The sequence below is a fragment of the Vigna unguiculata genome, chromosome 11 (genome assembly GCF_004118075.2).
Source record: "Vigna unguiculata cultivar IT97K-499-35 chromosome 11, ASM411807v1, whole genome shotgun sequence".
In the NCBI taxonomy this organism is placed as follows: domain Eukaryota; kingdom Viridiplantae; phylum Streptophyta; class Magnoliopsida; order Fabales; family Fabaceae; genus Vigna; species Vigna unguiculata.
Genome location: NC_040289.1, coordinates 5,054,068 through 5,126,156, shown reverse-complemented (window position 1 = coordinate 5,126,156; position 72,089 = coordinate 5,054,068). Strand labels below are relative to the sequence as shown.

Genomic DNA, 72,089 nt, shown 5'->3' with positions numbered 1-72,089 from the left:
CTCCACAAGAATTTATGAAATCAACTTAAACTTATACGAAAGTAGTTTCATCTTATTTTCTTATTGGTCGTCATATGTAAGATCTTATATAATAAGAACTTAATTAGGTTGTTTTCCAAATGGGTCTTAATTAAGTTTTGTCAATTATGTTAATTGTTTTTAGACACTATTTATTTCTTATATTGAAAGCATCGGTGCTTGAAGAAAGCACTCATCCAAAAATGGGGATAGGATAGATTTGTGATGTTTCAGATGAGTAACTCAAGACACTTTCTAAGTTACTAGCTATCTCAGGTTTAGAGCATGATGCAGGCATATTCAATTCTACTAATTAAGAGAAAGGAAGTGGTGATAAGATGTGATTATTCTTGACAGTTTTGGACATTGATTCTGTTGGAACATTCACAATGTGCCGTGAAGCACTAAAATATCTCAAGAAAGGGGGAGAAGGAAGGAGCAGCTCTTCTGGTGGGGGATCAATAATAAACATCAGTGCCACCTTGCATTACACAGCTTCTTGGTACCAAATTCACGTGTCTGCTGCAAAGGTTTGTAGCACATTACTAACATGTTAAAATCATCTTGTTGGCATTCACCTTTTGAATTTCTATTGTTCACCAGGCAGCTGTTGATGCCACTACAAGAAACTTGGCACTAGAATGGGGAACAGACTATGACATTAGAGTCAATGGAATTGCTCCAGGTCCAATAAGTGACACTCCTGGCATGAGTAAACTAGCTCCCGACGAAATAAGTAGCAAAGCCAGAGTTTACATGCCACTGTATAAACTTGGGGAGAAATGGGATATAGCCATGACTGCACTTTTCCTAGCATCAGATGCAGGTTGGTCGCTTTGTCTTTTAACCCAAATTATTGTTTTAATCTTGTTTACATGTTTTTATTAGGAGGGCAATAAAATATTGGTTCTGTATATATCAATGAATGAATGTCCATGTCCGTTGAATTTCTTGAACTTCCTGTTCCTCTTAATTTTGAGCAGCTCCCAAACCAAAAAAAAAAAAAAAAACAGAAAGTTACAGAAATAAAATTATTTTCAGTTCAGAATATTATTTTAGAATTTAAATACTCTATTCACGTCCCAATCAGCTAGTACTGTGTAAGGAAAGTTTCACCAAATTGCACAATATATAGTAGGTATTTAGTGCCAAGTTGAATATGTGCAGTGTAATACTATATGGTAGGAAATCGTTAGGAAATCTTGGAACATATTTTCCGAACTTCTTTCAACATCAGGGGATTTTTTGTTTTAGTTTTGGCAGGCAAGATTTAGGTACACGAAATAGTTATCTAACACTTTGCAATAAGTCATATTCTTCTTATTCGTACTATACTCCACAAGTATACGAGTTGTATCTTAAACAATATCTAGTTATGTGCATTACTTTTGTAATATCTAGTTATCCTGTAGTTATTTTTAGTCTCTTTTTTATAATATGTAAACAGATATATGTTTATAATATAAAAATGTCTTTCTCTTTTATATAATAGTCTTGGCTGCTAGCAGACTATTCCTATTGTAGATTTGATTGAAACAAAGGAAAGTTTTTGCAGCCTATACCCTCTGTAGTGTGTAATTTATGCTTTTTCCCAAAAATATAATTCTCATATTTTGTGATATCTATTATTAGTGATTAATCTGTTTTTTTATTTTCTACCTGTACTGTACACACTTTCTTCACAGGTCCCAACCTGTATTGCATGTCTATGTGATCTTTGATATCTTGGTTGGATTGTTATCCTTTGGCTAGATATGTATCCAGTGGCACTGCATACATGCATTACTTTTCTATCTATCTAAGAATGTTAAGGCATATACTATAATCAAGTTGGAAAAAATCAATCATTCTTAATTTTAGAAAACAAAAATGGTTTGGTATAAAAACACCTCGAAATATTGATTGTGCTTTATTCTGGCGAGATATTTGACTCAGCATGAGTAAATTGTTTTTCAAATCCCGCAATAGAACCTGGCTAACCCAAATTCAGAGATACATTTCATGTAAAGAAATTTCCATTCCATCTGTTTATAAAACCTAATTCCTTGAGGTTGTTCTCAAATTTTTCTTCACATGTGTTCATTACTTCTAATTTCTAAGTCATCATCATCATCAAACAGTTATGAGGGTGATAGCCCTTGTTAAAACATATCAAATTAATATCTTTTACTATCACACTTTTCATGTTTCACCCATCTGAGTACGCTAGAAAGAAATTGTTGACATGTTAAATTCCTGGATGGGGGCAATTATTGTACGTACATGGTTGATAATACTTTTTAGCGATGGAAAATTGAAACATTTCTAAATGTGTGAAGGAAAATTCATCAATGGCGACACTGTGATAGTTGACGGAGGACTTTGGCTGAGCCGGCCTCGTCATTTAGCGAAAGAAGCTGTGAAGCAAGTATCTCGATCAGTAGAAAAGAGATCAAGAAATGCACCCGTTGGTGTTCCAAAAAGCAAGCTCTGAACCACCACATTCTGGTTTTAGCTCCTTTACACACCGGGAATCGATTTATCATTTGTAGAATATTATGAAAATGCAACTTTTGATGTGTTACTTATAAATTGTTAAACAGCTGAATTTTCTCAAATTGCAGTACTCAAAATAAAATCAAGTTGTGATTCCCTTCATTATATATACAGTGTATTGTCATGAACACTTACACAGATGTAGCGGACTTGCGCGGCTCAACTCTTCTTTTACCTTTACTAAAAAAAAGGAATTTAAAAATAGAAGTATACATTATTTGTCATCTTTTAATTATTTTGGTTTAAAAGCATTTTTTAAAATAAAAATAACTTGGTGAGATTTTTAAGGTGAATTTGTTTAAAGTAGGAATTTGTCAAATAAAAAGTACATTCTACATTCTAAAATAAAATTATTAATTTAATTTGCATAAAGTTATTTTTATTGATAATTGAAATAAGTGAAAATGGTAAACGTTTGAATAAATTATTAAAATGGGCAGCTAGTCGTGTTTGTATTTGGAAATATAATAATTTTAAAATTGGAGCGAATATATTAAGAAATGTTTAAATCCACTTTTAATCTTCATAATTTCGCGAGTGTGTAATTGTAGTTCTTTTAAAATTTTAACTTCAGATTTAATTATAGTTTTTCAAAATAAGACAATTAAATACATAAGACTAAAATTGTCTAATATTTATATATTTAATTCTTAAAAGAAAATGTAAAAATATCTCTTAGAAGTTACATGCATTAAAGTCAATTGTCAAATCTACTATGGATATTTTACCTAAACGAATATTTGACATATTATCACTCAAACATTTAACACTTCTTGTGAGTGATTAGATCACATACTAACATTATAACAGAATGGTTTAGTTTTGAAAGACACGTACATTATGGAGAAGTTCCTTATTTTATTTTTTTTATTCTTCAAAGTACTGTAAAACACATATAAAAAAAGAGTGTTGAGTTGTATTGTTTTAAAATTCAAATGAATATATTATCTATATTTTTATTGAGATAAATAATAGTTAGACTCGTTGAAGTCCGATTTATGAGAAAAAAAGAAAAAGAAAATAATAATTAATCATGATAACTTAAACATGTTTTCACAAACTGAAAAATCACAATTTTGGAATAATTTAAACAAATTAAAAACTAATAAAAAAGGAAAAGTAACACAAATAATAATATTGGGTCATCTCTATATTGATATTACACCAAGGTCTTTATTCGTTCAATTAAGTATTATTTGTACAAGTTTTGGTCAAGGTCATCTTTAAGCCAATTATTTTTTAAGAAAGTTTCTCTAAGTTTTTACGCAATATAAGCATTCTTTGAAAAAAAACTTATGGTTTACATAATGTTGGGATGTGTTTACCGTAAAACCCTAGAAAATGGTATTTTAATAGTGATAGTGGTTTAAAAATAGTGAGATTTGATTATTTTAATATTAAAAGGTTTTAATATAAATAGAATTGTTATAAACGAGTTTTATTATTTTAATTTAAACGAGTTTCATTGTTATAAACGTCTTTAAGAGTTTTGTCTTTCTGTTTATCTGATTGAAGAACCGAGACCGTAGGAATGATCTTCTCGGTGAGCTCTTCAATTTGGACCGATCAGTTTCTCCATTCACGTAAGTTAAGTTTCCGCTCTCTTTTTTTGTCATTTTCTGTTGCATGTAAGTCCTCTTCCGCTTGCATGCGTCGTTTTATTTATCAGTATGAGTCTCTACTGATCAATAATCATATTGGTATGTCCTGCTGATAATTCTTGTGATGTTTCTATGTGTAGATAGAGAATTCTGTGGAGTTAGAGATATTTGACATTTATAAAGTTGTTTAAGTAGAATACCAGGTAAGGGAAGCTAATTTCTCTGTCTTAATTCATATTGTATGTTTAATTTGTGATTGATTGATGTATCTGGTATGTGAGATGGTTTTTCCTGTTAATTAAGAATAACTTATGGTTTAAATGTGTTTTGCATTCAATTGGTATGAATAATTAGATAGAATTGATGTTTGATAATTGAATGATCTCTGCATTGGTTTTGGAGTGGTATGGACTGACTGAATATGCATAAAATGGGTTAGATCAGTTTCTGTATAATTCTGCATAGTTGCACACTCGCTGGGTGAGAGAGTTGATCTGCAAAATTATGTAGAACATTGATCTGCAGAATTATGCAGATTCACAAACTCGTTGGGCAACTAATTCTCGCTAGGCAAATTTCCAAGTCAGGAACTTCCAAACCTGGGCTAGTGGTTGGACGAGTGCTACTAGCTAGACGAGCATGGACCAGTGGTTGGACGAGTGCTACTCTCTGGGCGAGTAAGTCAGGACCTGAAACTTGCATTCTTGAGTAATTTGAATTGTATTTTTGTGGTTATAGAAGCTAATTGGGATAATGATTGATTTAGATATGATTAATATATGTTATGTAATATGAGATTCTTTATATGAGATTGTTTATGAGATTGAGAGGTGTTAAAACTAATTCAAGGAGAATTAGTTATGAATTGTGGTAGTGTATGCATTAAGGTAGGGATTGTCTAGACAATTATCTTGATGCTCTAATAACCATTCAAATTCTCAAGTAGAGAGGATTGAGGTATGCGATGAGAGCAGTAGGATGTCCTATCCTAGAGTTTTTTCCTTCACCATAGGTGTTAACGGACTGACCTTGTATGTGGTAGGGTTTTCACTCTTAATTTGTCGCTCTGTAGAGCATGAGATGCCACTAAAAGTGTATAACTAACTAGATCCGACCTCAATGCGTGTATGTGGATTAGTTGATTCGTAGTTTATAAATATATGTATGTGAATATTTTCTTGTTTGTAGTTGTTATATATATATATATATATATATATATATATATATATATATATATATATATATATATATATCGTTTGAGAAAATTCTTTAAAAGTCATTAGCTTACCCTTCTTCTATGTTTTTGTCTTGTGTTGTTTGTTTTCCTTTTGCGATGATCACCTATTCGGTGAGAACAATAATGGTTGTAGTTTCAGAGACACATCTGGAGGTTGAGGAGCCATCTTTTAGGTCGAAGGTCTCAGTGAGAAGCTGTTGTAAGTGGTTAGCTTGTGTTAGAAATGTTTGGTTTGTATAATTGATATATTTATATAGTCCGATCATTTGTAAGGTTGTATTATTATATTTTATACATTTTTTTATCTGTTTTGAGCATTATATTTTATTAGTTTTAAGCTGTTATAATTGAGATGTTACATTTACAAAAGAGTAAGGTGGTTTTGCTTGGTAGATCTTCTTACATCTCTCTCAAATAAATAAATATATATATATATATATATATATATATATATATATATTCTTGTATTCGTTAAAGAAATTGTTTTGTCTTTTTCTGATTGTGTAATTAAAAAGTTATTTATATCCTAAAAAACGATTTTTGGAATGTATAATTCAAAAGGAAAATGGTTTACTGACTACCCATTTTGACTACTTTTTTACTCCCTTACGTGGAAAATGGTATTTACTTTTATTTTTACTTTCAACAAACGAACTGGCACGCGATTGAAGGGGTTAATGAAATTAACCTACCGTTAACTTTCTTGCCGTCACCTACATTTAACTTCCTTACCGTCAAAGTGAAAAAAGAATCCAAAAGTTGATTTTCAAAAAAACTTCGCATACCCTCGCTTATCACTGTGCCTCGAAGACCAAAAGTAGTTTCCTTCTCCACTGTGCCTGCGAAGTCCACCGTCCCTGCGAAGTCCACCGTCCCCTTCGAAGTCCACCACCCCAAATTCAGTTAAGGTATTAGTTGCATCTGAAGAATATTTATTTTGTTACTGTTTCAATTTCCTCTCATATATTTTTCGTGTTTCATTTCTAGATATGTTATATTTACTTATGTAATTTTAAATATTTACTTATGTAATTTTATCTATGTTTGTAATCAACCAAAAATGAACAAAATTTTTTCTTTGAAACCCTAATTTGACAACTTTGGTTGTTGTAACAGTGTATATAACTTTTTTGGAATTGAGACCAATTTTTCATTTGTTGTCATCCAATTATATGGGGCATATCATGTAGTCATTTTTTTCTTCTACATGGGTGATCCTCGAGATCGATGTTTTTGTCTAAGGAGCTAAACTAAACCCTTTTGGTTTTTTCATAGTTTTGACGTTTTTCCATTTGAATCTCTTAATTGCTATATTCATAAAGGATTCTGAGCCCCAAGTTTGTACTCTTGGGATGCTGTTGCAGTGCATAATATATTGTTATTGTTTGGTGGATTTGTTTTCCTTTGCCTAACATTAGCATATGGACTGATACAAATTGCTTTAATCATTAATTTGCAAATCATTTTCCTTTTTAAAACTCATCACAGGATAAAGTCAATTGTCTCTAAAGAATAATTCGTGAACGAGCCATTGTAATCCTTTATTGATTTAATGGAATTCAATAAACTTTGTTTGTGATTTAGGAATTGTTATAATATTGATTGGATAGATGGTTGAAGAATTAAATTTAAAGTATGTTGGTTGGACTAAGTATTTTTCCCATTAAGTTCCTTCAATAAGTTCACTAGTATTCAATATATTGATAACAATTGCATTGATGTAAGTTTCACTTATGAATTTGTGGTCACCTTAATTATGTTTTCAGGTGAGAATTATGAGTGTAGTTAGTGAAGGAAGTGATTTTAGTGGTGACCAGAAGGTATGACATTTTTTAATTCATTTTGTTTTGAATGTGTCTTTGATTAAAATTGCTATAACTAATTTTTTTTTTGTTGATCCAAATTTGTTTTAGGCATTCATGTCGAACCAAATTTATTGGTTGTTTGAATAAGAAGTTAACAAACGATTAAAAGTCATTTTTTTAGGCAACACCATTTGCATGGTTGGTTGAGTTGAAAGAGTCTATGAAGATATCTAGGAATCTATTGAGTCTGTTAATTAGTCGGTGGGCTGAAAGGCTGAGGGGGTTTGACATGGGTACAAAAGTTGTTGCTTTTAGCTTATTAGACGTATGTCTTGGTCTTGGTTTGAGGGTAGTTGGTCAGAACATTGATCTAACCCGAGAATGGTTAGATAGTCACTACAAGAAGTTATTTGGACCTAACAAAGTTGTTGATGTTGAAATGGTATATGATTACCCATTAAAACATAGTAAACATCTAAAAGTTAATGATTTTTGTAAGCTTTATCTTTTGTTAGGAATTTCTGAGCTTTTGTTGGCCAATCGTAGTGGCAGAGTCTTTTCTATTTTGTTCGACATTGTTGATGATGTTTGTAGTATTGGGAAATATAATTGGGGTGGTATGGTGTATGAGTATTTGGTTGGAAGCATTTGTGAAGCTAAAACCTTGTTATAGGTACTGTATCTTTAATTTAGTTGATTTTCCATTTCATGAGATAAAAGTAAATGGTAAAGAGTTCTGACTGATTTTCCTTTAAAATGTTCTAGTTATGGTCGTTCGACCATTTTATCATATCTAACTCATAGGAACGACGTCCAACCACCAAGTTTCCCAGAATCTTGCATTGGATGGAAGTGAAAGTAAAGGACTATGTAATTAAAAGGAGTCTGCATAGAAACATTGTAGGCTGTTTGACATGATTGATATTAAGTTTTTCTTAATTATGTGATTAGTACTTGTTGAGAGTTTTTCTGAATTCTTGCAGGTTGTTTCAGATGTTACTGCCTCTGCAGAAAAGCTGAGCAATACCTTTGTGAAAGAAGGTTTTGAGAAATTTGGACGTGGAAGTAAGGGTGGCAAAAAAGAAGACCTAATGGAAGCTATTGAACGTCAAGAACAAATGCTGGGTGAAGTGCAAAAAGAACTTTACGAGTTGAAAGCAAATATGAGTGACAGGAAGAAGCAAGACCATGATGAGGTTGAAGATAATTATTATAAGTGGGATGAATCTAGTGTTGCTGACATAGGTGAAGAAAAATTTAGTGAGATATTGAACATAATATTGGTCACGTTGATGAACATAAATTTGGGGATATTGATGAAGGTAACTTTGGCCAGCGTGCCTCAGATGTGCATACACCTCATTCCACCGTCTGCATGCATTTTGGTAATTTTTGTTATGTTGGCCAAAGTGGTGTTCCTGGTTATAATGGTGATTTTGCTGAGACATTGACGGATCAACTTGGCAAAGAAGAAGATGGTTTACATCAGGATGACAAGGAAATATAACAAAGCAATATGTATGTAAGACGTAGGGATGATCCAAGGAAGTGTTTCAAGTGTTTTTCGATAAGAACTCCTTTTGCAACGTATAGCAGGAGGAAACACCATCAACAGTTTATTTAGATTAATCTTGTTTTGTGTACTTAGGAGTTCAATTTGGATTATGTTAAGTTGACATTTACATATGTTAGTTGTCAAACAATTATATTTCATACAACTTTGTTGAAATTGTCAGTGATTTATAGAGTTGTTGTTACTGTTATTGAATTGTTTTGTTTAGGATACATCTTTTGGTTTATGAAATTATATTCAAGTGAATATAGCATATTGTATTTTATATTTGTTTGCCATGGGAAGGGGAAGCCTCAACTTTGTCACACTCTTCCTGCTGTTTTGGAGAACCATGACCTGAATTCAAAAGATTTGCTTCAGCAACACAATCCTGAGGTTCAGACTTCTTCTGCTCAGAAGGGGACAATGATCTTCATTAAACACATTTGCTTCACCACCACAAGTGTCAGTTGCATCCCTTCCAACGTATTCAGAACGCATCTTTTTCAATTCTACCTTCATCTCCTTAATTAGCATTTCATGCTTTTGTATTTTCTCTTCCAATTCCACTTCAGCTTTAGAACGACCACGACATCCGTTGTCATCGTTTTTTGCAGTGCCTTCATGCAAAACACTAAGTGTAGTTTCAACAATTGGGTTGTTCTTGTCATCACCACTTAGAGACCAATAAAAAAAAACCTACACAAAAATAAGTATATTTTCAAAAAATTTAAAAAAAAAAAAAATTACGTAAAACTAAGTTAAAAACCTCAATTTTGTATACCTTAGTCTTTTCAAAAAGGGACTCATTGTTAAGTGTCCTAATCTTAACCAATGGCCAGTGCAAAATTCTTGGGAATTGATTTTCACTTTGTATATCTTCTAACCCAAGTCGACAGGCAACCCAAATCTATATAAATGAATAATCAATTAATATATCAAAATTCATAAAAAAATTAGAACACAACTATTGAAATTATTAATTACCTGTATAACTGTAACGCAACCGGCTATGTTAAGGCTACTTGAATTTTGGTTTTCTAGTAGAACCTTACATCCACGATTCATACCACCAATCAAAAAGGTATGAATAGAATCAGCCCAATTAAAGTCACTAAGGTTGTCCAGATTGTCTAAGATTTTGAAAGGTATATTGTTCACAGTCCTAGATGTCCTAGGAAAATAAAAGACAGAAAAACAGAGTAACAAGTACAACCTACAAACACTATGTCTATCATCATCAGCATCACTACTAACATAATTCTTAATCTTGTTACTTATATCTCAGACTGAAATAGATTTATTCTCAAAAAGTGAACCTACTAACCCACTAACTTTATTATCAAATGGAACAGATTTACCAACCATACTAAGACCTAAGCATATAAAAACATCATATATTGATAATCGAACTAAGTGTTGGCCAACATGAATGAATTCCCCATCTACAACCCACTGATTCAAAACTTCCCTAACGAAAGGGCAATTTATTTCCAACACCTTGTCCAGAGACAAACACCATCTAAATGGTGTTCCTTCAATCCGCTTATTGTGGGTCGCTTTGACTACATTGTTTACTTCAACAATGTATTTCGTATAACAACGATCACCTATAATACACGACAATACAATTTAGTTGAACAATTAGTAAACAAAATTTCATTTAAATGGTCCTAAGGAGTGAAAATTGACCTGGGCATCCTTCTCCATCTTGGTCTTCTTACCCTTATTCCATGAATGCGGAGAAGATTTCACTTCCCTTTTACCTACCATATAACTAATTGAACTATTAAACATTTGTAATAACCTAAGACCAAAATAAATAAGTAAGCAAGAAAAAAATGTTACATAATACTTGTAATTATCAATAATATGCATACTACTGAATTCATTCAAGTAAATTAATGGGATCAAAAACTTATAATCTAAAGTGGAAACCCACAAACATTATAATCTAAAGTAGAAAGAAAATTCCTTCTAAGTCAACCAAGAGTGGAAAGCCAAAAACATTATAATTTAAAGCAACCAACTAATAAACCAAGAAAGAATAAACATTTAATGATTATCCAATACATAGGTCTTATTTCAATAAAATTTTCTCTAAGTTTCGCGTATAAGTTAAATCAATTTATGTAGCTAAGCTCTCAAAAAAGATAGACTAAGGTATACTTATACAACACTAACAATTGAGATTTTGTATAAAAGTTAAAATTAGATTATCTTCTTTATAAAAGGTACTGCATTATGAATGACTAAATTAGATTAAGTACAAGGTACTGCATTATGAATGAATAAATAATAGTTTTAAAGTAGCTCTATTTGGGAGTATTAAAATCAATATTTTCTTTTTGTTTTAAAACTACATATATCAAGTGATGGCTTACATATGTATTTCAATTCTCTGATGATTCATGAATTGGTATGATTTCCTATCATTGAGAATGCTCTAAGGCTTAGAACAACATAAAATGAGTAGATTACTTACTAGTCACAGCAGCTACTATTTATTCTATTAGAGTTTCATCAACTACATCAATTATGGAGGAGCAGCATCAATTGAAGGTATTAGGATAAGGATGCTAAGCCCAACAATTTTGGAAAGGACTAAGAGAGACATCGACCAAATAGAGCCAACATGTATGCTTACCTTTACTCTTAATCATCTTTATTTTACATTATATGCAACAGTTCCTCAATTATTTTGAACAATTAAAAGGAGGGATAACTTCAGTAAAATACTTGTGAAGACAAATGCACTTATCAAAATCACTAGAAATCATCCACTCAATATTACAATTTAATAACACACTACCAATAAAAAAGTAGATTCAACATAACTATTATCATGCAAATCTTAAAAAAGTAAGTAAATAGTGAACTAAAACTACCTAAGCAAGTTTAAAAAGGTATACAGACTCTAAAAATCTACTTCTAAAAATTGAACCTTAAAAAATAGTTTCACTATCTAGACTTCTACCAATTTTGTTCATTTCCATCAAACGTAATACACATGAGTTTTTCAAAAAATTCCTTTATGTAATGTTGCTAAGAACTATACTTGATCACTATGACTATCTTTTCGGAAGCAGATTACTATTTGTGATAAAATCCACCATTATTAAAGATAAATTATTTAATCTCACACCAAAACGATACAACCATGACCACTAAAATTTAAATTTCAAAAAAATCAACATAGTAAACAATCACCGCTTTTTGTTTCATCAAACCACAACGTCAATGCTTGGGAAAAACAAAAATATCTTACCTTTAACTGTAAGGCCCATTAAAAATCTTTTAGCTTTTCTGCCCTAAAGTTAGTGGGCTGCCCTTGTAAGTGGGCCTAAGGCCGGCCCAACATATATAGTCTTTAGGTCTGCCCTAAACCTAGTATTCCTTACCATTTCAAAAAAACTGTTGTCCTTGTCTTAGAGCTGCAGCCGCCTTTCACTTCTGCTAGGGTTCCGACGTTCTTCAGATTCACGCTTGGCTTGACCATTGTTCTGCTCACGTAAGTACCTTTAACCCTTACCGCCTCTGTTTCGTATAGCTTTCACAGTAATAGTGGAGACTCTTTTATAATCTCGTTTCATCCACTGTTCCAGTTGCGAATCGAGCTCTAGGAGCTGCTGTGGTCCTTGTTCGTGCCCAAAAACCCAACTGTTAGCCTTTTTCCAGGTACGGGAAGTTAGGGTTCTAGTTTCGAGTCTTTCTGGAACTGTTATGCGTTATTTGTTGATTGTATGGCTGGATCTGTCGATTGGATGTGTGAAAGTACTTTGCATGTGTTGTTTGGTCGGAAAACATGGCTGTGGCAGTGGGGAATAGTGGCGAGACTTGCTAATCTCGCCCAAGCGAGTCAATCTCGCCTAGGCGAGATGAAACAGGGAGCTAGCCTAGGGCCTCTGCACGAAAATTCGCCTAGGCGACTCGCTCAACTTTTGAGCAAGCAGGCAACTCGCCCAGGCGAGAGGGATCTCGCTTAAGCGAGACTCCGCGTTGCTCATGCTCCTGCTTTTGTGCTCTCGCCTAGGCGAGGGGGACGCTCGCCTGAGCGAGCACGTCTCGCCTGAGCGAGACCCTCCAGCCTAAGCGAGGTGCTGGGCGAGACAGTGTAATGTGGGAGGTTCTTCCTGGTTTTGTATGGATAATGTTGGCTTGGTTTTGAGTATCTGTGTTAAAGGCTTGGTATGTGTGAGTATGATAGAGAAATGCAAGTTGTGAATTATGTATAAAGGGTTGACATGAGTTTTGCATGAGATTGTATTGAAAGGGTTGGTATGAAAGAGGCATGATAACGATATGAATTGGAAGTCCATGGTACATGAATGGTTCATGATGAGATGAAATGTGTTGAGCCTGGAACATGAAAGGCGTAGACTTAAAGGTCGGTACAATTAACATATACATGCGTAGTGAATATCATTTTGGTTGTGCGGTTGTGTCCTGTGTGTGTCAGTGCATAAGTCCTTGGGGTCTCTAGGTGAGACTTTCGGGGTTGCGCTTTAGTGGTCGGGACGTAATCCCATGGCCCCTGTTAGTGGGTGTCCATGGTGGTGCCCCATCTGTATAACTAAGTAAGGATTCAAGGTAAGGACTGTATCCTGACACTCTAAGGGGCCAGTTAGTCTCACTTAGAGCGGACTGACTCCTGTGGTGAGAGTAGCAGGAGGCCTGAAATTCATTAAGGGCTAACCTTGTGGTGGGAGAGATTTTGATTCATCGTAACACTTGTATTACATAGCTCAGGGATCGAGCAGCTCAGGGTCGAGCAGAGGTATCCACCACAAGCGCAAGCATCCGCTGAATCCGACTAAGTTATACGTATCCGGATGAGTCGAGTCGAGTCGTAGTGTATTGAATGAAGAGTCATAACATGTTTGGTTGCTATGTGGATATGAGATGATGAAAATATATTTGATTGCATGATGAATATGTTGTTGGCTCTATCTTACCCGTTTCGTTGCATGGTTGTGTTGTATGTGGCTGTTTTTCCTTGCGATGATCATCAACTTGGTTGATGGGAGCAGATGGGCGAGGTTCTCATGGTCAACAAGCGAATGGTGATTCCGCTGCTTAGCCATCTGGGCTGGAGTTTTCTTTGTGTTTTATTTAAGGCTATGGCCCATGTATCTCTTTCTGTATTTCTACGCTACACTCTATGTCGTATTCGTATTCAGCTTTCCTTTGGCATCGTGGTGTGCCCGAGTTTTGTCGGGGTTGTGTTAAAGACCCCAGGACTACGCTATTGTACTTATATTGTGTGACGTTTTCCTTTAATTTCGCTTAATAATTAAATGGGACGTTATATTTATGGTATCAGAGCGGTCATTCCTTAGGTCTGTGGACTTGGATGTCCGCTTAGCTTTCTCTGTGTCTTCTGATTGTTCTTAGTTGAATTCTTGTCTTTATCGAGCCTAACCAAGTGATTTTCTATGTGCCAGTGGACTATGGCACCTCCTCGTAGGACTTCGCAATCATCCTAGGGAGACGTACCTGATATCGCCAGAGCCATAGAGGCGATGGTAGTAGCTATGACGCAGCAGAGTGCTGCGATGATGCAACAGCATGAGGCATCCATACAGCGACAGGCGGCGTCGCTGGAGCAGCAGGCTGTGATGCAGCAGATGGAGGCTGCGAGAGTAGCTGCTGAGGATGCTCATCGGCAGCACATGGAGGCCCTCCGCCAGTTGGAGGAGAACAGGGCGGCTGCCCCTATGTTAGGACCTGAACCACGACCTGCTGTTAGGGAGTGGAGTCTAGAGGATTTCCTGAAGCACCACCCGGCGAAGTTTGACGGGAAGACTAGTCCTGACGCCGCAGACCAATGGCTGAAGGACCTGGAGCGCATCTATGACGCGAAGATGTGCCCTGCAGAGAACAAGTTGGCGTTCTCTGTGTACATGCTCACGGGAGAGGCAGAGCATTGGTGGAGCAGCACCAGATCCATCCTGGAGGAGAGGGATGAGCCCGTGTCATGGGAGATTTTCAGGGAGAGATTCCTATCGGAGTACTTCCCTGACAGTATCCGGTACGCCAAGGAGGTGGAATTCCTCCACTTGACCCAGGGAGGGAAGACCGTGACTGAGTACGCTGAGAGGTTTAAGCATCTCATCCGCTTCTATACACTGCCCCTGGATGAGGAGTGGAGATGCCGTAAGTTTGAGAACGGCCTCAGAGGAGATATTCGCTTGATGGTGGCACCCTTGTCCATCAAGGACTTTGCTGCTCTGGTAGAGAAGGCCAGAGTAATGGAGAAGATGAAGCGTGAGGTGGAAGGTCAGCGCCCACAGCAGCCACAGCCGCCCCAGAGGATCGGTGGACCATCTGGGTCCAGGCCCAGACATGAGGAGAGGAGGAGACCATATGATAGACCGTACCATCAGTCTCAGGGGTCTAGGGGTCTTCCTCCTCAGCAGGGTTGAGTGCAGTGTTACACATGTGGAGGACCCCACCCGAGGTATGCTTGTCCGCGTAGGGAGGGTTACCGTAGGTGCAACAACTGTGGCAAGGAAGGCCACTTTGGGAGGGACTGTCCCAACCTTGCCAGGGCAGCGACGCGCCCTCCAGTTCAGACACCCCATCCGCATCAGGGGAGAGACAGAGGCAACAGGCCTCAGGCGACGGGCAGAGTGTACGCCATGTCAGGGGCTGAGGCTGCAGGTTCATGTAACCTTGTTATGGGTTATTGTGTGATTTCTGGGATGAGGTGTTGTGTGTTGTATGATTCTGGAGCGACACACTCTTTTGTGTCTTTTGCTTGTGTGGAACGGTTGGGTTTGTCGGTGCGCGAGCTGCAGTGTGAGCTTGCGGTGTCGACTCCGGCGTCGGGTTTGGTCAGGACGTCGTCCTTGTGTGCTAGGCTTCCAGTGGAGGTAGAGGGGCGCATGTACAGGGTGAACTTAATCTGCCTACCTCTACAGGAGTTGGAGGTGATCTTAGGGATAGATTGGCTCTCTGCCAATCGCATTCTGATAGATTGTCGGGAGAAGAGGTTGTTGTTTCCCGACTCAGTGGAGCCTGAGTTGATGTCTTCTCAGGGTGTCATGAGGGAACTACAGGACGGTGCACAGTGTTACATGATCTTCACGCATATGGGGGTGGAGAGAGGAGAGACGACGTCTGTGATACCGGTTGTCCAGGATTTTGTGGATGTGTTTTCGGAGGAGGTACCGGGATTGCCTCCCAGTAGAGAGGTGGAGTTTTCCATCGATCTAGTCCCAGGCACAGGTCCGGTATCAATGGCTCTGTATCGTATGGCTCCAGCAGAGCTGGTAGAGCTCAAGAAACAGATAGAAGACCTGATGGAGAAACAGTTCATCCGACCCAGCACTTCGCCTTGGGGAGCACCGGTGTTGCTGGTGAAGAAGAAGGACGGGAGTTCACGCCTGTGTGTGGATTACAGGCAACTGAACAAGATGACTATCAAGAATAAGTATCCGCTCCCGAGGATTGACGACTTGATGGATCAGTTGCATGGGTCATCAGTGTTTTCGAAGATAGACCTGCGATCAGGTTACCATCAGATTTTAGTGAAGGCTGATGATGTGCAGAAGACAGCCTTCAGGTCGAGGTATGGCCACTATGAGTACGTGGTTATGTCGTTTGGTGTGACCAACGCTCCAGCAGTGTTCATGGATTACATGAACAGGATCTTCCGACCTTTCCTAGATAAGTTTGTCGTGGTCTTCATAGACGACATCCTTATCTATTCCAGGACTCAGGAGGAACATGCAGAACACCTGAGGTTGGTGCTTGGTGTTTTGAGAGAGAAGCAGCTGTATGCCAAGTTGTCCAAGTGTGAGTTCTGGTTGGACGAAGTTCAATTTTTGGGGCATGTGATATCCGCCCAGGGGATTGCAGTGGACCCGGCAAAGGTCGAGGCAGTGGTAAAGTGGGAAAGTCTAAATTAGCCACAGAGATCAGGAGCTTTGTGGGGTTAGCGGGCTACTATAGGAGATTCATAGAGGGATTCTCCAAGATAGTGGCGCCTCTGACTCTGCTTACCCGGAAAGACCAACCTTTCACTTGGACGGACAAGTGTGAGGAGAGCTTTCAAGAGTTAAAGAGGAGATTGACGAGTGCTCCTATATTGGTAATTCCGGATGTGGGGAAACCGTTTGAAGTCTACTGCGACGCATCTCAACTTGGACTTGGTTGTGTTTTGATGCAAGAAAAGAAGGCGGTGGCATATGCTTCGAGGCAGCTTAAGATACATGAGCGTAACTATCCCACTCATGACTTGGAATTGGCGGCTATAGTTTTTGCCTTGAAGATCTGGAGGCACTATCTGTATGGTGCTCAGTTCCGAGTGTTCAGCGATCATAAGAGCCTCAAGTACTTGTTTGATCAGAAGGAGTTGAACATGAGGCAGAGGAGGTGGATGGAATTCCTGAAGGATTATGACTTCGAGCTTCTATATCATCCGGGGAAGGCAAACGTGGTAGCAGATGCTCTGAGTAGGAAGACGGTACACACAGCACATCTCATGATAAAAGAGGTAGAACTGCTAGAGAAGTTCAGAGATATGAGGATACAGGTGGAGTTGGGGTCCGAGTCCATTAGGTGTAGTACTCTTACTATATCTAGTGACTTCTTAGGCTCGATCAGAGAGAGGCAATTGTTGGATGCTAGTCTGAACAGAGTTAGGGAACAACTTGGATCGGAGGAAGCCAGAGACTTTGCCGTGGGTGATGATGGCATACTGAGGTTTCGAGGCAGAGTATGTATACCTGATGATGCTGAGGTGAGAAAGTTGATCCTTGAGGAAGGACACAAGAGTCGTCTTAGCTTGCATCCTGGCATGACTAAGATGTACCAGGACCTCAAGGAAATTTTTTGGTGGCAGGGGATGAAGAAGGATGTGGCTCAGTTTGTATCCGTCTGTCTGACGTGTCAGAAGGCGAAGGTGGAGCATCAGAGACCCGGTGGCATTCTACAGTCGTTGGAGGTACCGGTGTGGAAATGGGACAGCATCTCCATGGACTTTGTGACTCATCTTCCACGGACTTTCAGAGGGCATGACACCATCTGGGTGATAGTGGACCGATTGACCAAGAGTGCTCATTTCTTGGCGATGAACTTGAGGATGTCCATGGCCAAGTTGGCTCAGCTGTACATTAAAGAGATAGTAAGACTCCATGGGGTGCCCTCGAGTATAGTTTCCGACAGAGACCCGCGGTTCACATCCCGGTTTTGGCAGACGTTACAGAGTACTATGGGTAGCAAGCTCACCATGAGTTCGGCTTATCACCCTCAGACTGATGGCCAGTCTGAGAGGACGATCCAGTCATTAGAGGATTTGTTGAGAACTTGCATATTGGATCATCTGGGTGCTTGGGACGAGGTATTGCCTTTGATAGAGTTTACCTACAACAACAGTTTTCATGCGAGCATTGGCATGGCGCCATACGAGGCTCTTTATGGCAGGAGGTGTAGGACTCCTCTCTGTTGGTATCAGGATGGGGAGGCAGTATTAGTTGGACCAGAGTTGTTAGAGCAAACCACCGAGAAGGTGAGGATGGTGAGAGATAGGATGCTGGCGTCTCAGAGTAGGCAAAAGGCCTATGCGGATCGCAGGAGGAGGCCTTTGGAGTTTGCAGCGGGAGATCATGTGTTCTTGAGGGTGACCCGAACCACGGGAGTGGGAAGGGCTCTCCGCTCAAGGAAGCTTTCGCCTAAGTTCCTTGGCCCATATCAGATCACGAGGAGGATCGGACCGGTAGCCTACGAGATAGCTTTACCCCCGCAGTTAGCGAACCTTCATCCAGTGTTTCATGTGTCACAACTGAGGAAGTATGTATTCGATCCGGCCCACGTGTTGGAAGCTAAGGATATACAGATCAGGGAGGATCTCACAGTGGAAGTACCACCCATAGCTCTTGAGGATACCAAGGTTGAGGAACGTCGTGGAAAGACCGTTAGTCTTGTTAAAGTCATCTGGGATCGGAGGACGGGTGACTCGACTTGGGAGTTAGAGAAGGACATGAGAAAATCACATCCACATCTGTTTACCTGGTGAGTCTTCATTTTCGAGGACGAAAATTTTTGTTGTTGGAGGGAATGTAAGGCCCATTAAAAATCTTTTAGCTTTTCTGCCCTAAAGTTAGTGGGCTGCCCTTGTAAGTGGGCCTAAGGCCGGCCCAACATATATAGTCTTTAGGTCTGCCCTAAACCTAGTATTCCTTACCATTTCAAAAAAACTGTTGTCCTTGTCTTAGAGCTGCAGCCGTCTTTCACTTCTGCTAGGGTTCCGACGTTCTTCAGATTCACGCTTGGCTTGACCATTGTTCTGCTCACGTAAGTACCTTTAACCCTTACCGCCTCTGTTTCGTATAGCTTTCACAGTAATAGTGGAGACTCTTTTATAATCTCGTTTCATCCACTGTTCCAGTTGCGAATCGGGCTCTAGGAGCTGCTGTGGTCCTTGTTCGTGCCCAAAAACCCAACTGTTAGCCTTTTTCCAGGTACGGGAAGTTAGGGTTCTAGTTTCGAGTCTTTCTGGAACTGTTATGCGTTATTTGTTGATTGTATGGCTGGATCTGTCGATTGGATGTGTGAAAGTACTTTGCATGTGTTGTTTGGTCGGAAAACATGGCTGTGGCAGTGGGGAATAGTGGCGAGACCTGCTAATCTCGCCCAAGCGAGTCAATCTCGCCTAGGCGAGATGAAACAGGTAGCTAGCCTAGGGCCTCTGCACGAAAAGTCGTCCAGGCGACTCGCTCAACTTTTGAGCGAGCAGGCAACTCGCCCAGGCGAGAGGGATCTCGCTTAAGCGAGATCCCGCGTTGCTCATGCTCCTGCTTTTGTGCTCTCGCCTAGGCGAGGGGGAGGCTCGCCTGAGCGAGCACGTCTCGCCTGAGCGAGACCCTCCAGCCTAAGCGAGGTGCTGGGCGAGACAGTGTAATGTGAGAGGTTCTTCTTGGTTTTGTATGGATAATGTTGGCTTGGTTTTGAGTATCTGTGTTAAAGGCTTGGTATGTGTGAGTATGATAGAGAAATGCAAGTTGTGAATTATGTATAAAGGGTTGACATGAGTTTTGCATGAGATTGTATTGAAAGGGTTGGTATGAAAGAGGCATGATAACGATATGAATTGGAAGTCCATGGTACATGAATGGTTCATGATGAGATGAAATGTGTTGAGCCTGGAACATGAAAGGCGTAGACTTAAAGGTCGGTACAATTAACATATACATGCGTAGTGAATATCATTTTGGTTGTGCGGTTGTGTCCTGTGTGTGTCAGTGCATAAGTCCTTGGGGTCTCTAGGTGAGACTTTCGGGGTTGCGCTTCAGTGGTCAGGACGTAATCCCATGGCCCCTGTTAGTGGGTGTCCATGGTGGTGCCCCATATGTATAACTAAGTAAGGATTCAAGGTAAGGACTGTATCCTGACACTCTAAGGGGCCAGTTAGTCTCACTTAGAGCGGACTGACTCCTGTGGTGAGAGTAGCAGGAGGCCTGAAATTCATTAAGGGCTAACCTTGTGGTGGGAGAGATTTTGATTCATCGTAACACTTGTATTACATACCTCAGGGATCGAGCAGCTCAGGGTCGAGCAGAGGTATCCACCACAAGTGCAAGCATCCGCTGAATCCGACTAAGTTATACGTATCCGGATGAGTCGAGTCGAGTCGTAGTGTATTGAATGAAGAGTCATAACATGTTTGGTTGCTATGTGGATATGAGATGATGAAAATATATTTGATTGCATGATGAATATGTTGTTGGCTCTAGCTTACCCGTTTCGTTGCATGGTTGTGTTGTATGTGGCTGTTTTTCCTTGCGATGATCATCAACTTGGTTGATGGGAGCAGATGGGCGAGGTTCTCATGGTCAACAAGCGAATGGTGATTCCGCTGCTTAGCCATCTGGGCTGGAGTTTTCTTTGTGTTTTATTTAGGGCTATGGCCCATGTATCTCTTTCTGTATTTCTACGCTACACTCTATGTCGTATTCGTATTCAGCTTTCCTTTGGCATCGTGGTGTGCCCGAGTTTTGTCGGGGTTGTGTTAAAGACCCCATGACTACGCTACTGTACTTATATTGTGTGACGTTTTCCTTTAATTTCGCTTAATAATTAAATGGGACGTTACATTAACCAAATGGAAGAAAACCCTGCAAACAGAGAACATTGTGATGACATCCAAAAAGACTTTGAACTAAGAACAAGGGATGAAGAGACCAAATGTTGCGCCAATCACTGCATGTTCAAAACCCCCCTTTCACTGGATTTCGTAGGGATCACTTACCATTCACAGAACGAAAGAAAGAAGGTACCTTTCGGTGTTTCGGGGTGGTGGATTTTCGAAGGAGACTACCAGCACGATGGACTTCGCAGGGACGGTGGACTTCGAAGGGGATGGTGGACTTCGCATAAACGGTGGACTTTGCAGGCACGATTGTGAAGAAAACTGGTTTTGGTATGCGAGGCACGGTGATATGTGAGGGTCTGCGAAGTTTTTATGAAAATCAATTTTTGGATTCTTTTTCACTTTGACGGCAAGGAAGTTAATTGTAGGTGACGGCAAGAAAGTTAACGGTAGGTTAATTTCATTAACCCATTCAATCACGTGCCAATCCATTTGTTGAAAGTAAAAAAAAAATAATAAATACCATTTTCCACGTAAGGGAGTAAAAAAGTAGTCAAAATAGGTAGTCAGTAAACCATTTTCCAATTCAAAAGTTAAAGATGACTTTTAAATTGTGCAATTCAAAAGTAAAATGACTTCTGAATTGTGTAATCTGAAAGCTATTTTTTTTCCCTTAACTCTCTCCAACTTTTAGAATTCTTTTTGGCTTCTTGATCCACAATTTGGAAATTAATTTGACTTTTAGGTTATATAACTAGAAGTAAGAAAAGACTTTTGAATTATGCAATTCAAAAAGCTATTGAATTGCACAATTAAGTAAGAACAACATGCAAAGGTTTTTTTTTATGTAAGCATGTAGGAAGTAACCTATGGAGGTATAAGAAGAAATTGTCATTTTGATCCACCTAGACATAGAGTTTACATCCGAGACGATAGATTTTAAGGTTTCCAAGATATATAAATTGGATAAAATTTGTTTACATACAAATAAAGAAATGATGGTAAAACTTGAGGATTTGATTCATGTTCAATGTTTTTTTAACGCAATGTTCTTTGCCTTTTCCTTATATATTGAATGGCTTTCGAATTAATACTTATCTTAATGGCTTTATCTTGCATCATTTGTCATAGTAAGCATCGAAGTATATGATCATTATACAAAAACATGGTGTAACAACTTAATCATTTTTAAATAACTGCATAATATAGAAAATAACCAAGTAAGGTTCTTAAAAAAAGCATGATTCTCACATATTTTAAAGAGAAAGTATGTGTATCTTTTTCTACGAGAGATTACCCTTTAGAGTTCCAGAGATTCTACTAGGTGAATAACTCCAACTTTTTTTTTGAGTTTCGATTAAATAAATAACGAGACAAGGTTTCACTCATTTGGACTCTATTCTTCAATCTCTCTCTTTATAAATGAAAAGTAAAGAAATATACGTTATCAACAAGGGGACATTGTTTTTGCGATAGTGGTTTATATATAATAGGCCTATCAAGTCATTATTAAGAAATTTTTTCTCACTAACCTAATTATTTTTTTATTTATTATTAATTCCTTTAATTTACATGAGACATAAAACCTTACATTCTTTCACTTGGCTCATGTGATATTATATATGTTTATGAACCAATGAACAAACATTATGCGCATTAAAGGCTTGAAGCATTCTTTAGGATACATCATAATTTCATAACTAAGAATATGAACCAATTTGAGTCATGATGTCATACTCTTCCATAGACTTCTTCTTAGTATGAACATAATTAGAAGCTTATAATTTATCCAACACAATATCTTTATTCGAGATAACGCTTGTTTACATTACTCAAATACAATTATGCAATCATAAAGAATATGTAATAAAAAACATATTATAATTGAGCTCAAAGTCTTAATGATCTATCATAAAAGGCACATAATACTCAACGTTCATTTTACACAATAATACCCATATTCATAACGTGTTCATAAATGTTTTAATGGTAATGTTTATGCTAATATGTTCTATTATGCTTTTTTTTTTTCTTTTACGAAAAAATGTTTCAACTTCACTTCTTTAACAACTTTAAAATACTTGGTGTTCTTAAAGAAAAACATTGTTGTAGGGTTATCACTGTATATTTTTAGTGGTCTAACAATATTTTTGACAATTCTAGACCTTGAAAGTTCTACAACCCATTAGCCTAAAATGTAGCCTCAAAACACATTGCAAAATCAACTTTCATGTGGATGTAGCAGCAATACACTAAATTGAACTTCTACACAATATTGCTTCTTCGACAAAAAGAAATGCAAAGCCAAGAGTGGATCTCTTTCTATCCATACATCCAACAAAATCAAAGTTTGAAAATTCAATCACTTCAAAATGATTAGACTTCTTATATGTAAGCATGTGATCATTGTTCCATGTAGATATCTTAAAACTTTCTTTGTATCTTTCCAATATTTCATTCTTATATTACTTTGATACTGTTATAACCTTCTAATTGAAAAAATCACCTCTATTTGTTTCCATTCCAAATTACTTTTAGGACATTGAGTGAGTATAAATTTGTCTATTTCTAAATTGATCTTGAAATTTTTTTTGCGTCTTTCCAATATTTCATTCTTATATTACTTTGATATTATTATAACCTTCTAATTGAAAAAATCACCTCCATTTGTTTCTATTTCAAATTATTTTTAGGACATTAAATGAGTATAAACTTGTCTTATTCCTAAATTGGAACCGTCAATATTGAACATTTGGAATAAACTTTCTAGGATAAATATTAGATTTATTTGTATCTGGTTGGGAATATTTCTATTCCTATCGGACCTCATCTGTATCTTTCATTTCAACTTTACTTAACATAAAGTTCTTAGCCTCAGAAGACCAAAATCATTAGTTTCCAACAAGAAATAATCAACACGCAGAACAAAAAAAAAAGCAAGCTAACTCTCACTAATATTCCATTCTTCATTTTTCCCAATATTTTCATCTCCTTCAAAACATGCACCATCTTCCATTCCCTAATTTATGTCCAATCATCACTCCTTTCATCTCCACCATTTCACACATTCCATCACTTATTCATCTTTTTCATTCCTTACATCCACTATCTCCATAGTCACCCATTATCACTCCAAAATGCGAGGCAGAGGGATATACAACACAATGTTGGTGGTGGCACAGAAGAACGTAGTGGTAAAAATGTTTTCATGGGTGAAAATAAGTTAGGCACATTTGGGTATTAGGGTTTATGAGGATCTTCGCATTTGGGATAATCATCGGTACCACTGTTGCTTATCGCTCGTCCTGTCGGAGCTATCATTTAAAGGGATGAAGAACTAAAACATCCACTACAAAATTTGAAAGAGTGTCTAATAAATGTAAACGATGTTCAGTATCAAGGATTAAACAAGGCACATCCAAAATCAATACACCTTGTATTATGGAAAACATAAACTAAATCTGATTCAAAACATTCATAAGCATTAAACTTATCTTCCTTCTTCAATGAAATTATGTTTTGGGAAATACTTTTAGAAATGTCCATATTTTCCATATAAATGACAATTGTTGATTATTTCTTCTAGATTTTCACATATGCTTAATTAACCTTTAACATCTCTTTGGCGCTATCATGTTTCTTCACAAATTCTTTCTAACTTTATTTCCTTGACTTTTAAGTCTTGATTTCTTCCTAAACCAATATGTTGTGTAATTCATGCATGGTATCATAGGTCATTTGAAATGGGTTATACTTAGACATTAATGAGTTCAAAATAAATTGTACAAGAGTCTTGCTATAGTGTTTATCATATCAATAACATACTTATGCATAATGTTTAGTGAATGTCCTCATTAATGTCCTAATAAGAGACTTAATGTCCTAATAAGAGAGTTATTTGGAAGAATCATCTTAATATTGTTGGAGAAAATCATCCTTAAGCTAAGTCTATTTGATTTTTTCAAGTTTTATAATGATTTTTTGTTCATTACTATTATAGTCACTAATAACATGTCTTTATTCCAATATAGCGAGATTAATATACATAACACCGAAATAAGATATGACTTGTTCATTCCAATCAGATAAATTAAGTAAACATTAGCACAAATGATGTTTGAGAATTCATCAAAGCACATGCTTTAAACATAATATTCAAAGGACAAAATATTCATAACATTATGCGCATTCAAAACATTCAGGAAGCAATAGCTTTTTTTATTCTCTTGTACTAGTCATATCCTCCTTGTTTTGTTTCACAACAGCTGACATTTTACCAAATAATATTGATTCTATTACTAGATATATATTCTCTCTTTATAAATTATAATTCATATGTTTAAACACAAGAAATATAATTCTTTATATTTCATCTGAGTTTATATTGAGATAGGGCCTGAGGAGCATGGTCTATTTTGTAATTATAGTCCTTTTAATAATTATATAATCAAACTAATTAAGAAACAAGTCATGAAGAAATAGGAAAATACAATAAAAAAAATCCTAAAAAACAACGAGAATAAGAAAACATCTTACATACAAAAGCGAGGAAACAAGATCAATATCTTATACTAGAAAATATTTGGTAAGATTCTTACAAAAATTCTAACCAAGAAACAAATAATTCTAACAATTTCTTTTTTCTGTGTGTGAAATGTTATCCTGTCGATGCTTTAGATTTTACAAAATTGCAAACCATTGAGTTCACTAGATTCAGTGAGCATACTCACAAACGTACAAAATTCAGCTTCAAATTTGAGAGCTAAAAACTTGATCCCCATCCATACATAATTTTGTACAACCCCAAAAACTGAAAAAAGAATTTCAGCATTGTGACAGCGAATCTACCCCTTCCCCTAACTTACTTTTGTGGAAAAATCTCCAATGCTTACCATCATAAAGAATTCACTAAATTACATGTATCAGCGGCCAATGGAAGAGTAAAATGAATAGGCATCATAAAGAATTCATTACTTCACTGTGTTCTTTCTGATTCCCTTCTTGTCCAATGAATGAGGCATGGTATAAAGAAGTTACCGCACCAAACTCATTTCTCTGTCACCAATTATAACTGTGGCAACTGAGGTTGTAACAGGAATACCTGAGTGTGTCAACATCTATGGAGAGGAGCAGGATATAAGTCGGGTAAGTGATACCGTATTCTATCATTATGCGGTAATGGTCCCTCCTGCATCCATAAAATTATAATTATTGCATTGTTTGGAGGAAAGTGAAAAGCAAGGAGAAAACTACAGGAACTGATCCAGAAATGGAAACCCTTAAATTATAGGAGGTAATAGGCTGGGATAAGCTAAGCATTACAGGGCTTGATTCTCTGTCTGGATTATTTACTTAAAATAGATCATTTTTTAGAGTTTGACTTTGTAAACCTATTTAAGAACTTTGTAATAGAGCCTCTTGGGCAAAAAAACTCCTACCTCCAAATAAGTTGATGGATCTGAACTTATATGTAAGTTAATAATAGGCTTAAGCATTTCAATTAAACAAATAAATCATTTTAAAATAATACCTTAAAAATTTAATAAAATAGTACATATAAACTGTATTGGCGTAAATAATGATATTATTATATTGTTTATAGTTACCCAAATAGACTAGCCTATTAGGCCTGAAAAGCTATTTGTAATAACCCAAAGCCTAACTTATCAAACAAAAACTGTTTCAAAGTCTTTAAAAACCCCAAGTCAGGTCCACCGGTAACGTAGGCTAGGTCATAATTAAGGATTCTAACTCAATGTAATCCCTAACCTTCACTCAAGAAACTGCCTCTGGTGCAGTATGGAACGTTACACCAGACATAGGCCCAATATTATACAGTTCTCGAGATCACTATCTAACCTCCCATGTACTTGAAGTTGCGACCTTAACTATCTCCTCCATCCCCTTTTCGACTCTAAAACCTAAGAATGCTTTCTCCTCTTACGTGGTTCTCTCTTGGAAAATAGATTTTAAGTCTAACTCTCACAAAAACAGCTTGTTCAGCTTGTAAAGTACGTTTTGCACTTACTTATATACTATAATTTAACTTCATCTTTAGTTGACATAGGAATCTAACACACCCAATTATACCGAGAACCTCGAGCATGAGAATACATATATGTGGGTGTGTGATTGTGGCCTAGTAGCAGGTGGCATAATAGGCTTTATTTTAGAAAATGAATTTTAAGTCTAACTCAATTTTAGAAAATCACCTTACATAGTGAGGTTTGTATCCATTCATATATTATAAATTGGCTTTATTTGATGTGGGATCTTTAACACTCAAAATTAACTATTGGTGGGAATTCCTACTGAACAATCATATACGCTTCCAAAAATTAATATTCTAGAGGAAGAATAAGCCAAGAAATTGTACAATGCTTCCCAATTTGCATGTAGGCAAGTTGTCTCAATTGCAGTCATACCTAAGGAGGAATGCTTAATAACTGTAGTTGCAGCCCTTTAGGGACTACCTAAGTAGCAAATCATTTAGGAATGCTTAATTGCAGCCTCAAGGGTTAGTGTTTAGTTTCACATAAGCTAGAGATATAGCTTAAATAGATCTTATGAAGTTTGGAGAGTTCTCTCCTTACAAATCAGATATCGACTTAGTGGAGTTGAATTAGCCCTTAAGTTCAATTTCTAAAATAATATTAGAATTTATTAAAATTGTTGATAAAATACCAATGCAAAAATATAAAGTGAATAGTGGCAGCTAATATTAACAGATAAAGGCAGTAGAGAGTGAGAAAGAATAATTAACAATAGAAGCAAATCACCTTTCGACCTCTCCAACAATAAATTAATTTTGTACAATAACAACAATAATAATAATAATAAATGGCTAGAGTCCTGCAATTCGGCTGCTATATCATCGTATGCGTGCTATTGCGACAATATTTAACATTGTTGAACGATATCCAATCACACTTTGACCACATTAAGCTAAAGGGAATAGGAAAGAAAGTACCTCATCTGGGTTTATTTGGAATGGCTTCGCAAAGTCCTCAAACATTACGGGAGAATGTTGCTTCAATTTTTCTTGAACTTCCTACAGATGCATAAAATAGAAGATATGTAAAAAGAAAAACATAACCAAAAACTTACATAAAAGGAGGAAAAGGAAAAGATAATTATGTCAGCCACAAGCAGCAAAGAGCAGAAGAATAGGCTTTGAATAGGAAACTCGAGACCAAGTGACCAAACTTTGACTGAATACTGATAAGAACGAGGAAAATATGATAGAACAACCAACTCTAATTGCACTAACAAAAGAGCTCCAGCCAAAATGAACCAACTCTAATTCTCATCCTCCCTCTGAACATCCTCTTCTAGTCTATCCCAATCCTGACAGTAAACCATGGACAAAGCTAAGTACTGCAGGTTCCCCAAGAGAGCATTAACAGCTCCCTTCTCCTTCCCAGACTTATATTTAATTTCGAAATCAAATCCAACCAAGAAACCCATTTCTGTTGCTCTTCTCTCATGACCCTCAAAACTGTCAAAAACCTCACGTTTTTATAGTCTGTGTAGTACAAAGTACCTCCCCAGAAGATAGTTCCTCCATTTACCGATAGCTAGTACAATTGCCATCAACTCTCGTTCATATACTGATTTACTTTGAGCTGGATGCCCTTCTTGCAAAAGTGTAGCAGCTATGCCTTATCTTGATCAGATTCAATAGTAAATCCTCTCAAAGTTTGGGACTGCTAATACCAAAACAGTTGTCATTTCCTTTTGAGATGCTAAAAATCCTCTTGAACCTCGTTTCCCCAATTAAATGTTGAGCAAGAGGCCAAGCAATCTTCCCATAGTTCTTCACAAATTTTCTTAGTAGCCTGTTAACCCCAGAAATCACCTCAGTATCTTTGGATCACAAGGAATGGGCCACAGTATCATGGCTCTTATTTTGTTTGGATCTTGGTTGACAACTTTCTATGAAATATGACCCAAATATTCTGAGTTACCTTAGGCCAAAACCACACTTCTTATTAGCAAACAATAGATTTCTTCAAGGATTTGTAGCACCAACCTAGGGTGTTCCTTGTGGGTCTCTTCCCCTTTGCTGTAGATCTTAATGCCATAAAAAAAGTACAATGATAGAAATAAGCAACAGATCCTATATAATCAGGTACATCTACATTATATATGATTTAGTAGGATCATTCTTATTTATTCGTGCATAATATCTTTATTATTAGAGGATATTAAATCTCCTCTATTTATAGTATTGATTCATTTACTAAATAAATATCTGCCGTGCAACTTTACTAATGCCAATTGGCTTTAAGATAAAATTTGACATGATACCAGATCCTATTACTCATCCTGATAAGTATTCTGGTAGGCTAGCTTGGTTAGATAGACATCAATGGAGTGAGCGTTGGGAAGTACCACATTGCATGCTTCAACTCATGGAGCGCAAATTTACTTAATGTTAGATGGTTTTAAGATGAAATCTGACAGGTTCTTCCTCTCTCTTTCAGCAACTGCTTAATCTTATTCAGCTACCATTGACTCTCCTCTCAACTCTTCAACTTTAGACTCCATAGTGATGCATGTAGAGGCCATTCAAGTTACCATAATCAAATGCTCTAAATACCAGGAAAGTATGAGAGAACAACCAACTCTAACTGTATTAATAACAAGGTTCCAGCCAAAAATCAACGAGATTCAGAACTGGAAATACAATTAGCAATTGCAGAAGATAAGAAAGATAACAAGTCAAATTAGAGAGTGCCCAATTCCCAAATAATTCCTCCCTACCCCCCTCTCCCTACAACCACCTATTTATACTTTTTCTCTCCCTCGCCATCGCCACTTCTCTGCCAGGTCAGCAGCCAGTTTGGCCCCCAACTATCTCTCCTTATTCTGATGATCAAGTGCCATACTTCTCTTCTGTCTCCAAAAAAATACACCTTAAACTTGGGTTTTATCATATCTACTCTGATTAAAACAGCCAGTCTATTTCCATTCCACATATCTAAATTCAATCCACGAGGTATAATAGGTGAATAAACCACACTTTAAGCCCAAACGGCTCTCTCGTACGGGAGAAAATGTGGAACAGAAAACTATCCTCACAGCCTCTATGGAACAATTTCAAGCATGTGAGGTGTTAGATAAATTGCGTTAATTAGGGAAGCATAGTGTCTATTATTTATTAGGGAAAATCGACATTATTTGATATTGGTAGATATTGTTGATATTGTTTATTACAATATCTTCTATTTACCATATTTATGTTTGGTTGTCATATATACTTGTATTACTCTTTATAATAAATACATTCACCCTATATGTATTTTAGACGCAAGGGAGATTAACCCTATACATTTTTTCTCAATACTCAACATGAGGAAACAGATATTTTTCAGGTAAATACATTATAGAATACTGAAATATCAAACATAAAACAAGTTAATTATACTTTAACCACTACCCTCTCCAATGAAAAAAGTAAAACGAAAATGACAACAGAAATAGGAGTATAGCATACCAATCCAGTTACTCTTGACCTCTCCAGTAGTTCCTTTGCAATCAAGTCCAAAATGTGCCTATTATTCCTTAAAGCATTCATTGCAAGTTCTTCAGTTTCTTCGATGTACTGTCACAATATAAAATTTTATCAATTTCATAATATTTATTTCCTTGTTGATTATTTAACATGAAAACCAAAAGGCCCCTCACAACTAGCTCTCTCTTCACCATGTATACAAAAATGCCATGTTCATATTGTCATCACTTTTGTCCCAATTGTTCAACATGAAACACCAGTTCATAAGCACAAGCCTTTATTATCCTCATCAAATGCCAAAAAATAAAGATGGAGCGAGAACAAAACAGAATTACCCTCGTCAACTCCCTTGTAAAAAGCTCGGACACCTCTAGCGTCATATCAGCAGGAATTACATGAGGGTCGTCCCACTAAGAACAAATGAAGGAAAAAAATTAGTCACTATCATATTACAGAGAAAGGTAAACCCAAAATATATTTGCAGCTTCAAAGAAGGATTATACTCTATATCTTATCAACTCTCCATCCGGGTTGTCAGGTCGATCAATTAAACCAACCCTTTTTGTTAAACCGATTAAACCCAACTTCTTATTTTGAGGGCTGATTACCATCTCCCTAGCAATCTGGAAACAAATTTCACCAATAAGAAAAATAATTAAAACCAAAAATTTATATGACCATAGTACTAATATCTTATATTTGTAGTATTTAACAATTGCTTGAGGCAGCAAATATATATACTGAAATGGTATTTTAATTACCTTTGTTATCTTCTCAAGATCATCACTTCCTCCATCACTTATATCATCCCCAAATACAATACGTTCAGCACATCGACCACCATGAGCCACTACCATTTGCATCATCATGTAACCAAATGTTGTATAACCTTGGTCTACCATATCTTCTCGAGGATAGAATACAGATATTGCAGTCTCCTACTTAATTGGAATATCAAATATCATCATTTAGCAAAATAATAATAGTAATAATCAAATATCATCATTTAGCATATTGCAATTACATGATGCCCATACCTTGCCCCCAGGCAGGAGCTGTGAAAATGCATGCCAATCAAATCTAGGAAATAAGTGAGCAAGCACCACATGCCCAGCTTCATGAACAGCAAGCAATCTCTTCTTTTCCAGAGATACCTATTGTACAGAAATAAATTAAATACAAAATGGTCTACTATGTCAGATCCACAGTAAGAAAATCAAAGATAGGCGCATACCCTTTGTTCACATTTTTGTTGTTCTTCCTCTGTCAGAAGGACACCCATACCCTCAAGCAGTTGTTTATCCAATACATCAATAATATCTTGCTGGAAAATTTTGGAATGCCCTTTTCTCACCTGAAACCAACAACTCTGTATGACTAAAACACTTCATGTTTTACTACAGCATACTACTAGATGAACAAGAAAAAAGGTCATCGTAACCAAAAATGCATACAAGATATAGATTGTTACATAAGGATTTCAAATCATACAAATAGAATATGACAACCATTTCTACCACGTAAAATATTAATATCTAGATTAGCAGTACATGCATTACTTGACAATATGATGTCAATTGCATTTTGGAAAAGAATATTTTCCCTGATCTGAAATGGATAATGAGGGATTATAAGTAGGAAGGGGAGATTAATTATGCACAATAATATATGCATGAATATCAGGAAATGATCTATTCTGTAAATGCTGGCACTAAAAGTCGAAAAAAGGAAATAGAAACATCTACTTACCGTTGTGATAATTCAATTAGTTCAGATAGCGCTATCTGTTAGTTAGGTGGCTAGTCTGCTGTTAATTACTTGTAATGTGTATTACAAATAGATGTTGTATTTAAGATTGTATATTTTCTTTATGAGAAATACAATTTCAGATTCAGCATTGTGTATCTCTCGTTCTCTCTCCATTGACATTCTTTCTTTTTTAGTGTATTTAGATCAAATTTCCTTTTTCCCAAACATATTGCATAATTCTGATTCCATAGATCAATTCATGATTCTAATTGTTTTCCTTAATTATAAATACTCCTCAATTTGTGCTGTAGATATCTATCATTAGAAGACTTAAAATTTGGGTTAGGTCTATCTCAATCATACAAAACTTACTTGTAAAGTAAAGATTACCTCCAAATTACTTTCTATAACTTGATCATATCTCTAGACAATGAAAGATTTCAAACACGCCACTTTTATGTCAAAGACTAAACATCTTGAATGTAGAGTTAGCAACACTGGATTGAGTGTGGGGTTAAGTTCTCTTAATGGATTGGCTTGTGCCTTATTGATGAAAATCTCTCAGCAAGTAGTATTGGAACTGATCATTGGTGATCAGCTGAAAATAGTACGATTGAGCTGATGATGAATCCTAGGTCTGTAGTAGATCCTTTGTATCTAAAGTCTTCCTTGCAGGAATTCATGCATTGTGTCTCATTGAGGTCAATAGCGGACCCAAACAATTGTGGTAAGGGGGACCAACATATTCTTTTCGTTTTCAGGGTGACCAACATTGTTGTATAAATTTTAGACGGGATCAAAATTAGGGTGACCACTGCACCCCCATGTCACCCCCTCCCTCTGTCCCTAGTTAAGGTGAATAGTGCTTCAAGTAAGGGTCACCAAGAACTCATGATTGTGGATAAGAAATGGTTCTGCTAGAAGGCAATCTTTAAACGTGGAAAAGGCTCACCTTTGAGGGTGAAATTATTTGAATTCAGTTGTGATTTGGACTCCAATAAGCAAGTTAAGCATCATATAACTGACAAAAGAAAGTAAAAGTTTGTTACCTTAACTTAGATACTATAATTAGGTTGCATCTCTAGTAAATGCATGTGTGCGATCTTGAATAATATTTATTATTATTAGTAGTAGTATTTGTATTATTTTAATTTCTTATATGTATTATGTCTTAATTAGTTTACCATATTATATACTATTCTTTAAATACTTTTTTTATATTTTTAAGACTATTTATATTATTATTACTATTACTATTTAGTTTATTATGTTAAAAATGATATTAAAAGGTACCAAGGTAAGGGTATCTTATACAACAAGTATTCAGAGCCAAAACCGATATTTGAAGTTCAATACCTACCGACATTATTGCTGATTCATTAACAAGGTTTCTTATATCTGCTCCAGAGAATCCAACAGTACGGAAGACAAGCTGTTGAGACACAGAGAGAGCAACCACATTTAGCTCAAAGAAGATCAAGTCTCACATTCTAACAAGAATTAAAAAACGAATAGGAAGACACAAATATGATAAAAATGCAGGCCAACTTAATGCCAATTGCTACGGAGATATTATTGAAGCAGAGTCTACTTCTGATCATCAAGAAATTTGATTAGAAAATGAATCTGGTACCAAGTAATGACTCGTAATTTAAGCAGTGAATATTGTAATCCTTAAGAGATATCTGCCAATTCTACAATGTGTACTACACAGTAGCCTGTTTCTAAAAATGCCACGTCCTTATCTTTCACATACCATAATTATTAAAGTCTATTTTACCCACAAGCAGCCTTTTGACTTCATTAGCCTATGTTTATTTACTTAAACTATATATTTCTCAATTGAACTATGTACCTCTTCAAAATTCACATCTTCGGCCAATTGCTTTCCAGAACTGTGCACACCAAAAATTTGGATTCTCTGCTTTGCATCAGGCAAACCAATGTACAGACGACGATCAATACGGCCAGGACGAACAAACTCAGGATCTAATTCATCTGGCCTATTTGTAGCACAGATGAATATGATAGCTTGTCTGAGAGATACACGGTCAACTCCAGTTTTTTCCTTCCTAATCTCATAAATAGATGAAAATAGAATCACCAACAAGAAAAATAAAATAATATATATGGAAAAAAAACCAGAAATTAAATTATGGCCACATATAAGTGCATATATTAATAGTTGGTGTTAAGATATCTTTAATATCTTATTTCTGTTTCTATTATTATTATTCTTCATATGTATTTTGGACTTAGCCCATATGTTCTTTATTATAAATACAGTCCCTATGTGTATTTTCTACACAAGGGAGATTAATCTCAATCCCTATTTTCTCTATATTCAATAGTTGGCAAATAATATATAGTTCTTAAACACAGACCTGACTTATATAGCAATATGTACAGAAGTATTATAAAAAGTGTTTAAATGAATGTGTGGGTAACTAATGATACAAAGAATATATCAATCCCTGATTTCAAAAATTCGAAAATTTACATATTTCCGTATTTACATATACTAAAATCATATTTAACGATACCCCCAAAAGCAAGAACATATGTACAATGTTGTCAATAGCAGATCACAGAAAGCTGAAAATCTGCTATGATATAGCAGATACCATGACAGGCGAAAAGTAGTTGAATATTATATATTCAACAATAACAATTACAAAAATATAAAAAAGTAAAGCTATATGAAATAAAAGTAGGCTATAAGCATTGACCTATATTAATTAAGGCTAATTGATCAAGGAAAATAATGATTATAAAACCTTAATATAATGTTTTCATATGTCCAACGCATAATATTAACTCAAGCTAATTTTAGATTCTGATTTAGATAATGTAAATTTTCAAGAGTTAAACAACCCCCCTTTTATAAATTGATAACTTACTCCCCATCAAGCTGTGCAATAAGAGCCTCAAAAGTTGCCCTTCTCCGAGGATCCTTCCTAGCATGTCTTCCAGCAATAGCATCTATTTCATCTACAAATACAAAACAAGGTGCCTGCAGGATAAAAAATGAGCATTTGTAACCTCAAATCACCATTCACTTTCAGAGGGTAAAACCCTCCCAAAAATTATCTCAATATAAATGTATTTTCCAACATGTATTTAATTTTATTAATGAATTCTAAAAGAATTAGAAAGAGAAAACAGTACAAAAAGATGGAGGCTAAGGAATACCCAGATCAGGAAAGCAAACCATGACAAATACACAGAACTATAAAAATATGTTGCTAAGTGTGATGCATGACAGTCTTTCTGCCAACCACCATAGGCCACAAATAAACCAGGCAGTGAAGATTTGGGTCACCAGAATATGGTTTTCCACATGTTAAAGCACCCCAGTAAATATAATGGAATTGAAGCAACATACTTTGAAGAAAAAAGACAAACTGCCCTCTTGAATCTGAGAAATTGAAATTGGTTTACAGAAATAAGATCCCCCATCAAGAATTTACACTAAATTACTAATAGATATTACAATTTAAAAATTACTAAATTCTACACATTTTCTTAATCATAAGGATTTTCATTTTCCTATTTATTCAGTACCTAACAAGACCGATCTCAGCCACAAGGATTAAGTGGACTGAATTAAGGACAAATAGTTTGGAATATGATAGTTAAAGAGCATAAAAAACAAGAGTATATTCATGTTTTACCAAAAAATTGTGGCAAAGCTACAAGCAAAAACATCTGCTTTCTATATCTGACCAATTGTAAAAATCGATCAATTTCCTTGAATGAGCATATCAAACCAAGTGCAAGCAACAGAACTTTAAATCAGACCATGATTGCCATTTTAACTTGTATTTGATATTAGAGGTAGCCAGGTTTTAATTGCTTACATTTCTCCTAGCAATGGAAAACATCTCATTTATCCTAGATGCACCACTTCTTTCACTATCAGTGAACTCAGCACCCGAAGCAAATACAAAAGGTAATCCACTTTCTTTTGCAAGTGTCCTGGCAAACAATGTTTTTCCTGTTCCTGGAGGTCCAGAAAGTAGAACACCCTGCAATGTGCTCTCATCAAACAACTTACCTCATTTCATGTCAATTATAACATTTATAGCCATGAGGAGGATTACTGGCTTTGAAATTATCAAATGTTTTACCCGAACAAACTGCACACCCCTTTCATAGAACTGCATAGGATTTCCCATATAGATCATTAACTCATCAAGAAGATCCCAAACGTCACCCCCCAACACAACTTCCTTGTACATTGACTTTGTTTCACCAACATCTCCAACTGGCTGAAAATAGAGCAACATAACTAGTAACAAAATCTAGTAGAAAAGGAGCAAGGTAAAATCAATTACAAAATTTGATGCACATACGGGATTCAATTTGTACATAATAAGCCTTCAACATCACGGGAGGAAAGCATTACTACATTACTGACTGTATTTCAAGTAAAACATGTGTCTCCTCCAAAACCAAAGAACGGAAGAATTTAACTATCAATCCACCAAAATAATGGAATAAGGTTAAGTTTACATAGCTTTTTCTTTCAAAATGGAATGCCTTTTCACTAAAAAATTGACACATAGCGATCTCATTTACAAGAATAATTCAATGACTAAACAGAAAATACATTGTTTTCATTACGTGGAAAAAACAACCTTTATGCTGTAATTTTAGTTTTGTGGTCTATTTCCCACAGAATATAGGATATCAAAAGTTTACCATAATAAAATTTTCTGCTCGGGCCATATCAATGAGTTGATTATACTTCTTGTAAAGAAACTTCTTGGAAGTGATGAGTAGAAGCATCACAGACTCCCTTATAAGCCAGAGAATCAGTATTCCAGGTACTAAAGCAATCACAACCTTCATAAAATAATGGATCTGTCGCTTCTGAAGGAGATCTACTTCAGCTCCAGAACTTGTAATAATCTCAAACAGATGAGGATCGAGAGGGATATCAACCTACCAAATAAGAGCTATGTTAATCAATTGCATGTCCATGAAAGGACACCAGCTGGAGAACCTTGGAGAGAGATTTGAGATTTCTGATCACCAGTAACAATTTTGAAGTAACTTACGACAAATTCCAATGGAAAACCTTCTTTCATTGTCACATACAATTTTTTCAAATCTTCAGTAAAGACAACAGCTGCTACCTGTCAAAAAGAATATAGCTCAGCAACTGCCACCTGACCTAACTTGTCAAAAGACTGATGTACATAAAATATAACTATACATAAGGAGTTCACATCATAGTATGAAAAACAGAGAGGCTGTACTACAACATTCATATTTATAGCCCCCACTTACTAATTTGATTCCAAAAATTGCATTCCCATCATATCACCAAAATCATCTATAAAAAAACTTCATCAAATATAACAATTTGAACATATTGTTACCGAACACAAAAAAAGAATCTAATCCATCAATCTAAAGTCCAAAAAGTAAAGACAAAATAGAATTCATTCAAGACATTTCACCCTTTTCTTCATCATCATCATCATTGAAAAAAAACACTCTAGCCGATATTTATATAAAGACAATCTAAATACATAACAATCTAAATAAAGATATGATAGGAGAATAGATAAAAATATTCCTATTAATACATAACAATCTAAATATCCATGATTATATGCGATATGTTCCTTATTTCTACAATTGTAATAGAAACTTACACAGTAAGTTTCTAAAATTTTAACTTATTATTAAAATCATCAGGTCTACCCTCATTAACATTGTGTCAAAGCCGTATTAGAGCCCAAAAAAAAAACTGTTTTTCAAAACCGGACATTTCAGCAGTGTTTGGTATGTGTCATACACTTGTGAATGTTTAATACGTGTCAGGGGCACACCATTAAAGATGCATGTCTGAGCTTCAAAGATTTCTAATAAATGACTATCAAGGTAGTCAAGATCTATGAAACTCGGATATGGCTCCCATCCTACCCTTCCCCGCTTCAGAAGAAGCGTTTCCGACACGAAGACACATATGACATGTGTACGACACAGTGCATCAGGTCAAACACGGTCAACTCTCAGAACACAGTCAATATGGTTTCTGCCACAGGTTACATTTAATAAGGAATTTTATTTGGATCATATTTGCAGTGTAACTGCAGAGTTTCATTTTTCTGTCCTTGCAGGAGAATGTCAAGTTGTGACAGTCAGGATATTTTTCCTTCATGTATTCCTCATTTTCCTTTTTTTATAAGTGAAGATTGAATGTGTTGGAGATCTTGCACCATTTAGAGATGTGAATAAAATAGATTACGAGGGAAAAATCAAACCTTAAAAACCAATTGTAGGATTAAGCTAAATCCACTTACAAAGAGAATGTGTCACAATCACACAACTCATGTAATCCTCCTTTATACAGTCGAAGTAGCCCAATCAAAAATGGTTATTGAAACTTTTCAAAGGATATATGTTTTGATATTTTAAATGAAACAAGGATGCTTGTAAACTTGCTGATACTTTTTTGTACCCAAATGTTGAGCTTCAACCAAGCCAGGAAGAGCCAATTAGTTAGGAAATTATAACTAGAAAGAATTAATATAGTTGAGATTAAAACAGAAGAAGATATGCTTGAGGGCTTGTTCAGTCCCCTCTACTGTTCTTGATATTTATATAAATGATAAAGGAGATACAAGGGAAATTGAAACATTAAAGACTACAACTAGGTGCTAGGGTAGAGGTTATCCAACACTCAACCTCCTAGCTTAAACATACTGATTGCCTAGATATACTAATTATTTCTACACTCCCCCTCAAGCTGGAGCATACAAATTGTATGTACCAAGCTTGGAACAAATAAACTCAATCTGAGGTCCCCTTAATGACTTGGTCAACATATATGCGAGTTGTTCATTCGATCCCACAAACTCAGTACATATTTCCTTTTTCAACAACTTTTCACGACCAAAATGGCAGTCTATTTCTATATGTTTTGTTCTCTCGTGAAACACTGGATTTTATGCAATGTGGCGAGCAGATTGATTATCGCAATACATCTTCATAGTCTAGATGTCACAAAAATTAAGTTCTTGAAGAAATTGCTTCACCCATATAAGTTCACATGTTAGTGATGTCATGGCTCTATATTCAGCTTCAGCTGTCGATCTAGCCACTACACTATGCTTCTTACTTTCCCATGAAATAATATTACCTCCCAGGAAAACACAGTATCCAGTAGTAGATCGTCTGTCCATAGAAGATCCTACCCAATCCGCATCACAATATCTAGAGACATGAAAGCTTCCTCTATCTTCATATAACAACCCTTGCCCGGGAGCCTTTTTTAGGTACCTTAGAATGCGGATGATAGAATTCCAATGGCCAACACATGGAAACTGCATAAACTGACTAACCACTCCAACTGCAAAGGATAGATCTGGCCTTGTAATAGTGAGATAAATTAGTTTTCCGACCAGCCTCCTGTAGAATAACTCACCTCCAGTTGTTAACTTTTAATATGGGTCTATAGGACTCTACTGGTTTACAATCAATCATACTAGTTTCTTGTAGTATATCAAGAGCATACTTCCTTTGAGAGATTACAATGCCATGTTTAGACTGTGTCACTTCAATGCCCAAGAAGTATTTGAGGCTTCCCAAATCCTTGGTTTGAAAATGCCTACACAGGTGCTCCTTTAATTGAGATATGCCAACAATATCATTTCCTGTAATAACTATTAGGTAGATACATTTCCCAGGAGAAGTATGTGAGTAAAAGACCGAGTGATCTGCCTCATTGCGTCTTAACCCAAAACTTTGAACAATGGAGCTGAATTTTCCAAACCAGGCACGTGGTGATTGTTTGAGGCCGTATAAAGAGCAATGCAATTTGCACACATACCAGACTCCCCCTGAGCAACAAACCCAGGAGGTTGCTCCATGTAGACTTCCTTCTCAAGATCACCATAAAGGAAAGCATTCTTGATATCCAATTGATGAAGTGGCCAATGACGAATGGCGGCCATTGCAAAGAAGAGTCGAATAGTAGTCATTTTCGCCATAGGAGAGAAAGTGTCACAATAATCGAGGCCATATATCTAAATGTACCCTTTGGCAACTAATCGGGCTTTGAGCCTACAAACCTGGCCGTCAGAGCCAACCTTAACTGCATATACCCATCGACAACCAATAGCCTTCTTTTGAGAGCAATGGGCCAACTGGAATTACCTTCATCAGGAGGCATGGGAGCAAGAGACGAAGGAGAAGGATCTGAAGTCGGGGATTCACCACATTCTTGGATAATTGGACTATCCGTCGGAGTACTGTGTTGGAGGCCGGGACTCGGGAAGGTATCAGTAGGTGGGGATGGGGCTCGGGAGGACTTTGATTAGGACTCGGGTTGATAGAGACATCCGAGATAGGAGACTCAACCACAATAAGAGGGAGGACCTGCTGTATGACATGAGCGTCTTGAACAGAGGAAGAGAAATAAGGGGTCTGTTCAAAGAATGTGACATTGGCAGACATGTAATATTTCTTGGTTTCAGGAGAATAACATTGATACCCTTTTTGCAGACGGGAATAGCCCAAGAAGACACATTTGAGAGCACGAGCAAAAAACTTATCTACACCTGGAGACAAGTCGTGAACAAAACATACACAACCAAATATCTGAGGAGAAATGCGAAAAAGAGGGTTATCTGGAACGATATGGAAAGGGACTTTATGATTGAGATAGGAGGATGGCATCCGGTTAATAAGAAAACATGCAGTTAGGAGGGCATCTCCCCAATGATGGACAGGAATGTGGGCACCAAGCAAAAGTGTACGAGCAGTTTCAACCAAGTGTCAATTTTTTTCTTTCTGCTATACTGTTTTGTTGTGGCGTATGTGGACAAGTGGACTGATGCAAGATACCATGTGAACTTAAAACCGCAGACAAAGTAGATGAGAAGTACTATTTGGCATTGTCACTTCTTAAGATTTTGATTACTCGACCGAATTGATTCTTGATTTCGTGTTAAAAGGATGTGAAGATGGATAACAATTCAGAACGATCTTTCATAAGATAAACCCAAGTACATCGTGAAAATTCATCAATGAAAGTAACAAAATACCTAAAACCAAAAGACGAAACACGACTAGGTCCCCAAATATCGGAATGGATGATAGAAAAACTAGAATTACATTGTGAATGAGACCTTTTAGGAAAGGCAGATCTAACATGTTTGCCTAGTTGACATGATTCACATTCTAAGGTCTGGAGACCACTAAGTTCAGGACACATTTTTTTTAATTTGGACAGATGAGGGTGACCAAGCCGATCATGTAACATTTTAGGACTAGGGGCTGCAACACATGACACTCGTAGACGAGATACAAAATGATATAATCCTCCTGCTTCATATCCTTCTCCAATCTGTCCCCCCGAACCACGCTCCAGTATAACAAAAGATTTGTGATCGAAGGTTACTGAACAGTTTAACATTTTGGTTAACTGGCTTAAGGAAATTAAATTGAAGGGGCAATTAGGGACAAAAAGGACAAATTTTAGATTTAGGGAGGGAGACAAGATGACTCAACCGACTCCCTTCGAGGAAGTTTTAGAGCCATTTGCAAGGGTTATAAAATGAGGTTTGTCTTGAAATGAAATGGTTTAGAACAAAGAGGTATTACCAGAGATGTGGTTAGAAGCACCGGAATCAATTACCCATGAATTGTGACTTTCCATAGATTAAGAGATGCAAGTTGTTGATGTACTCGGAACTTGAGATGACTGTGTCAAGTTGTTGTACTTGAGACGTAGGTACTCTTGATACTTGTCCTTAGTGAACTTGGACTCAGTAGTATCAGCCTGAGAGACATTAGCAGTTTTGGAAGGAAAACCATGTAAGGAGTAACAGTTTTCCTGAGTGTGACCCATCCTCTTGCAATACGTGCATTGAGGATGCCTGCGGCCTCCACGTCCAACTCCTCTAGGTCCACGTCCTACTCTTCCTCGAGTTGCGAACATAACAGATGATTCTACTCGAGCAGGAGATTCTAGAGTTTCATGTGTTGGGACTTTTGGGACACGAATCATGTGTTGGATCAAGGGGTCCATGGAAGGGACCTCATGAGAGGTCAGAAGTTGATCTCTAATGTGATTGAAGTCTGGATGAATGGCGCGAAGAATCATCACCATATAGTATTTGTCCAGCTTCTTCATTTCATCTGAAGCATTGACTTCTTGGAACATCCGCAGGTCTTCCACGGCTGATTGTGCTTCATTCATGAAGGAGATCATGTCATGGTTGGTCATTTTCAAAGATGCCAACTTGTTCGTCGAATCATATAGGCGTTGGATATCGTTGGCATATGTATTCTGAGTCCTCTTCCAAAACGAGTGACATGTTTTGAAGGCCCTGAGAGACATTAAAAGTCTTGGCTCCACGGATTGCAACAACAAGGCACACAACTAAAAATCTGCTTGCTTCTACTGTTCGGCTTTTCTTCAGGCACATGGCTTTCGTCTTTCTCAAGATGGCCATGATGTCCCTGACCAAGGAACCACATCTTGACGGCAGCGGACCAAGAGAGGTGGCGCTGTGACATTCCGAGCAGCAGAAGGCGGCGCGTGGACCGCACACGCCTGTTCGCAACAAAGAAGACGCAGCGCGTGGACGGGGTGCTGGTTCCGGCACCGGTTGGGGTGGCTGTCCTCATTTTTGTAAATTAGTATCAATTAGGTCCTTTCCGTTAGTAGATAACTAACACCGTTAAGTAGGTGTCACGTGTCAGCTTCTCGTTTTTTTGAATTTTTTGAATATTTTTTTAATATTTTTTTAAAAATTTTTAATTTTTTTTTAATAAAAAAATATTTTTTTTAAAAAAATATTTATGACATGTGTCACGTCTGTAGTGTGCCACGTGTCAATCTAATATGGTGACACATGTCAAATTATTGTATGAATCTCAATTTAGTCCTCATATTTGTTAATTTGATTTGATTTTAGTCCCAAATTTTTCTAAAAATGTTCAATTTGAATTTATAAAATTGTTATTTTTAAGCCAACTCTAAAATATTGTTGATATAGAATATTATACAAATATTTCGAATATAAATTTATTAATCTATATATTTATAATTTTAAAATAAAATTTAATATGGTGACACATGTCAAATTATTGTATGAATCTCAATTTAGTCCTCATATTTGTTAATTTGATTTGATTTTAGTCCCAAATTTTTCTAAAAATGTTCAATTTGAATTTATAAAATTGTTATTTTTAAGCCAACTCTAAAATATTGTTGATATAGAATATTATACAAATATTTCGAATATAAATTTATTAATCTATATATTTATAATTTTAAAATAAAATTTAAATAAAGTTTAATGTAAAATATAAATTTAAATAAATTAAATATTGTTAAAAATATGTAATAGAAATATCACTTGTAATAAAAGTATCATCATTACATTTATAAAAAAATTAAATTTGTTCTAAATTTGGAGCACATAAAATTAAAATCTTTTAAAAAAATTTAGGACTAAAATCAAATCAAATTAACAAATATGAGGACCAAATTGAGATACATAAATAATTTGACACGTGTCACCATATTAGATTGACACATGACACACTACAAACCTGACACGTGGCATAAATATTTAAAAAATTTTAAAAATTTAAAAAGAATTTAAAAAAAATTCAAAAAAAATTCAAAAAAATTCAAAAAAACGAAGAGCTGACACGTGGCACCTACTTAACGGTGTTAGTTCTCTACTAACAGAAAGGACCTATTTGATACTAATTTACAAAAATGAGGACCTAATTGAGACTAATAAAAATACGAGGACCAAATTGAGATTTTGCAACAAAAACGAGGACCAACGAAGTATTTTAACCATAAAAGAAAGAAGATTTTTATTCAATTGGTTCATTTGAAACCGTACATTAGTCTATATTGAGAGAGAACTCTAACCCTAAAGTAATAATTACAAGGAGATCTCTAGAATCTTCTATTAGCTTCTAATAATACATTTAATATTTACCAATTTCTAGTAATGCATTTAATATCCTACTTACAACATTATATCATCTCACAATGACTAGACTATACATTTGCATCTCATGTTTATGTTGTTAGTCAACTTTTAAATAAACCACATGATAATTAGCAAAATTTAGTGGTTCAAATCTTGATACACATCAAAAGATTACCTGGTAAAGAAATTGTTTATATGGATAGAGGTCGATATGCTAATGATAGAAGATCCACAAATGACTATTTTGCACTCATTAGGGGTCACATGATCTCATGTAAAAGTAACAAGTGAACTTGGAAGGTGTGTTGCATGGAGTGTGCTGTTAGCACTCATCATAGACAATTTGGGTAATATTACTAGTCAATGTGATATCTCCAGCATATTAAGATATTCATCAACTACAACTATTCAATAGTTAATAGTGATGAATAAGACATACTTGTCCCTTATTACCTTGGGTTTGCTAACTGCCTACACTCATCACTGGATTTGAATACATTAAATTTCATATATATACATATGCTTCCTCAAAACTAACATGACCAATTTTTAAATAATAATATACATATTGATGGGAATATGATACATGAATAGTTAGTAGTGAATGAATAAGACAACTATTCAATAGTTAATAGTGATGAATAAGACATACTTGTCCCTTATTACCTTTAGTTTGCTAACTGCCTACACTCATCACTGGATTTGAATACATTAAATTTCATATATATACATATGGTTCCTCAAAACTAACATGACCAATTTTTAAATAATAATATACATATTGATGGGAATACGATACATGAACATCCAAGGGGGAAGAGAAAATAAATCACAGCACGAATATGATTATAGAAATTGAACTTGCCTCAGAATTATCAAGCTTGTTGAGGAAATAAGTATAAGGAAGTTTAGGCCGATAACGCCACCACCTCTTAGCTATCCATAGAGCCCTAGTATCCTGAGTGGGTGTCACCTTTTCTGCTACATCCTTCCGAAGACTTTGTTCAACCTCTTTCATGTCAAATTCAACTACATATTTGGCACTTAAGGAATCTAATTGCTCGGAAAAACGTTCTTTTCTAAGGATATCTCTCCATTTGTGAAGTCTTTCACGCCATGTGCCCTCAGATTGAACCTCACCTGCATGCAAAAACAGTGAAATAAATTATAAAGCATTCTGTTATTACAATTTTATTTCAATGCAGAAGAAACGGTGAAATAAATTATAAGCAATAATCAAATGAAACATCGAAGTAAGCAAAATTAATTCTCAAGTCCTCGTAAGTCGTAACTTCTCAATTCACTTAAATAAACTATAACTAATGACAAAAAAGAAAGAAAGAACAAATTGAAGCAAAAAGTAAAAGGGTAACAGAAAAAAAATTATGCAAAGATAACCTGAAATGCCCAAGCCTTTTGTTAGTTCTTTCTTCTCTTCTTTGTTTAACCTTTCATCATCCTCTATAATTTGTTTTACACGCTCCTCTTGATCATCCTCCCATGCATTCTCTCCAACATAAGAAGTATCATGAACAAGTGTTCCATCAGGTCTTTCGATAAGCTTTTTCATTTTTAGGCCTTTTGGCATGGTCCTCTTCCACATACCCTTCTTAAATCTGCAATCAAATAAATGAACAAAAACTCTTTTAAATGGATTCAACACACTAAACACTTCTATTGCATGAAATGGTTTCTTTGTTCAGGCTTCAAATAGGTTTTTTTCAGTAAAATAGATGCATAAGATATTGAAACTATGTCTATGGTATACACCACACAGTCCATCTTACATAATATAATTAAAATAAATGTAATAGGTAATTTTATTCTTGTATACATAATAAGATATGCTTATATAGCATATTCTATTAAGATATTCTTATAACTACAAAATATAAATATGAAGAAAATATAAAAGAACAATTTCTAAGAGATCATCTATTTTAAGATCAATATGAAGAAAATACATGTATAGCTAGCTATTCAAAGCAAGATGGAACCCCTATGAAAAAATGTCTAAGAGAGCTTAGTTATATCCTAGTTGATTCATTCATTTATATGGGTTCTTACATCAGAAAAATACCATGATCTACACATATTGGTATATCTATCCTAACAAGCTAACCCTTTCACATAACTTAAGCAATTTTGACACTCCTTCTCAAATTGGAGCATACATGTAGCATGTACCAAGCTTAGAACCTATTCATTGAATTTGAGCTCCTCTCACGAACTTAGTCAAAATATATGATAGTTGATTATTGGAGTTGACAAGTCTCTACAAGTTTCCATGGACAACTTCTCCCTTGTTCTCCCATGAAATACACAAGCAATGTGAATAGTTGCCTAGTTATCACAATACATGTCAACAATGTCATAGCTCTATATTAAGCTTAAACAGTGGAGCAAGCAACCAGATTTTGTTTCTTGCTTTTCCAAGAAATCATATTGCCCTCAAAGAAAACATAGTATCACTTAAGATTAATAATAGAGAAAATATATCTTAGAGCGCTTGAATACACTTAAGACCTCATGTTTATAATGATAGAATTTTGATACAATGAGAAGAGGAAATATCAAAAGTCTCAACTAGAAACCAAGGTAAAGCAGGTTGTAGTTTCCAATTCAACTACTTTCTACCCAGGTTTAATACTTATCCTCACACGCCCCCTTAAGCTTGAGCATACAAATTGCATGTACAAATAAACTCAAGGGTCCCCTCAAGGACTTGGCCAAAACATCTACAAATTGATCATTTGATCTGTCAAACTCAATGCAAATTTCTTTACACAACAACTTTTTCTAAATAAAATGATAGTCAATTTCTGTGTTTAGTTCTCTCAGGAAATACTAGATTGGAAGCAATGTGGAGAGCAACTTGGTTATCACAATACACCTTCATAGTCCGGATCTCACAGAAATTAAGCTCTTAAAGAATTTTTTCACCCATACGAATTCATAGATAAGAGACATCATTTTCCTATATTCAGCAGTTCCAATAGTTGATTGGAATACTACATTTTTTTTCTTACTTTTTCAAGGAACAATATTTCTTCCAAGAAAAACACAATATCCCATAATAGAGCCTTTATCAATAGGGGATCCTGCCTAGTTAACATCACAATACTAAGAGATTTGAATGATTCCTTTATCGTCATATAAAGGACCTTGTCCTAAACCTTTTTCAGGTATCTTAGAATACAAATGATAGAATTCCAATGGCCAATACATGGATCCTACATGATACATAGAGAGTTTAATATCATAATTTAAACTACAAGATAATTAAAAAAACCTTAACTATAAGTCTCATGAAGCAATTTTTCATATAAAAAATTAAGCTTATATGGTATTGGATTTCTTTCATGCATGGTAGTCAAAATCACATTTCAACACGTAAGATCGTATGAGCTTACAATCTTCTTCTCCTTCCCTAATCTCACGTCGCTTGAAAGTTTCAATTTTTACGGATCATAAAGGATCACCGTTGAAAATTACAACTCGTGAGGAAATGGCAAGTTTCACGAAGCGTCGCAGCGGGGATCATCACAGAGATGTCACTTGTTATGGCACTTCTCACAGCTCGTAGCCTGGATGCTTGCCTCTCGTAAGTGTTTGTGTGTAGAAGACAATTGTAGGGTTTTTTTAGGTGTTTCATTTTAATGGGTTGGAATTGGGTTTTAAACCCTAATACTTTAGCCTATTTTTTAAAACATTTTAAAGCCCAAAATGACTTCAATTAAAACTGTAGCCAAACACTAAAAAGATGTGACTGAAGGTTGTCAATGACCTAAAAGGTAAAAAGTAATTTTTTAAAAGAAAGTGACTTCCTCTCTTCCACAAGAGAGAAAAGGTGCCATTGTGAAAGATTAAAAAAAACAATAAGCGCCACGGGTAAAAATTAAAAAAAGTAGTAAGAGAAAATTGGCACTTGCCGCTAATGATGTACTCTTTTATTGCATATATTATTAAGTTTAGTTATGAGTTTTGAGTGATAATAAAATTTGTAGGATCTTACAATCCGTGTTACGATCTTCTGATCTACAATTTATATTTTCCTTTCCGATCTTGAATAAGATCTCGATTTGACTACCTTGCTTTCATGACAATGGTGAAAGAAGAGTAAAAATAGAACAGAAAGAAAAACATGTGATTTGATCGAATATACAAAATTGCATAGCAAACTCTTAGTTCAGTAAGCCAGTGTATAATAGGCTTCAACTGTCATCATTGTCTAGTTTTAGTGAATTTAAAGTCAACATTATAGCAGCATAAGAACTTATTCATTTGATTGATTAAAAATATTATATTAGCCTGAAACTGGTGAAAGAACTATTATATGTTCACAACAAATAAAATTTGAGAAGGCAACAATTATACTTCTATGACAATTATGACAATAAGAATTAGATAAACCAAAAGTATATTAAACAAGAGCATGTGTACCAAAAGAATGTGATAATATAGGAGGATTGATTTACCTTCTGATGTTAGTAGGGGATGGTTCAGGAATTAACACTTCCATGTAAGCTTCTGCTAATTCTTTTTTCTGGCGATTTAGGAAAGGTGTTTGAACAGCAACATATACTCCTCTACAAGCAAATGTGACAACAAAAATATACAGAACAAATGTGCCCATTCGCATAGGTTCCCAGTCTTTGATATTCTGTAACAAGAGAGCAACATTGTTTTAGTTAATTTATATTAAAAAGAAAGCAATACAGAACAATAACAAATATAAGTAAAGCCCCCTTTTATGGATAAAGCAGTCAGTTTTACCATGCTGGTCCAAAAGTGTTAATAGTATATACTTCTTTCAATCAAAATGCTTAGAAAAAATAAAAAAGTTAAATATGATTTTAGTCCTCAAAACTTGAACACAAAATTGCATTTCGTCCATGTCTCAAACTTTGATACAATTTGGTACTCAAACTTTAAAAATGAATGAATATAATTATTTTAACCCAATGACGTTAATACTTTATACGTATTAAACAATGTTTTAGGCTGACGTTTACTGAATCATGTCAAATGATATAAATAACCCAAATATCAATCTGAAATGTTGTATAACACATCCAAAAACTGTAATCCGGTTGGGCTAGGAGGACTTTATCTATTCATTTTTAAAATTTGATGACCAAATTGTATCAAAGTTTGGGACAAGGACGAAATCCAATTTTGAGTTCAAGTTTAGAGACTAAAAACAAATTTAACCCAAAAAAAAAAAATACATTAATGCTGATATAGTAGTTAACCTAACACTATTTATTAAACAAAATACAATATTGCAGAACAAAGTAATATTAAATACCAGCAGAAGAGAACAAAAGGAACACATACAAAAAATATGCACAACCCTGTCCTATTCCATACACTATGTAAAGGAAAAGAAATGCCTCCAAAATGCAGGCACCGCCACAGACCAATCACTCTCAAGTTGTAGTTGAATGTGGAAATTAAAAATTGATCCCCTCAATCTGTCTAGTTTGAGGAAACATTTTCCATTTTTGCTTATAAATGATTTGGTTAAATGAGTTTTTGGAATAATTTTCGGGATCAAAATGACCATTTATTAAATGTTGGGTATAAGACTGAATTTTTTTGGAAATGAGGTAGAAAAACATAATTAACTCTAAATTATAATTACAAAATTGTCACATTATTTTCACAATCCTGTTTTCAAAGCACCGAGCAAAAACAGCCAAAAGTAATATTTTTTTTCTAACTACTAGTGATGAGAAAAAAAAATTTGAAATGGACTATTCAACATGGAAATCAATATTCACCCACACTCAATACTCTGTTTGGTTCCAGAAAAGTTTTCAATGTTCCCTCGCAATTTAAAAAATGTCTACATTATCTTTCTTCACTTTGACTCTTACTCTCAAAAGCTTCTTCACCAATACCAGAAAGTAAAATCATAAAACACCACTGCAACATTCCCACACTTAATAAAAGAAAAAACACGAATTTAACAACGTAAAAAAAAAAAAACACATGAAATTAGCAACACAATCCCGATAAGCAATGCACAAGTCACCTCCCAATGTCCTCACCGATTTCAATAGACAAATTGACACTCCCGCTGAGATCCAAAAAACAATATTTTCTACGATTATTGATGAAAACCAAAAATTAAAATCATAAAACATCATCTGATAGCGTCATTGCAAAACCTTGAATTTGAGGACAAAGGCAACCTCCCAAAACAGCAAAAAAACAAACAACTCTGAATTCCTTCCTGCTTTATTCATGTCATACTAAGACTACATACTTTGCTAGGCTCACAATACAAATCATTGTGTGCCACATTACGTGGAAACAGAATAACAGAACTGGTAGCAAAAACAGAAAGGTAATGAGAACCAATACCAATAACCAACAGGAAAGTCATGATGAAAACAAAAAAGCTATTCCCTATATAGAATTGGTTTATCAGCAATCCTTTTGGGCCGAGTCTTATTTCCAGTAACAAAGTCCACTGCTGCGTCAGTACCCACAGTAGTTTTACTATCATCACCAAACGCGGAAATCAATTTCTACTCTCAGTCAACACTCAACACTCTCTTTGGTTTTAACCAAAAGTTTTCCATTTGTACTCACTCTGATTCCTATCTCCGAATGCGTCTCCAATAAAACCACAAATCACTAATGCAGAATCCACAAAATCACTAATACCCACAGGTCACAACCCGAAAAAAAAAAACATGAAAACAAAATAAAAAAGAAACATAAGCATCAAATTAACAACACAATCCCAACGCGGCAATTGAAAGCATTACCTTCCAGCGTTCCCACCGGTTCCAATCGACAAACTGAGACACCCACTGACTCCCAAACCTTCGCAATTCGTCTCCGCTCATAACCTCGCCAACCTTCTCCACGCTGCTGTTTTGGAAGTCGAGACCCGTCTCTTTCTTCACCATTTCCCCAAAGTTGGTCCAGAACCGCCGCGACCCACGCCGCAGCGACTGCGACCACGACGCCCCATCGGGCTCCGCGGTGGCCGAAACTCGGAACCGAAGCTTTCTGCGGGCACGCTGTGCGGTTAGCGTGAAAACGTTGGGGTTCGGAGAGAGTTGTGGTGATGAGAAAAAGTGAAGAGGATTGGGAGTGTGCGTAATGGAGAGTTCCATTGCTAGCTTCTGCGGTTCATTTCGGGATTTGGGGGTTTATGGGGTTTATCCATATGCTCGCGTTTCATTTTCCATTTCGAGTTTATAAGAAAAATAATTACAATTTTTTTTTGTCTGGTTTCAACTATACTTTGAAGTTGGATAGAGAAATAGTAATGCAAACATGGGAAGCATAGAACAATAATAAGGAAAATGTTACAGTTACTACCCAATTTGACTACTGAATCGACTACTTTACGTGGAATTAAATTTTTCATTTTTTTTTAATTGAAACAAGTGGAGTGGCACGTGAGTGTAGAAATCTGAACTTAAGTTTCCCTTTCACGTGTTGCCGTCAACTAACGGGCATTTTGTGAAATTGAAAAGAGAGGGAAAAAGTTTCACTTCGCAGACATTTGCAGAAACTTCACGGGTTCCATACCAACACTTTTGTTCTCCACCGCTTCATCGCACCTCTGAACTGCCACACCCCTTCGAAGTCCACAGCGCAGGCACGAAGTCCATCGTCCATTTCGAAAATCCACCACCACGACGAAGTCCGCCATCCTTGCGAACACAACCGTGCCTGCGAGGTCCCCCGTCCGTGCGCAGTCCACCATTTTGGTGGTCTCCTTCGAAAATCCACCGCCCCTAAACACGGAAAGGTAACTTCTTTGTGCTGTTGTGTGTATGGTAAGTGTTTAGGGTTTTCCAGTGAAAGGGGTTTTTTAATATCACAGTGTTCTCCATTTGCAGGGTATTCTTCCATTTGGTTCAAGGTATGATTTTTTTGTTTTCCCCAAATCATTGACGTCGTGGTTGTATCGTTTTGGTGTGGCCTCGAAAAATGTATGTCTAATAATGGTGGATTTGATAAAAAATGTCTCTCTAATATCACTGTTTACTTACTTTTTTAAGATTTTCATGATAATCATTGTGTTGAATGTAGGTTTTGATTGGTAGTGTGTTATTTAATTATAATATTGACGGGATGATTTCTTATGAATTTGTGGTGACTGCATTTGTGTTTAGAAGTATTTTACTGTTGGACTTAGCATCCTTATCCTAATACCTTCATAATTCATGCAGTTCACGAATCTGTAATAGAATAAATAGTAGGAGCTGTGACTACCAAGTAATTTACTTATTTTCTGTTGTTGTAAGCCTTACACCATTGTCAGTGATAGGAAATCATACCAATTCATGAATCATCAAAGAATTGAAATCCATATTTATGCTATCAGTTGGTATATGTAGTTTTGAATGAAAAAGAAAATACTGATTTTAATTCTCCCAAATAGAACTAGTTCAAAACTATTATTTATTCATTCATAATGAAGTACCTTGTACTTAATCTAATTTAGTCATTGATAATGCAGTACCTTTTATAAAGAAGATAATCTAATTTTAACTTTGATACAAAATCTGAATTGTTAGTGTTTGTGGGTTTTCACTTTAGATTATAAGTTTTTGATCCCATGAATTTACTTGAATGAATTCAGTAGTATGGATATTATTGATAATTAAAAGTATTATGTAACATTTTTTCGTGCTTACTTATCTATTTTGGTCTTAGTTATTAGAATTGATTAATAGTTGAATTAGTTATATGGCAGGGAAAAGGGAAGTGAAATCTTCTCCGCATTCATGGAATAAGGGTAAGAAGACGAAGATGGAGATGGATGCCCAGGTCAATTTTCACCCCTTAGGACCATTTAAATGAAATTATGTTTACTAATTGTTTAACTAAATTGTACTGTCATGTATTATAGGTGAGGATCGTGCATCGTTGTGATACGAAATACATTGTTGAAGTAAACAATGTACTCAAAGCAACCCACCGTAAGCGGATTGAAGGAACACCATTTAGATGGTGTTTGTCTCTGGACAAGGTGTTGGAAATAAATTGCCCTTTGATTAGGGAAGTTTTGAATCTGTGGAGAACCTTTTTTGGCTTCTGATGAATGATAAGAACCAAATGAAACCAACATTTGAACTAGTCATTGACGACCTTCCTCATCAACCAAATTTGTATAGACGTCGATGTTATATATTGGCAACGACATTGTAAAAATTTGTGTATATTTGATTACATTTAATTTTTGGTGATTCCAGGCATGACTGTGGCATTTTGGTCTTAAAGTATCTTCAGATGTGGGATGGACTTAAAAGATTTGATGGAAAGAACATGCCTTCATACTCTTGTGTAAGTACGAAAACCTAGTGGTTGCCTTCAACTTTCATTTCCTTAAATTAAGGTATTTAAATAGGAATTTTCTGATTATTTTGTGAATTACAGGAGGAGCTGCAACATTTGAGACAACATTACATTTGTGAATGGTTGCTTGACCTAGAAAATTTGCATAGAGAGACTGTTCTTCAAAGATTTCAACCATACCTTAGGAATTAGTACTATGAATATTTTGTGCAGTGGTCCTTTGAATATTTTGTAGATTGATTATGCTTTTAAATATTGACATCAAAATTTATAAATGTATTTGACAACAATTATTAATGTAATTTTGTGGCCATGTGAAATGGAAGTGCAACTTTCTATGTCAATATTGGGTTGTTTGATAAATAATATAGTGTGTCCAGAATTGAAAACAATGTTCGTTTCATTTACAATGATTAAAATGACAAGATGTTCATTTAACAAGGTAGTTTGCACTCTTGTTCTGAATTGAATGATTTATTTCATGTGCAATGATTAAACTGACATGACCTTTAACTTACTTAAGTGATGGAGTAAAAATTAATTATGTTGTTTTGTTTAAAAGAAAGTTCTCTCCAAAGAGATAAATAATTTAGTTAACCAAATAAATGAAACCAACTATACACTGAATTCGACGTGCTCATTTTAAGTAAATTGAAGTTATATCATTTTGAATCAGATATGCAATGTCATAAATCAACTCCTTCATAGGAAGTGCTGTTAATTCAATATGCTTTTAAAATTGGGTATTTAAAACCTGAACTGAAATCATTAGAATAAAAATTTGTCTGTTGTGCAAGCGAGATGAATAAAAATCACCATATATCCACTCGAAAACTACCATTCCTTCCACATGCATTTTAAATGCAATAAAATACATCCATCAAAATAATTGTAGGGTAAACGTTTTTAATAACATTTGTCAGCATTGGCGAAATGTGATGAGTCTTGACAAAATAAGTGGTGATCCATGACAATATTTTTGTACAAGGATACACTGCAGTGAAGGTCACCCACATTGAAATTGAAAGCAAAATAATTATGTCCATAACTAAACATGTCATTCACAAACACATAATCCAAAATCAAAAGGTTTTTGGTTATGCCATGTTGATTAGGTCAACCAATCCAAAAGTAGATTTTCTTTGCAAACTAGTTCCTGCACGTAACATAAAACCTATTGTCATAATAGGTAGTAGTGATGAAGTGTATTTTTAATTAAAGATCTCAGATCTGAATCTCACCTAAAAATGTGTTGACTTTCATGACAAAGTTGTGTGCTTTCTACTGATGTCAACAAGGATACAAAGCCTGTGCACTGCAAATCACAAACCTGGCAATTGCATAATTTAAAATAATTAATGACTTTGTATAACTCAGTAAACCTACTTATTACAATAAAACTTACCATGTTTATATCTCTTCCATGCCTTTCTGCACCAGTAGATTGTTTAGTAGAAGTCCCAAGGTCACCGTGATGGACTGAGATTCCATCCCTACATGCTTTTTTCCTTGCAGCCTTACGTATCTTTTTTTTGCCAATCTTTTCAACGGTTGATTGCATCCTTAATCCTCGTGGTCGACCCTTTCTTTTCACATGGGCTGGGCTTAGTATATTGTTGTGTTCAACCGCAGTATTAGGTGTAGAAGACATGTCTTTTTGAGCCCCTAATGAAGTTGCTCCCGCATCTCTTATGGATGCATTTTTTGACAACGACTCCAGTTGGTCAACAAGGAAGTCTGTTCCACTTTGACTTTCACATGCAACCTCAGCAATGTCATAAAATTTCTTATACAAAAAGTCATACCTCTTAACATTTGGTTCGTCTTTCTTAGTGTTGTATGATGCTCGTATCAAAGTATGCCTTCTACGTATCCGTTTGCTCCACCGACCAAGAATATACTTTTGTGAAACACATCTAACATCTTCTTGTGCAAGGACCATTAGGCTGTGTCGACAAAGAATACCTCTAAACTCAAACAGTCGACAAGGGCATTCAATGTCTTTTGTTGAAGGATCAAATATAATTTCATGCATCTTGTCTGCACTTTCATCTTTCCATATCAAAGCTTCTTTGACAAAATATTTTGTCCTAATCCCATCAAATGCAACATTTTTCACGTTACAGTTCATTTTGCACCGAAATTCGTTTTGCACTTCCCCAAATTTTGCATGAGTGTATTCCTCCTGAAATTGCCTCTTGATAAATGATTGAGATCCATAGGGAATGGTAGTATTAAGAGAACTGAAGTCCGCCTCGTACTCCTTCTCTGCCTTGGAACGAAGGGCGTTGTCATATTGAACCACAAATTGTTGGAGTGTGGTTGTAGAGTTAATAAACCCATCAAAGAAGGCGTTCATCCCCTCACTTCTTTGTGTTGTCGACATGCCAGCCCAAAAATCACATTTCAAATAACATGGCACCCATCGATGTCTTTCTTCAAATAGGGTGTGCAACCATTCATTTAGTTGTAGGTCATACAGTTCAATGAAATTATTCCATCCACTCTCAAAATCCTCTGCAGTAGATGATTCATACACCAATTGCTTCATGGTATGCTTGATTTCCTTGTAGTTTGTATAACCAATCAATTTTTTGGGAAGTTTCTTCATTATGTGCCAAAGGCACCAACGATGTCGTGTGTTGGGGAAGACCATTTGGATTGCATTTTGCATAGCCTTGCACTGATCAGTGACAATGCCTTCAGGGGATTTATTTCCCATGTATCGCAACCAACATCGAAATAGCCACACAAATGTACTACTGTCTTTTGCAGATAGAAGTCCACAACCTAGTAAGATTGAATGACCATGGTGATTAACCCCAACAAATGGTGCAAATGGCATGTCGTACTTATTGGTTAAGTACGTTGTATCAAATGATACAACATCCCCAAACTCCATAAAGGCAACCCTACTCCTAGCATCAGCCCAAAATACGTTGCTAATGCGATTATCTGGATCCATATCAATTTCAAAAAAGAAATCTTTGTTCAATTCCCTCATAGTTGAAAAGTGGTTTAACAAAGCTTGTCCGTCACCTTCCTTCCCTAATGCACGTCTTTGCTTACCAATGTAGTTCCTAGCGTCTCGTTCCACAAATTGTAAATTTTCAAATCCCCCTGCATCATACACCAAGGACCGAAAGCTCTTATTAATGCGAACACCGGCTTGGTCATTTAGGTCAAGGGTCCTTTTGACTTGCATATTCAGCTTTCTATTCCCACGAATAAGCCTGGATTTTGTTGGACTAACGTCATGGTTATGTTCATCTACCACACTGCTAATCATCCACATATCTTGCTTTCGAACTGTTGTCATGCGTGCTAGACATTGCTTTCTTTGTGTTGGAAGAGTCTTCATTTCAGGTGCAATGGAAGACACACATTTCCCCTCACGGGAACAAACTAACTTTAAGTAACACATTTGGTTGTCAACGTCCTTTTTAGATGTTCTTATTCTAATTCCAAAACCCGATTTAATTGCGTACTCTCTGTAATAATTCTTCACTTCATCAGCACTTTCAAAAATCATCCCAACATATGGACATAAAACTTCATCAAAGTGCTTTGAATGATGGTAGTCATCATTGCAGTGCTCTTGAGTCACACTTCTTGTACCCCCCTCTATGTGTAATAAAGTTATGTCCTCCAAACCCATAACGTTGTTTTGTTCATCGTCCTCCATCTGTTATTCAAAAAATCGAATATCATGATGAAAGCCCATGTATGTAAGTTATCATATAACTCATGACCATACAAGTTGCTTAAAAGTTAATATATTCAAAGGATTCCTTCCTTTTCAACATAAAAATTTGATCTTTATAACGATGAGCATTAATAGTTTTTTCATAAGTGTGGAAAAGTTCTTCCATGAGACATCCATTGAAGAAAATTTATACAAAAACCCTCACATCAGTGGTTCAGTGTTCATTAAATAAGGTTTCGTACGAAATGGCATCTGAAATAAATAAATCGAAACGAAACACTTACATTGTTTGATGGTTTGCAGTAAACTTGTTTGAGCAGTTGGGAAGTAGTCCTTCAACATTTATTGCTCATTTCCATGTTATTATTTTGCTTCAATGAAACCCTAATTTCTAAGATGGTGGTTCAATGCAATGCAATAAAACCCATTTAATGTTGCGTAAATGATTTTAGGGTGGTGGGTGGAGGGACGCGTCTAATGCAATGAAACAGAACAACTTGAATGGTATGCATTAAGTCTGGCGTGTTCAAAAAGCAAGTGAAGGGCAAAGTTGTAATTCTGCATTATATTTTTCCATATATAACAGTAAGATGATCTGGCTAAGTATCTCTCAACGTCATAAGTACATCTCGTATTGGGAAGGTTTACTTCACAGTTTTCTCAACCCACTTCTAAAGGGAAGTCCATCTTGTTTCAATAATGGATCTGTTGGAGGCATTGGCAGTAGATGACGAGGTTCTCAAAGAATTTCTAGAAAGGTCGAACTCAGCCACAACTTTCATCCCTGGACCAGCTGCAAACGCCCAGGCTGTTATCCTTAACAGGCAATTAGATGAAGCACACAATACACAAGAGTTTATGAACAAAATGGCTGCTGCGAGTCATGCACGTGATTTTTACTCAAATGCTTGGAAGTGGGCAGAGCAGTTCATCAAACACCATGGTTAGTGTCCTTGTCGTACTACTAAATTTATCCCGTAGCTCTAGTTCAGGATGGAGACATTAAAAATATAACTCCATTGTCACAAAGGAAATCATTGGAAAGAATGCCCTTTATGACTTGTGTAGTCAAAGAATGTAAGCCAAACGGGCTTTGTGACATGCTTATCACTATGAAGGTTAGTTTGTTTTAAGCGATTTTGATTAAGCATTGAATGTTGTTGTTTGTACTTTGAACTATCAAACAATATTTGGTTAAAGAAATGTAGTAACTGTCTATTATTATTGTTATTATGCAGACCTCTTTATTCACCTAAGCAACATTCTCTGATAAAATCGAACTGCATATGATATTTCTGCACACTCCGACTGAATAATCTGTTGACCCCTGATATTTTATCTGGTGACCTGCCCACAACATTTTGTACAAACAAATTAATTGGGGTCTGTTGTAAGGGCAACAAAATTTTTCCTCACTTACGGTGACAAGAATGTCCCTCAAAGCATGCGTGTTAGGGATGTTGAACCTAATAAATATTGGTGCCACATAATTGGTCCACATAATTCACCACACATAAATTAGGTCTGTAAGAAATACATGGTGACCACACAATTGATAACTGGTAACCTTCCCTGAACTTTTTGCACAACTTATTCACCCCTGCTATGTTGTAAGGATGTCCACAACTAAAACCTTAAGGATGTAAGGGAATACCTCAATCACAATTAGAGTAGGTATATACACTCCTAGTACAAAAAGGTCAAAAATAATTAGCCCACAAGTGCTTCAGCACACACATCCTAACATTGACTGAATAATCTGTTGACCCCTGATGTTTTATCTGGTGACCTTCCCACAACATTTTGTACAAAAAAAATGAATTGGGGTCTATTGTATGGGCAACAAAATTGTTCCCCACTTACGGTGACAAGTATGTCCCTCAAAGCATATGTGTAAGGGATGTTGAACCTAATAAATATTGGTGCCACATAATTGGTCCACATAATTCACCACACATAAATTAGGTCTGTAAGAAATATCTGGTGACCACACAATTGATAACTGGTGACCTTCCCTGAACTTTTTGCACAACTTATTCACCCCTGCTATGTTGTAAGGATGTCCACAACTAAAACCTTAAGGATGTAAGGGAATACCTCAATCAATTTTAGAGTAGGTATATACACTCCTAGTACAAAAAGGTCAAAAATAATTAGCCCACAAGTGCTTCAGCACACACATCCTAACATTGACTGAATAATCTGTTGACCCCTGATGTTTCATCTGGTGACCTTCCCACAACATTTTGTACAAAAAAAATGAACTGGGGTCTGTTGTATGGGCAACAAAATTGTTCCCCACTTACGGTGACAAGTATGTCCCTCAAAGCATGTGTGTAAGGGATGTTGAACCTAATAAATATTGGTGCCACATAATTGGTCCACATAATTCACCACACATAAATTAGGTCTGTAAGAAATATATGGTGACCACACAATTGATAACTGGTGACCTTTCCTGAACTTTTTGCACAACTTACTCACCCCTGCTATGTTGTAAGGATGTCCACAACTAAAACCTTAAGGATGTAAGGGAATACCTCAATCAATTTTAGAGTAGGTATATACACTCCTAGTACAAAAAGGTAAAAAATAATTAGCCCACAAGTGCTTCAGCACACACATCCTAACATTGACTGAATAATCTGTTGACCCTTGATATTTTATCTGGTGACCTGCCTACAACATTTTGTACAAACAAATTAATTGGGGTCTGTTGTAGGGGCAGCAAAATTTTTCCCCTCTTACGGTGACAAGAATGTCCCTCAAAGCATGTGTGTAAGGGGTGTTGAACCTAATAAATATTGGTGCCACATAATTGGTCCACATAATTCACCACACATAAATTAGATCTGTAAGAAATACATGGTGACCACACAATTGATAACCGGTGACCTTCCCTGAACTTTTTGCACAACTTATTCACCCCTGCTATGTTGTAAGGATGTCCACAATTGATACCTTAAGGATGTAAGGGAATACCTCAATCACAATTAGAGTAGGTATATACACTCCTAGAACAAAAAGGTCAGAAAGAATTAGCCCACAAGTGCTTCAGCACACACATCCTAACATTGACTGAATAATCTGTTGACCCCTGATGTTTTATCTGGTGACCTGGCCATAACATTTTGCACAAAATTATGAAGTGAGGTTTGTTGTTTGGGTTCCATTGCAAAAAATTATAAAATACAATATGTTATATTCACTTCAATATTATTTTACAAACCAAAATATGTATCCTAAACAAAACAATTGAATATCAGTAGCAAGACTTCACTAAGAATTTCAACAAAGTTGTATGAAATACAATTGTTTCACAATTACCATATGTAAATGTCAAATTAACATAATCCAAGCTGAACTCTTAATAACACAAAACAACATTCATCTAAATCAACTATTGACTACGTTTCCTCCTGCTATAGTTGCAAACGGAGTTCTTATTGCAATACTCTTGAAACGCTTCCTTGGACCATCCCTGCGTCTTACATACATATTGCTTTGTTGTATTTCCTTGCCATCATGATGTACACCATCTTCTTCTTTGCCAAGTTGATCCGTCAATGTCTCAACAAAATTACCTTCATCAATATCCCCAGATTTATGTTCAGCAATCTCACTGAATTTTTCTTCACCTATGTCAGCAACACTAGATTCATCCCATTGATAATAATTATCTTCAACGTCATCATGGCCTTGCTTCTTCCTGTCACTCATATTTGCTTTCAACTCAAAAACTTATTTTTGAATTTCACCCAACATTTGTTCTTGACATTCAACAACTTCCATTAACTCATCTTTTCTGCCACCCTTACTTCCACGTCTAAATTCCTCAAAACCTTCTTTCACAAAGGTATTGTTGAGCTCTTCTGCAGAGGCAACAACATCTGAAACAACCTGCAAGAAATTAAAAAAAACTCTCAACAAGTACTAATCACATAATTAAGAAAAGCTTAAGATCAATCATGTCAAACAGCCTACCATGTTTCTATGCACACTCCTTTTAATTACATAGTCCCCTACTTTCACTTCCATCCAATGCAAGATTCTAGGGAACTTGGTAGTTGGACGCCGTTCCTTTGAGTTGGACATCAGAAAATGGTCGAACGACCATAACTAGAACATTTTAAAGGAAAATTAGTCACAACTCTTCACCACTTACTTTTATCTCATGAAATGGAAAATCAACCAAATTAAAGATACGGTACCTGTAACAAGTAAACACATCCCATAACAAGGAAGTTTTTTGAACCTGGTTTGTCTCTCATCAACATTTTAGCTTCACAAATGCTTCCAACCAAATACTCATACACCACACCACCCCAATTATATTTCCCAATACTACAAACGTCATCAACAATGTTGAACAAAATAGAAAATACTCTGCCACTACAATTGGCTAACAAAAACTCAGAAATTCCTAACAAAAGATAAAGCTTACAAAAATCATTAACTTCTAGATGTTTACTATGTTTTAATAGGTAGTCATATACCATTTCAACATCAACAACTTTTTTAGGTCCAAATAACTTCTTGCAATGACTATCTAAGCCTTCTCGGGTTAAATCAATGTTCTGCCCAACTACCCTCAAACCAAGACCAACACATACGTCTAATAAGCTAAAAGCAACAACTTTTGTACCCATGTCAAACCCCCCCAGCCTTTCAACCCACCGACTAATTAACAAACTCAACAGATTCCTAGATATCTTCACAAACTCTTTCAACTCAACCAACCATGCAAATGGTGTTGCCTCAATAAATGACTTTTGATCGTTTGTTAACTTCTTATTCAAACTACCAATAAATTTGGTTCGGCATGAATGCCTAAAACAAATCTAGATCAACAAAAAAAAAACTAGTTATAGCAATTTTAATCAAACACACATTCAAAACAAAATGAATTAAAAAAATATCATACCTTCCAGTCAACACTAAAATTGCTTCCTTCTTTAACTTGACTCATAATTTTGACCTGAAAACACAAATGCAGTCACCACAAATTCATAAGAAATCATCCCGTCAATATTACAATTAAATAACACACTACCAATCAAAACCTACATTCAACACAATGATTATCATGAAAATCTTAAAAAAGTAAGTAAACAGTGATATTAGAGAGACATTTTTTATCAAATCCACCATTATTAGACATACATTTTTCGAGGCCACACCAAAACGATACAACCACGACGTCAATGATTTGGGGAAAACAAAAAAATCATACCTTGAACCAAATGGAAGAATACCCTACAAATGGAGAACATTGTGATGTTAAAAAACCCCTTTCACTGGAAAACCCTAAACACTTACCATACACACAACAACACAAAGAAGTTACCTTTCCGTGTTTAGGGGCGATGGATTTTCGAAGGAGACCACCAAAACGGTGGACTGCGCACGGACGGGGGACCTCGCAGGGACGGGGGACTTCGCAGGCACGGTTGTCTTCGCAAGGACGGCGGACTTTGTCGTGGTGGTGGATTTTTGAAATGGACGATGGACTTCGTGCCTGCGCAGTGGACTTCGAAGGGGTGTGGCAGTTCAGAGGTGCGATGGAGCGGTGGAGAACAAAAGTGTTGGTATGGAACCCGTGAAGTTTCTGCAAATGTCTGCGAAGTGAAACTTTTTCCCTCTTTTTTCAATTTCACAAAATGCCCGTTAGTTGACGGCAACACGTGAAAGGGGAACTTAAGTTCAGATTTCTTCACTCACGTGCCACTCCACTTGTTTCAATTAAAAAAAAATGAAAAATTTAATTCCACGTAAGGTAGTCAATTCGGTAGTCAAATTGGGTAGTAACTGTAACATTTTCCCAATAATAATTAGCAATCACAATTCAGTGGGTTTTACTTTTGCATCCTTTGTTTTGAAGTAAACATTGATTTTTCATTATCTTGATTCAATGGTGTGACATTTTCATTCTCGTCTACTTGATCATTTTTAATATTTTAAATATTACATAAATGATTTATAAAAAAAAGTTTCACGAACAAAGATCGAAGATTTAATATCAAAATGATATATATATCTTATTTTCTCTGATGTTAAGTATTTATAAATAATTTATAATAGTATAAATCTCAATAGAGATAGTAAAATAACAATTTTACAAAATTAAATGCTTTGTCAAATATGTAACTTGTCCCTTAATTTTTCGTGAAGATTGCAATTAGTTAATCTTTGAAAACACATAGGTGTTAAGATGAAAAATGCACATAGTTAAGTTAAATTCATACAAGATGAAAACATATAAAGGCCTACTCCAAGTTGTAGAGAATGTTTACTACTTTTATTTGTAAAAGAGATTCATTAGTTAAAGGACAAGTCACATAAGATAGTCTATTGCACAAAGAACTAAAGTTATTTTTCTTCGAAAAACCCTCAACTAAACAATGTCAAGTTTGGAAGAATATTTGTTTGAGTGAAAAATGACTTATGGAAATAATATTTGTTTTTAAGAATAAAGTGATTTGGAACGAATGTTTGGTTAAGTCATAAGTGACTTTTGGAAAAAAATACTTTGTTAACCATGAGTGACTTGACAAAAGAATATTTGGTTAAGTCAAGAGTGACTTGTTGAAATAATACTTGATTAAGCTAGGATTAGTGACTTGTTGAACAAATATTTATTTGAACTAGAAATGGCTTGTTAAAAGAATATATGGTTGAGACTATAGTGGCTTGTTGAAAGAATACATAGTTGAGACAATAGTGGCTTGTTCAAAGAATACTTGGTTGAGACAATAGTAGTTTGTTGAAAGACTACTCAAGGGGTTAGTCCAGAATGGATATGAACCCAAACAATAATCAAGAGGTTATATATGAGTGCTTATGAGCCCAAAGAATACTCGGTTTTTACTTCACAACATGAGTTTGCTTAATCAAAGTCAAATAGCTTATTGAGAATTGAACGTAGCCTCCGAGGTCAAGCAAACAAGTATAAAAATGTAGTGTATTCTCTCTTTCTTTATCTCTTTATATTGGATGTTATTTTTATCTGAACTACCATATAAGCAGAGCCACTGCAAGATTATATATAACTACAGTGTTTTTCAATAAGTAAATCAATTAATTTTTAAAGCTTCATCCAAAACATTTCATCATATTCAACTACCATCAATTGATTGCTTGATATATAAAATTATCATTTGAATATTTCCTATGAGAAGATATTTGCGAAAAGTGCCTATAAGAATTTTAAAACACAATTCAACATTTTCTTCTTATTGATGAGTCCATGACTCGCCATGAGGCAATGAAGGACCTTATAAGGAGAGTGGCTAGAAGCATAACTAGAAGAGAGGTCTTTAACCCTTCTTTTTTATCTTTATTTTCCATTTCAATATGTTGACTTTCCTTAACTTGACTTTTGTTAACTTGCCTTTGGTTAACTTATTGACCATAGTTGACTAGACTTAAGTTGACCATAGTTGACTAGACTTAAGTTAACATGTTGACTCTTTTGTTTGTTTGTTTTATAAGATAAGCTTATGCCAACAACAATGAGGATTGCACTACTTCGAGTGGAAGAGAGCCTTAATCTTGGGACCACACAAAAGGGGCACATATTTGGAGAGAGAGGGAGAGCTTAAAGTTGACCTTCATTCTAGAAGGTCAATGGGCAAACACTTGGAGAGCCTTGGAGGCCAAGCTAGGGTTCTCTCCTTTCCAAGACACCTCCTTTAGACTTAGTTTCTAGAAGCTTAGTTTGTCTTTTTATATGTACACCTTTTTGCTTTGTATTATTACAAAGAGACCCTTCACCTTCACATATATAAAAGTCTCTTCAAGACTTTTTAAAAGGTTGAATATTCTTTAGCATAAACATTTATATTTAACCATTTGTGAAAGGCTTTTCTTTAGGAGTGTCTTATTCCTCTTGCCTTATCTTGAGACTTGTACTCAAGTATCGACCTTCACCACTAATCTTGGGTTGGTGAGCTCTAATGCCCCCCTAAATGGCATGCCTACACCTTGAGTTCCTCCTCCCCTCTTCTATCGTCCATCTTTGTTCATCTTTTTCTTCTCTCTGGTTCCATTATGCTATATTCAATTCGAACTTCATGATTTTCATATTGTTCTTGTTTTTGTTTTCATTAATTAAGCTTTTCTTCTATTCTTGAACTCATGGAAATTCACATTCACATTTAGATAAGATTGTTATTTTAATGTCTAGTGAGAATCTTCCTTGAGTTTTCTTAAACACTAAAACACCATATTTTTGAAACTCTAAAATGGGTCTTTATCACTTATGTTTTCCTTGTTTTCACAACAACCTCAAAGACCACTGAATACAATTATGGAAGAGGAAGTGTGAAAACAAGTATAAAAGATTTTGAAGGTTGGAATGACCTATTAGATCTTCCATGGTGCCTTGGTGGGCCCGATATAAGTGTTATTAAAGAATACAAGATAACATGAATAAAAAACAGAAAAAAAAAACAACTCATACCCTATTAAGCAGTTACTAGATGGAGAATATACATTAAATATTTGTGGTTGAATTAAGTCATAAGGAAAGACAACTTTCCTTTAACTTTCATGTATCAAATACTGTAAAGATTGGTCATATAAAAGTTTTCTTACTTCTTGGGTGGATATTCAGGTTACAACACAATATTAGTCAACAAACTATATCAAGAGAAGACAACATTTACTTTCCCTTTTGGTAATTTTCATATAAAATAATCTTGTTTGGGTTATATAATCCACCCTGAACATATCAAGCTTACAATTATTCTTTACTTCATTGAAAAATGTAGTAAGCTATTTTGGATGACTTTTCTATGTTTGGACCATCTTTTTCTATTTGTTTAAATAATATTAAGTTTTTGTTACAAATATACATAAAGAGCAGCATGATCTTCACATGAGAAAATTTCATTTTATACTTCAAGAACATATATGGTTGGGTGATAAAATTTTAGCCAAAGAAATCGAGGTTGATAGGAAAAAGGTAGATGTGATTGAGAAATTACCCTCACATGTAAATGTGAAATTGTATGATCAAAATGACTAGTTTGTGTGTATATTCCTTGGAATTTATTGGTTGATCAAAAACTAGAAGCTAAGTGTTAAAATACATCTACACACCTTTCTTTAACTTGTGCTAAGCTAGAATCTCAAAATAGAAAAAAAAAAATTCAAGCCCATATTGCAAAAAGCCAATATTTATATTACTTGGAAAGTTCAAAAAAATTGCTAAGTATGAAGTGGTATGATTTTGGCTTGCGTGACTTGAGTGTTTGATGTTTATGGCAAATTAGTTCTTTCATTAATTCTACCTAGTCTTCTTTGGTATATACGTCATTAATTAGTCTTTAAGATTGCATGCTCAATATATTCCCATACAGTGTTATTTCCATGTATTGCTTATGTTAGTCTCTTTGATAAGTTTTGTCACATGAATTTATTTCTTTAGAGTTTAACTTTCTTGTTTTTGGTATTTTTCTTGCTTGTCATTATGCTTCTTAGTTTTTTCATTTGAAGTTTTCTTTTCCTTGAAATTCTTACTGTGTTTGATTGTAACCACATTCACTTGTGTTTTCTAGTCTCTTGAATTTTTAGGACCTAAAGGAGTTCACATTATCTTATGAGAGTTTGAGTGATAGCCTAGCCTATTGCATGTGATAAGGAAACCCAAACACTTTGAGGGTGTTGTTTTGGTACAAAATTTGTCTCTATTTTAACATCCTAAGTTGTTTTGTGTTTGTTTTTGTCTCAACCTTAAGACTTTCTTGCAGGAAAACATAAACTGAATGAGATTATGGAAGAAGAGAGAGAAGAATCACCAATCAACTATGCACCTAGCCAGGGAGAATCCTTGATTGCACAACACAACAATGAATCAACTATGGTGAGGTTGATTCAACAATTGGAAGTGTATAGAAGAAAAGGCATAAATCAAATCCTAGAAGTTAAGCAAGAAAATGAACAAAGAGAAGCTAAGGAACTAGCTAAAGAACAAGCTAGCATTAAGGTTAGGAAAAGAAGGAGCCCCTCATCTAAGGAATCCATTGTGGAGGGTGAAGAAGGCATCATTATAGAGGTGATAGAAGGCACAATTCAACATCAAGGAGACTACCATTGTTGATCAAGATCTCCAAGTTTAAAGGAGACAATGACCCCAACATCTACTTTGAAATGGGAGTAAAAAGTTGATAAATTTTTAATGTACATCAAGTAGGAGAGCAAGAACAAGCAGATTTAGTTATCGTAGAATTAGAGGGATATGACGTGACTTGGTGGCATCAATTGTGTTTGAACAATTACCAAAAGTCACTCGAAACTTCTTGGATGGACATTAAAGGTTTAATGCACTATAGATTTGTACCCTCCTACTATAGAAGGGATTTTGAAGCTCTAAAGGCTTCAACAAGAGTCTATGTGTGTGAATGACTATGCTAAGTTGACAGAATCTTTACTCCTCAAAGTGAACTTACAATTTGAAAGTGAAGAGGAAAAGGTAGCTAGATTTGTAAGCGAGCTTAGGAGGGAAATTCAATATGTAATAGAATTGTATGAATACTTTTCTCTTGAAAATTTTTTACCCTTGGCTCTAAAAGGTGAAACACAATTGGGAAAGAGAAACGAAGCCAAGAGGAGTAGCTATATAATGACTACTACAATAGTAGTTGGAAAGCAAAGGAAATAAAATATGATAAGTTTCCTTCTAACACCTACTAGGACTAATTCGCCTAGGACTTCTCAAAATACTCCTAATTATTCTCGAGGATCAAGGTCAAGTTCTAAAAAATATTTTAAATGCTAATGGTATGGACACATGGCTTCAAATTGTCCTACCAAAAAAACTATGACCATGAACACTAAAGGAGAAATAGAGAGCGAAGCTATGGAGATTTTTGTGATTATCATAACTCCCATTATCAAGTATGTTTTAGTTGAGAAAGAATCATTGCTAAAGTTTTCCATGTTAAGTTCTTTTAACCTACTTTTTTCAAAGATGTCCATGACCATGACAAAAGGCGTGACAAATGTTAGCACAATCAGATGCCACTTCAAAATATTTAAGAAGTAGAGGTATTTAGATGCTAAGAAATGGACTTTATCGCTCTTTTGCCTACTTATCATTTTACACAATGTTGTTCAACAAAAAAATATTTAATTATAGTGGAATACATAATAAAACTATTTGTTATGACATAACATTAGGTCTTCATGTCAAAAAAATAAGATTGGGTACATGTACTGATAAAAAAATATACAATAAAGTCCACATGAGTTCATAACTAAGAGAGTGAAACTAGGATGTCTACTCTCCATAATGAGTTCCTTTACTCAATACCACAAACCATATCTGAATCGCAATACCATTTTGATCTTTCATGTCTTTAATGAGTTCCTTTACTCAATACCACAAACCTCAATTTTAATGATAATACATCTCAATATCTACCTTTTCTCATTGCAATCAAATCATTGTATAACTCAAACAATCCATTCATAAATTTTCAACAAAACACCAATTCAATAATAATGTAATTCAATCATATATATAAATATAACATATCACTCATCCACTAACATCTCAAAACATATATTTAAACAACACAATAAATTTTTTTTATGACAAAGAAATATCGTTTAAGTAAGACATCCTTCCTTTAGTGACCTTCTTCCTATAAAGCAAGAATTTGTCTTTTCCTCATTTTAGCTTCCAAATGAGTGCTTCAACACCAAGATATGAAAGGACATAGAATAAATTGACATTTCGTCACTTAAACTATAACATATGGCTTAATTGAGTGGTTTTACTACTTAAATCATTCAAATGGTATTCTTATTGCTTGAGTGACATAGATAAAAATCACAACTTGATAGTGAGCTAAGACAAATTTTCATTTAATTATAAATATATCTTCATTGTTACAATTCAAAATATCTATGTCTCAATTCAAATGAATTACAACACTTCGTTCGTTGAATAACAAAAATACTAAAATTTATACATTAACTACCCTTTCATAAAAAAATAATTGAAACATCCAAAGGTTATATAAACCTCATTTACTTTTTTTATATAATCATGTATACAAATTAATCCCGTATATTCAACTACTTGAACAAATAACCAATAAAACCCAAATATATGGAAATACAAATTCAAACTAATCTAACCACAAAATTTAAGATCTTATGTAAATCCTATTAAATAATAAATTATGCTTCATCTGTATCAACCACCAAAACATCTTTTCCAATTCTACAATACATAATTAAAACTATATAAAAACATTTACGCTTAAGATGTTTAATGAACTTTATTCCAAATTTCGAATCTTCTGCCACATGTACAAATTTCATTTTTATCATCACAAAAATTCTACCATTAATATTTCTCAATCAAAACTAACCAACACCACACCAATTTACCTAACTTGAGATCCAAACCATTAAAACTCTCATTCTTTTTCCTGACTTCTAAATATACTTTGACTCAAAATAAACTTATAAAATTAAAAAAGTCAAGAAAAATAAGAACAATTAGACATGTCCAAGAGCGTTCCCAAAATACTTAACTAAAATGACAAATTCATCGTTACAAATCTAAACTAGCATAAATTCATCTTTTATTATTAAAACACACATGTAATAAGTTAAATCCCTATATGCAAAAGAAACTAAAAATAAAAAAAAAATAGTGATAAAAGGAAAAAGTAAAATATATTCAAAACAAAAGTCAAATCTATAACATAACCTGTTAGGTCTACAGAGGGAGAGGTTCACCAGAGAGATACAATATCAATGAGACTTAAATCCAACCACATAAGGCATTGACACCACTCTCAACCCAAAACCTTAAGGCAATGGGTTTATGGTCCTCCTTCTTATATGGTGCTCCACTTTTTCATTTCTACACAATGTGTGACTTAGACTCACGCTTGGATTCCTAACAATCTCCCCCTCCAACGAAAGCATTCCCAACCACGAGTACCCGTTCTTGTACTATTGTTCTTCTTAATGGGACACGCTTACCTAGAACCCTTGCTAGGTAGACTTTTAATACAGGGACTTGCACTCGTCTGAGTCAGTTTTAAACATCGACTCTGATACCACTTGTTAGGTATATATAAGGAGAGGTTCACTGGAGAGATATAATACCGATGAGACCTGAGCCCAACCACACAAGGCATTGACACCACTCTCAACCCAAAACCTTAAGGCAATGGGTTTACGGGTTTTATCCTTATATAGTGCTCTATTTCTCATTTTTAGCCAATGTGGGACTTAGACTCACACTTGGATTATTAACAATCTTCCCCTCAAGGGTGAGTCCCTTCAACCATATTGGTACACTTTCCCTCCAACGGAAGCATTCCCAACCGCGAGTATTCCCAACCACAAGTACTCATTTTCTGTCTTTTTTGTACTGTGGTTCTTCTTAACAGGACACACTTACCAGGAACCCTTGTCAAGAAGACTTTCAATACAAGGACCATATTGCACTCGTCTAAATCGGTCACCAAGATTAACCATCGACTCTAATACCACTTGTTAGGTCTAAGAGGGAGAGGTTTACTGGAGATATACAATACCAATGAGACCTGAGTCCAACCACATAAGGCATTGACACCACTCTCAATCCAAAACCTTAAAACAATGGGTTTATGGCTATTCCTCCTTATATGGTGCTCCACTTTCTCATTTTTACCCAATGTGGGACTTAGATTCACACTTGAATTTCCAACAACATATACCGTTAGTGAAGTAATATGATCATTGTTAATAACATAGTTGTTGATACATTAGATACAAATAAAACAATAATTCGCATATCATCTCAAAGATCTAACCACAAACTTATATAAGTTTCATCCTTCTCTATAATCATTTCCATACATCATAAGTCACTTAAAAAATCACAAATCAATTAATTATTCAAACTAATATTCATTTTACATTTATAATAAACATTCAAATATAATCCATTAAAGAAACAAGTAAAGAAAAATAAAGAAAGAAAAAGTCAATTTTTTAGCTTAAGAAAAAATAGGTTCACTTGAGCGAAAATTCACTACTATATATTTTCATATTTCATTAGATTTTTCTTGCAAATTTGTTAAAAAAATTGTAAGGAAAGACTTATTTTTGCCATTTTTTGTAAGAGTTTTTATTGTCAGGTAATTATTTTGTGGATAAATATTTTCTACAAAATTATAAAATTCACAAGTATTCCTTACAAAATTTTTTGCGAAAATTATTTTATACTAAATATTTTGCAAAAAAAATGTAGCAATTTCCTACAAATTATTTTTCGCAACAAAATTTTAAGTACTTCATACGAAAAAGTTTTCAAATCAAGATTGACAGGAAACATATGTTTTTTTAGTAGTAATTCTCTTGTTTGAGAAATTTTGGACAAATCTAATGGTTGTGTTGCAATGCTACTTTTGTTTGAGAAAAAAACATTTGCTTAAGTGAAGATATGGCGAGAGCAAGATTTTTTCAACTTTATTTTCACTTCAGAGAAAATATGATTGAGAGTAAGGTTTGAATCTTTGTTTTGATGTCACTTGAGAGAAAATCCTCTGCTTGAGCGAAAGTATACAGAAAATCAGCCTTAACAACAAAATCAAGTAGTTTGAAAGCTATTTTCAAACACTTTAATAATACATCTTTTGAACAATTCAAATGATCAATCCAAACCTTGATTTGTTCAAACCTCATCCTTCTCTCCTTTCAATTCAACCTTAAACATTCAAACTCATAGTATAAATATTTATATTCACATTAAACTCATAAAATGACATAAGGAAAGTTACAAAAATTAAATTTATACCTCAACATGCATAACTTAGTCATTATATAAACTTCTCAAAAAGAATATTCAAGTCAAAACATTTTGAAACAATAATTCATTAAAGAAAGCTCAATTATACTTAAGTACAAATATTTAAATAGTTCTTAATCGAACCACAATGCATGGATAAAATT

The 72,089-nt window shown here is 35.3% G+C and overlaps 3 protein-coding genes across 3 annotated transcripts in view; 1 reads left to right on the top strand and 2 right to left on the bottom strand.

The window, feature by feature from the left end:
- LOC114170705 (peroxisomal 2,4-dienoyl-CoA reductase) overlaps positions 1–2,662 on the top strand; it is a 4,649-nt gene extending 1,987 nt beyond the window's left edge. The window contains exons 3-5 of the mRNA XM_028056245.1: positions 376–548; positions 622–844; positions 2,337–2,662. Of these exons, the coding sequence (XP_027912046.1) occupies positions 376–548; positions 622–844; positions 2,337–2,491 (551 nt within the window). The 3' untranslated portion in view covers positions 2,492–2,662. The remainder of the gene's footprint in view (positions 1–375; positions 549–621; positions 845–2,336) is intronic.
- Positions 2,663–25,448: 22,786 nt separating this feature from the next.
- LOC114169623 (ATP-dependent zinc metalloprotease FTSH 12, chloroplastic) lies at positions 25,449–51,324 on the bottom strand. The gene is made up of 19 exons (XM_028054857.1): positions 50,869–51,324; positions 48,565–48,749; positions 45,485–45,702; positions 44,952–45,226; positions 37,172–37,249; positions 36,813–37,055; positions 36,239–36,379; positions 35,969–36,136; positions 35,009–35,121; positions 33,964–34,180; positions 33,469–33,540; positions 31,594–31,713; positions 31,397–31,513; positions 31,121–31,297; positions 30,863–30,982; positions 30,695–30,769; positions 30,342–30,449; positions 27,813–27,893; positions 25,449–26,030 (listed from the first exon to the last, which is right to left on the bottom strand). Exons 1-19 carry the CDS (start codon positions 51,220–51,222, stop codon positions 25,953–25,955), a joined length of 2,940 nt encoding a protein of 979 aa, XP_027910658.1. The 5' UTR covers positions 51,223–51,324; the 3' UTR covers positions 25,449–25,952.
- Positions 51,325–54,530: 3,206 nt separating this feature from the next.
- On the bottom strand, positions 54,531–57,104 carry LOC114170118 (protein FAR1-RELATED SEQUENCE 5-like). The gene is made up of 2 exons (XM_028055605.1): positions 54,825–57,104; positions 54,531–54,575 (listed from the first exon to the last, which is right to left on the bottom strand). Exons 1-2 carry the CDS (start codon positions 57,102–57,104, stop codon positions 54,531–54,533), a joined length of 2,325 nt encoding a protein of 774 aa, XP_027911406.1.
- Between the last annotated feature and the right edge of the window lie 14,985 nt (positions 57,105–72,089).

Excerpts from the sequence above, each read along its gene's own strand:
- LOC114169623 (XM_028054857.1), bottom strand. The coding sequence starts at position 51,222 with ATGGAACTCTCCATTACGCACACTCCCAATCCTCTTCACTTTTTCTCA. Across the intron at positions 37,056-37,171 it reads GTTTTCCATTGGAATTTGTC|GTTGATATCCCTCTCGATCC; the intron begins GTAAGTTACTTC and ends CTTATTTGGTAG. Across the intron at positions 34,181-35,008 it reads ATTGCACAGCTTGATGGGGA|GAAGGAAAAAACTGGAGTTG; the intron begins GTAAGTTATCAA and ends TTATGAGATTAG.
- LOC114170118 (XM_028055605.1), bottom strand. The coding sequence starts at position 57,104 with ATGGAGGACGATGAACAAAACAACGTTATGGGTTTGGAGGACATAACT. Across the intron at positions 54,576-54,824 it reads ATGGAAGAGATATAAACATG|GAACTAGTTTGCAAAGAAAA; the intron begins GTAAGTTTTATT and ends TGTTACGTGCAG.